The sequence below is a fragment of the Lathyrus oleraceus genome, chromosome 5, assembly GCF_024323335.1.
Source record: "Lathyrus oleraceus cultivar Zhongwan6 chromosome 5, CAAS_Psat_ZW6_1.0, whole genome shotgun sequence".
In the NCBI taxonomy this organism is placed as follows: Eukaryota; Viridiplantae; Streptophyta; class Magnoliopsida; order Fabales; family Fabaceae; genus Lathyrus; species Lathyrus oleraceus.
The window spans coordinates 558,199,219-558,271,307 of NC_066583.1; the positions used below are offsets into that span (position 1 = coordinate 558,199,219).

Consider the following 72,089-nt stretch of genomic DNA (forward strand, 5'->3'; position numbering starts at 1 on the left):
CTATTACAGCAAGACAGATATTACACTCTGTACTACTGTGCACCTTTTCACAGTGTCACGACCTCTCCTTCTATGTCATCCTAGAATGGAGGGACACCTAGTTATGTGCACCTTATCATTCACTTCTGTTGTTTTCCTACACAGATATCTGCAAGATGTCTCAATCCTGTTTTGGACATTTTCTGTTACATTGTTCCAGTTTGTTGGTCATGTACTTGTGTTTCCTAAATTAAAGGTTGTAACAAGTTAAACTAATCTCCACTTATTAAGGAGCTAACAAATAGATTATTTGCCAGGTTCATTAATCGAAACTTAGTTGTTAGTTTCCTAGATTTTAGATCAGCTGGTGGATTCCTGAAGAATAGCCTGAGAAAAATCCTGAAACAGAAAAACTAACCATCCAACAATTTAGCATATGCAGTCAGGAGTGAATGTCACAACATTCCGTTTGACATCCAAGTCCAAAACCATATGCTAAGTCTGCTTGGTTTTTGAAAACAGACTGTGCTAAATTTGCTGTACTGTAAAAGACCAACCAGTCTCTACTTCAGTATCAGCTTACTGGAAGAACTGTCAAGACATCCAGTTTGACAGTTTCACAATGATCTTTTGGCCAGGTCTGTTGTGCTTTTGAACTCCAGACTTCACTACATACTGAACTGAAATCATCAGCTTATTAAACAGTATGTGTTGTTGTTGATGAATGTCAAAACATTCTGATTGACATTCCAACAGAGGGCTATGTATCAGGTCTGCTATTATCTTGATGAACAGACTGGAATACATGCTTAGTTATGGCAGACATGATTATATCATACAGAAGGAAAACAAACACAGGAAATTGTTAACCCAGTTCAGTCCAACATGACCTACATCTGGGGGCTACCAAGCCAGGAAGAAGATCCACTATTAGCAGTATCAATTCAGAGTTAAACTCACCCGTTTACAACTCCTCACTTAATCCCTACCCAATGCAATCTATACCTAGGAACTCCTAGATAGAAACCTCCAGTTTCCATTCCTATCACTACAAATACAATGTAATGTTACCACACCTTGAACTTGCTTCACAGCTTCATTCAAGAACAAAATCACTCTTGCCTACAGGCTTCGAGTTACAGACACTCTCAGGTTTACCACTGAGAAACACATGGTAACCTTCCCACAGATTGGGAGGTTTACCTTACACACACCCCTAAAAATTCATTCTAAGAGGCTTACAAATACTAGATTACAATCAGCTATTTATAACCTAATCACCCAACTGGATTTGGGCCTTCAGAAAATTGCAGCAGACTTGTTCTTGCTGTTGCAACTTCAGCAGAAAAATTCTGCTACAAACAAGGTCTTCAAGTTCCTAAATTCTCTCCATATATATCTCCATATTTAGAGCCTATATATATTCTGATTTAGTCTTCAAGACCTCCACAAGGGAGTTAGGATATTCACCAGATATCCTTGCTGATCCCATGACATATACTGAATTAATTAATTCAGTTTCCTACACATGTGCGATGTCACAGACCTGATGTCGTGACATCGTACATGACATGTTGGTCCAGATGTTGAATTTCTTCAACCCAACATATTAAAACAACAGAGATGATTACATTATTTGTTTTCTAAAATTAATGCCAATCCTAAGGAATCAACAATAAGGTTTACATAGATATCAAAGTCCAAGGGCATGGTCTAACCACATCATCAGCATAGGGGACGTGAAACCCTAATGAGGGTGGTGAAGGTTTGATTTCAACAAAGGTGTGGCCAGACAGTCTAAGGCCTTCAAAGCCCTAATTCCTCAAGGCATGACTTCATGGAGCTTCCCCAGGCCTTATCTTGGTCTCCAAAACCCTAATCAGAAGATGGGAATCAGATGAACTTGGTGGCTTCATGGTGCATTCATGACCCTTCAATCTTTACCCTTTGTCAGTTGTGCTTGGCTTAACCCTTCTTGGGGCATTTATTTTGGTCCTAAGTCCTTGATTCTATCCATATGGTTGTGGATATGCCTTTGGTCCCGATCATCTGAATATTCAAATTCCTCGTGTATCAAGCCACTTGTTGGTCATGTCATTGGTACACGGACACTATGTCAAAACCCTAATCTTATGATCTCATTTCATGGCCTTGTTAACATGCATTATTAGTCAAATTATTTTCTTTTCAAAAGTCAAACATTCAAGTCATGAATAAACCAATTGTGAAACCAATTTCCAACCATGTTTCAAACCATTTCATATCATCTTAAACCATTACATGTGATTCTACACAAGAAAATAAAAGTCTTGACATTTTTGACCAAATGTTGACTTTGATCAATAGTTAACTTTTTGGTCAACTTTGACCAAAGTCAACCCAAAATCCAAAAACCCTAAATTTCACCCTAATCAATAATCCATTATCCATTTACAAAGAAAACACAAAGAAAATACATTTTTGACCATTTGTTGACTTTGGTCAACAATTGACTTTTTGGTCAACTTTGACCAAAGTCAACCCTCACTTGCTCTTGACTATCCAAACTTGGCCTCCCTTTTGCTTCAATGTACATCCAATCTTCATGCTTGTTGATGTTTTTCTTGGTTGCTTTCATTGCAAGTAATACATATGGTGCACCATGTCATTTTGGTTTTTTGAACCATTGACCTTTGCCCTTAGCCTGCCCCAAACCAATGTTCAAGGAGTCCTCTAACAGTCCAACCATGCTCATTGCTTATCACCCTTGGCTTGAACCAAAAAAACAGCTCATTAAACCATAGAATACATGATTCACTAGCCCTGTTGCACATTATCTTGCCTTACTGCTATTGGACAAAGGCATGAGGAGTGTGTGAGATCCTGCAATGGAAACATGCTACAAAGGTGCCTGCTACTAGATGAAGCCATTGCCAAGCAATGAGGTTTCCAAAGACCAACCTGTTACCAGCTGCAACACAACCTTGCCAAGGCCAAATGCAACCATCAGGTCCTGCATCTAACCCACTTGCAACATGAGCAGATTACCATGAACCATACGACCTGAACCTACAACAGACAAAAATCATGGGCAATATAATCAGCAGGAAAATGGTTCATGCATTATCTGCAGCAAGATAGTATAACAGTGGAGAAAACAATTTCTGTAAACAACATCCTACAATGTTACCAAACCATCCACATCTTGCAGCCAACAGGAAACCAAGTCAAAGAGCACTTTGCAGCATTGCAAGACCAATTTTGAGCTTACCATGAACCTTGTAGAACCGTGCCAATCATGCTTCATCACAAGCCATGCTTACCTACAATGACACACAGGAAAACCAGGTGAAACCCTGTATTCAAGCAAGTTAGAACCACAAAAAAGGGGCCAGTACACAAGACCTACAACCATATGCACCATGTCTACTACCTTCAACCATCCAGGATACCTAACATTGCAGCAAGGTTAACCTGCATTGAGCCTTGAACATACCCTGCATCCAACAATCAAGCCAATCATATTTCAGTCAATGAAGTGGAACCAAACCTGCAACTAAACAACAACATCAGTGCAATTGAAACACAGTTAAATTGGCAAAGGGTTGACATGGTTCAATCATGTTCAAGTGCAATTAGGAAGCAACTTTGAATCAGAACATGTACACTTGCAAACATCCTACAACACACAATGAACCCCAGCAGTCCATACTTCGAAGCTGTAGTATCAGGACCTCATAGCATTTCAAACAATGCAAATCCTCAGCTCAGCAGCAGTCCAAGCATATTTATCAATGGCTATTTGCCTACAAACCTGGAGTCATGCTCAAACAAAGCCTTGCAATATGGTTTTCATCATGAATGGCAACATTTGTCTAAGGCTAGGCCTAGCTAAAATCTGGCAGCATTACGACAACCACAAATCTAGCCATGATATGTCAAAAACTAACCAATTCACAAGGCACCACAAACCAACTTACAATGCCACAGTTACAGCTAAAGCATCATGCAAACAACCTTGCAGAATCAAACCACCATGGTCCTCATGCTTGCTGCAATACACCAAACCATGAGGCAAACCTCAATAAACCAAAGCTACCTGCAGAAACACATCATCATACAACAGGCCAGTTGCAAAAGCCACATTCAAGACAACCTGCATCATTTTCCTACTGTCAGCTAACCTTTAACCTGCTTGCTATGATGCTTTGAAACATAAGCCAAGTGCTAGCAGGCTTGCAACTTGGATAAAATCCTTCAGTGCACCAAGCCAGGAGCCAAGTGCCTGACTTGCAGCATATCCAAGCTCTAAGGACCTGCAGCAGTAATGCATGACCAAACCTGCAATGCAAGCCTAATTCAAACCCAAGCTGTTGCAACAGACACCAGGGCCACAGTGCTGCAAATCAAAACCTTAATGGTACAATATCACTTCAAGCTGCAACAATCTAATTGTAATGGCTATCCTGGAATCATGGATTTGGAAGCAAAAGGCAAAGGTGATTGTGTCATGCAGAGGCCAAAACCAACATGAGCTTTGCACATAAAAACCATACCTAGCTACTGAACAGAAAAAGGAACTTACATGGCATTGCAAGACCAAGCCAAGTTCTTGCTGCAGCAAGAGAAACAAGTGAGGGTAAGGAGTAGAACACTAGCAGTGGGAATAACCTGTGAAGTACTGAACCAAGTCATGAATAGAGATTACATTAATACAACAAGGATCATATTCACCATTTCAAAGTACAAATCAAAGCACACTTATGTTTGACAGTTACCAGTTCATCAGGTTACATTTGATCCAATCACTTAATCCATTTCAATGCTACCTGCTATAGCCAGTTTGTGCATCAAGACCACTAACCTTCATGCTTCATCCTGCCAAGCCAAACCAAGGTCACTTAGGGCTAACTTAGAACATGGACAACAAGTCGCCAAAATCATTCCAACATGACTGTAACCTAGGCCTAACCTGCAATAGCCAGTCAAAATTCATTTCATTCATTCATTCATTAATCAATTAAAACCAACCTAACTAACTGAGTTCATCACTCATTAACTAACTGAGTTTGCAGTTAACTCAGTGAGTCACACCTAACTAAATCCTAACCACACTTAACTGACTCCTAACCTCATCCCAAGCCTAACCTAATTCCAAACCTAAACTCTATTTAAACAATTCATCTCTCTCATTTTCATCACCCTTGGAAATCTGCGTGAATTTGTGCACTCTCTCTCTGCAACCTCTTCCCTCACCCTCACCAGAGCTCTATTCTCTCATAGAAGCCATTGAAGCTTCACATTGAAGCTTCAATTTTGCTTGAGCTAAGCCACATCCACTCACTTTGCACTGGTCCAGTTCAGAAGAAGAAGAAAGAGACGAAAAGAGAAGAAGAAGAAAAGGTCAAGGTCAGGAAGCTTACCGGCGAATCTTCCGATCATCTTCTCCGGTATGTCATTTTCATTTCAGTGGTATTTTCTTGCTTTGAGCTCACCTAGTTGTAGTATCTGAAGTAGGGAGTAGAAGCCCCATAGTTGTAGGGATTGATTTGCGCCATACACTATTTAATTTAGCTTGCAATCGGCTAAGGTTCCTCCCTTTAGATGTGCGATTCGACCAACACAAGGAGTGTTTTCCCATTTCAGTTCCATATTCATGGTCAGCTTGGCTTTATGCTTCGATTGAGATAGAATTTTTTACCATAAGCCAATATCGGCGCCGTCGACGGACGCCGGCGCGGTGAACTAAGGTGGATAGCGGTGAGGATTGAGCGCGCGTGTTTAAAGTTCGTTTGAACTCTGTTGACTTGGACAAGTCAACAGAGATGTGAAGTTTGGGCTCAGTTTCAGATAGGCCCATTAAATTTTCTTTTAATACACCACGTATTGCTGACACACCCCCATGGACTTTGGAAATAGGTTGAATTGGGCTTAACCGAGCCCATTGGTACCTTTGCCGATTCACCATGCGTTTCTACCCTACACCCCCTGGCAACGCTGGATTTGGCCTTAGGCTCAGACACGGCCCATGCCTGTTTTGCTTCATACACCACCCCTATTTTTGGAACATTTGCTTCCTATAAAAAAAAACAGTAATGGGCCCATTCTGCAGCCCACTAACCAGATTTCAGTTTACGCTCCCATTTTCAATCCGCACCTCCATTTTAATTGCTTTTTTCTTTTATTTTCTTAATTGTTTTTCTGCAATATAATTAGGTTTAATTAGGATTAATTCACATTTTAGAATTTTAATTAGGATTAATTCACACTTTAGAATTTTAATTAGGATTAATTCACATTTTAGGATTTTTCATTAGAATTTAATTAGGAATTTTAATTAAATTGAAATTAGAAACAATTATGCTTTGATTAAATTTAGAACTTCAATATTCTCAACATTAGGATTAGAATTCAACTTTTGGTTATAATCCCTTTTAGACCATGATTAGAATTAGACATATTTTTGCAATTGACTTTTTTACCCTTTTAGGTTTATTTTGGTATTTCATGTTAAAATTGCATGATCCCCTTAGGATTAGAATGTGATCAATTCCTTATAATTCTAGGACTTAACATAGAACTTTAATCATGATTTTGACCAATCTACACCTGCTCCCTTAGGACTTCTAACTTAGAATATTCAATCAACTTCTAATACATGATCCCTTAGGATAGTTTCTAACAATTACTAACTCCAATTAGATCCTAACCTAGTTCCCCACAAAACAAATCAAAACCCATGATCAAAAGCAAATTTTTGATTAATTAAATCCTTTGAACTTGTATAATCCCACAATCTAAATTGAGTGACCAGAAAACCATTGGTCACTTAATAAGACTTTTCTTCCAAGCTATGGAGCTCGAGGCCTCAAGACAAGATCTTCAATCAAGGCATCCTCAGTCATACCAAGCAGCGGATTATTCAAGCACATCAAAGGTGGCAACTTCAAAAGCTTGTCAAATCAAAGTTAGAAGTGTGCGGCACGAGCCTTAAGTAATTGAGAATGAGCGGGATTGAAGTATTCCTACCCCCATTCTGAGTATATTTGGGTATGGGAAGTATGACCCAACGCTCATCGTATTCGCCTCTATTCATAGACTTTAGCACGATTCTAATCATACGATTGACAAGTCTCTCCCTACAAAAGCATAAAGCAACAAAAGCAACAAAAGCAAGGACAACAATCAACAACTTATCAATCATGAATCAAGTTGTACGATACGAGCCTTAAGTAGTGGAGAAGAAGTGAGACTGGAGTATTCCTACCCCCATTTTGAGTATCTTTGGGTATGGGACGTATGACTCAGCGCTCATCGTATTCACCTCCATTCATAGACTTTAGTGCAATTCAAATCAAACGATTGATAAGGTCTTCATCATCATGCTAGAAACAACTACAAAGACTCTTCTCCCTCCACTTGAAAAGTTAGTGTGATTCTCATCATCCAGTAACTATCAAGTCTTTCTCCATTCTATTCAATTCTTAATCATTCCAATTCTAATCATTTCAATCTCAATCATCCATTTCTTCTTGCCTTCAATCATTTTCTTTTCAGCCCTAGTGAGCTGAACTACGATTGCTCTGATTTTCTCATTGCACTATGCGAATACGTAGGCACGGGGATGCGAATCCTTGGCGAGCATACTTCTAATTATTCCTCCTTCGCCTTAGGGCATCATTCATATCTTTCACAATTCATTATCTACCTTTGATCATAAACCATTCACACAGTGACATATTATACCTTTGACAACAAAAATACACTTTCTTTGGAATTCCATACATACCCTTTTAGGATGCTTAATGAATAGTCCGCTTTTGTACCTAGAGTTGTTTGGTTTGTACCCAAACATTTAACTCCTTCTTTTTCGGCCAACCATATAGTGCTACCATGTCTTAGACCCCTCACTTGTGGTTCATGCCACCTTTTCCTCTATGGTACAAATTCCATTTCTCCTATGGATTCCAATACACTTTCACCTTTCGATTTCAAACAATACTTCTTCAGTCACTTGTCACAAAATATTCAAATTATATGACTTCGGTCACTTCACTCCATTCATTTCCATGATACCTTTATACTCTACCTTCCTTCACTCCATGTGATATACCTATCCTTTGAGCCAAATACACTATACCTTTGTGCTCCATCTTATACCCCTTTTGTGAACCAAGAGCCGAGTTGTTTGTCTTGTCAGACCTTGTAGCTTATACAAACATCTCCTTACGTACTTTGTAGCCGTATTTAGGCAACCCTTTCTTCTCGGTTATTCCAATACAGTGATACCATGTCTTAGACCCCTCACTTGTTGGTTCATACCAGTTTTACTCTTGGGTTCATATTTTCACCCCTTGTTGGAGTTCAAATCATATTATCCTTTGGTTCAGACCACACCTTGATCACACTTCTTTTCATCTCCCACCATTAGTTCTTTGAATTCGTCATTGCACTATGAGGATACGTAGGCATGAGGGCCCCAATCCTCATCGAGCATTTTATCTATTTTCTCTCATTTCCCATTCTTTTGTGAGTAATCTTTAGATAACACCTATTCGAGCGTGAACAATCAAAATGATTCCCATGGAGTACCATGGATGTTTGGGGTGCTAATACCTTCCCCTTGCATAACCGACTTCCTTACCCAGTATATCTTTTTTCCCCGGATTTTATCGATGTTTTCCCTTCCTTTTAGGGATAAATAAAGTTCGATGACGACTCTTTTATATGTTCGAGCGTGCGATACGTTCAGTGTATTTCCGCTAGCTTCACCTTTTCTAAACCAACAAACTACATACTTTCATTAGTGTATGTGTTCGCTTATGATTAATTATAAATGCAACTATTAAAAATGGAACTTTCTCAGTTGAGTTTCAGACGATTTCATAGCCTTAAACTCAGCTGTCTGGTATTTATAATTCAAATATCAATTCACACCTTTTTAGTATTTGATTAGTATATATGCGTTTAAAAAGAAACCCAAAACATTTTTTGATAGTTTTATCGTAGAAAAATTGCAAAGAATCTATATGAGGTTTGTCATTAGACAATCACCATGATCTTAAATTCTAAGAAAATATGCTCATCCATACTTAAAATTAAAGCATTCATGGTAAGGGATATACACATGAGCATGATAAACAATATATATAAATGAAATATTAACCCTGAAATTGAACTGAATGATTTGGTACAAGATATTTCGTAGATATTTCTAACAACATTAGGAAATAAAGATTGTAGAATAAAAATACAGAGAAAACTGAACAACTTGAGAATGAAAATTGTATATAAAACTTGGTAATTTGTTCTTGATTCTTACAACCAAATATATAGGCCTAGAGTATTAAATATCGCACTAAAACCTTTTATAATGGAGAAAAATGTCTGAGAAGCAAAATGGTTGTCAAAGAAAACATTAGATGCAAAAAGCCAACTTTAACATTGGAATTATTATTGCCATAACAAGAATTACGGACTGACCGTAGTAATCCCAGTGACTATATTTGATGTTACGCTATGATCATAATATCCACTAACATTTCAAAACCTTGATCCTTGCTAAAAAGAAAATTACAGCCGTAATATATTGTGGACTAACCATAATTTCCACTGATGCATGCTTTTTTTCTTAAGTTTTGCATCCTGGGCACTATCCATTGTTCATGTACCTTAAAAATAGCTGAAACATAGATAATGTAGAAATATGGAAGTAAAACACACACAACAAAAAGTAAAAACTTAAGAAAAACAATAAAAAACACATTGGTCAAAACGGTAATAACACCATTGATCAAATACCCTATCATGTCACATAATATGTAATACAAAATGATGGAGAAATAGAAGCGGATGTATGCCATCATATTTAAGTTGGATTGTTTAAATGGATGAGGACCTATGGAGTTTTGTGTGATACAAAAATAACTCTCAAACTGAAGGGAATATATTATCAAACACCTTTAGTACATGCGATGTTGTATGAGATAAAGTTTTAGGCGATTAAGAATCAACACGAGAATAAAATAAGTGGATCATAGAAGAAGATATTGTTTCGGACGTGTGGTAAGACTACGCGACATTGTTAAGAGTAACAACTATGATAAAAAAGATGATAGAGAATAAGCTTAGGCCGTTTGAGCATGTTGAGTCAAAATTGATAGATTCTATTGTAAAGAGAGTATGTCAAATAAAGAGAAATCAAACAACAAGAGGTCGAGGAAGACCTAGAAAAATCATAGGACTAACTATAAAGAAAGATATCGAGATTAATGATTTAGATAAAAATATGATATTGTATAAAAGATTATGGCAAAATTTCATCTATATAGTCGATCACATTTAGTAAGATAAGACTTTATTGTCATTGTTGTTTCCTATAAATTTTCTCTCTATTAAAATTAAAAATAAGTATTTTTTTTCGGTTAAAATTTAGATATTAATTTATTAGGTTGGAAAAGTTCAATTCATTCTATAAAGCAAACCTTATTGATAGAATCAAAAAACACTTTTTACTCTTGAATTCAAATACAATGCTATCGTGATACCCAAATACTTACACTAATACATTGATCATCGCATTTATATAGGGAATAATATTTTATTTTCATTTTTTTTAAAATAAAAACACAAAGAATTATTTTATAATATAAATATAAGATTGTATCATTAACCCATTTTATCATTTAATTAACCATAAAAATATATCTTATTCACCACTTATTTTATGTATAATTTATTAACTATTTTCACTATTTCATTAACCAACAAAATACATACCATTAACCACTTTCAAACATTAAATTATAAAGTGTTTTAACCAATTTTTACACTTAATTAACCAAATTTATTTTACTGCTTAAAATTATTCTTTTATATGATTGGACACTCATTAACCAAATTACTATTTATTTTTTGATAAGTGAAAGATGCATTAAAAATAAAAGCAAAAGGGTTGCTTCAACCCTCACAAAATAATAAGGAGCAAAACTCTAGAAAGGAACACAAACCAACTGAACCAAACAACAATAAAAAAACTACTAACGAAACTAGCCTGCAACGCTCCGAAACAAGCCAAAAGCCAAAGAAATCCACTACTCCCTTTAGCAAGAGTTCCTTTGAGGTGCTTCGTGAAAGACAAGAAATGATTCTCCAAGCATCAAACTCTGATGCTTAAGGAAACCTCCTTTATAATATTTTCCAATATTTCCATCTGATGGCTCTCAACAACAAACAAATTAGAAACAATAATGTGTAGCCTCCAAGTTTAAACCGAACTATGCCAACAACCCGTATCAGCTACCTTCACGTTCTTCCTATTTGCCCTGCTATATAAATCAAGAAATTCTTAGCACAAAATTTCACTTTCTATCTATCTAGACCTCCAAAACCTAAAGACTCTCCATTACCAATTACACCTCTAAAACAATCCATCCATACACTAGAATCGACTAGCTGATCAAAACCTAGTCCATTTAAATAGCTCCACCAAATAAAATCCTTTTTACCCACCATGCTAGGAAAATATTCATTGAATTGGGTTCTTAAATCCCCGTACTTAAAGGAAAGAAAATCTTTTCAAATAGCCTCATTTTCATTAAGGATTCAAAAATGCCATTTTTTAAGAAGACCAAGATGGGACAATTCACAAATTTTAATACCCAACTCGCCCACTGACTTTTCTTGACACGCTTTATCCCAACTCAACCAAGCCACCTTCCTCTTTCCCTCCCCTCCTCCCCACAAAAAATATCTTTAATATTTTATAATTTCATTAATAACAAGCTTTGGCGCCTTAAAGAAAGAGAAAAAAAGTGAACCGACAAAATATTTAAAATCTAGTTAATCAACACAATCCTACCACCAAAAGATAACTTTGTATCTTTCCACAATACCAAACTTCTTTGAGATTTATCTAAAATTAAGTTTCATGTGCACTTACTTCTAGGATTAGCCCCAATGGGAATCCCTAAAAATGTGAAAGGCAAAAAACTAACACTACAATGAAGAAAATACGACGCTCACTACGCCAAATAAGGGAAAAGAGGGCGCTTATTTTGGCCTATAACAGCGCTTTTAAGCGCCCTCTAATCTGGCGCTGGCATAGGTAAAGACAACGCTTTGTTCTCCTGGAGAAAGCGCTGTCTAAAGTGGCCACATTATAGTGCGCTTTAAGAAAAAAGCGCCCTCTGGAGTGGTCCATACAGGGACACCTTAGAGGGCGCTTTCTGGTAAAAGCGCCCTCTAAAGTTGTCAGTGTAAAGTGTTTAGAGGGCGCTTTCAGGAAAAAGCGCCCTCTAAAGTTTTCATTGTAAAGTGTTTAGAGGGCGCTTTCAGGAAAAAGCGCCCTCTAAAGTTGTCAATGTAAAGTGTTTAGAGGGCGCTTTCAGGAAAAAGCGCCCTCTAAAGTTGTCATTGTAAAGTGTTTAGAGGGCGCTTTTAGGAAAAAGCGCCCTCTAAAGTTGTCAATGTAAAGTGTTTAGAGGGCGCTTTCTGGACAAAGCGCTCTCTAAAGTGTTAGTTATTTTAAAAAAAATTGTTTGAAAAACAGTGGATATATATTTATTTGGTAACCTGTTCGCATGCTGCAAAAGTGTAAAATTCATATTGATTTCATCCTTTAATCCAATGTTATACACCATTAATCCATTGATATATACAACATGAATCCATTTATATACAACATTAATCCTCCATATATACAACATTAATATATGATTCTTTGATCAACAATATACAACAACATATTCTCAAAGTACTACAATTAAGAGAATAAAACATAGCAACCAACACCCAGTGACCACTGTATCCAAAAGCTGTCTAGTAGTTCTAACCAATACTAAACAAAAACGCCCATCCACCCATGGTGGCAAACATGTTCTGTATATCCAAAAGTTGTCTAGTAGTTCTATCGCACATCCATACAAAATAAGGCTCAACCAAAACAACAGATGGCAGCATAAGTAGTCCCCTGCAAAAAGAACACGTCCAAATGCAAATAACACAGAACTGTCAAAAGGCGATTGAGCAACAAATAGTAAACAATGGCATAAAGTTAAATGACATAGCTAATATTACCTGAATTCCTGCATGGCTGTTAAGGTAAAAATCAAATTCCCTAGGGTGACAAATGCCGGTGTCTACCACGGTTCCTTTGACAATTTAGAACAACAAAATCAGCAAAAAGTGATAAATTCAAATGATAATATATACCAGCTGCGTTGAGAAATATATTGAAAAAACCTGGCATAATTTTTCCACTTCTATCGGTCTCTTTGGGGTTGACAGGAAAGAGACGGGTGTGATGTCTCTTTTGGACCACTACAAAAGTAACTTTAGGTAGATACCCATCCTCTATTGAGACACAAGCCTGTATCTCCGACCATATTTTTTCTTTGCAAACCTTCAAGTCCGGACTTCTCCAATTATCACATGTAATCGGAATATGTTGTCGAACAAGGAAACCAATGTAACTTGCCAACATTGAACCCTTATCTTTTGAAGATAGAATTGATATATGTTTAGATGGACATGTTCCATTGTCGTAGAGGGATACTTTCAAATATCCAGCATCATCATCTAAACAAATATCAATTGATACTTTCGAGCATCCCTTGCCCCTTGCACGAATGATTGACTTCATAATAGCCATTTTACCTGTAAAAAAGAAAACAATTAAAATCAGATGACAAATGTAAAAACAATTAAAATCATAAAAGTCATTTTACCTGTAATAAAGAAAACAATTAAAATCATTTGACCCGTACCTTTTTCACTAAGTTCTCTTTCTTTTCTTGGTTGGAATATGTTCTACATGTCTCTTAACAACACGGACGGTTGGATTGATCCAAATACCCTCATTATGATCATTTCTAATATATGAATCATTTGATATATTATTCTCATCTTGATCATTTCTGGTAAACGATTCAATCTCAACATCAATATCATCACCTTGATCTCCAGTGTTTTCATCAATTACTTTGTTGGAAAAAAGAACTATAGACCATTTCGTACTTTTCGGATCATTGACATAGAACACTTGTCTAGCTTGAGAGGCTAGAATAAAAGACTCATCTTTGTATCCCACCCTATTAAGATCCACTTGCAAAAATCCTGACTTATCCATTCGAATGCCGTTATTATTTTCAACCCACTTGCAACCAAATATAGGAATCTGAAACTTCTCATAATCAAACACCCAAATGCGCTAGATAACACCAAAATACGACAGATTTGCAAATTTGGGGTTTAAGTCCTTCACACTTGATATGTGCATTGCTTCAGCTACCACGGTGACACCACTATTCTGCATAGTACTTTTATCATCTTGTTCTTTGGTATAAAATGTGTATCCATTAATCGCGTATGCGCTATAAGAAAAAACATGGAAACTTGGACCATATGCTAAGCATCTCAACCTTTCTGTTATTGAAGCGGGATCTGAATAATACTTTGAATAAATATGATCCTTAAACCAAGGTATAAAACATCGATTGTGCTCTCGTACTATCCAATTTTCATTTCTATTGGGATTTAAACCTCGGAGAACATCCTTGTGAATTTCAACATACGGCTCAACCTCATTCTCATTGTGCAGAACATACAAATGCACTTGATCCCGTTCGACCCTTGATACTGCCACGATTTTATTTCCAATTAGATTTTTTCCTTCTTTCTTTTCGACAAGCTGAGACTTGGGGAGTCCGATTGACTGAACATTAGACAAATATTCAGTACAAAACTCAATCGCTTCTTCAACAATGTATCTTTCAACCATACAACCTTCTGGTCGACTTCGGTTCTTCACGTACCCTTTTAATATTTTCATATAACGTTCAACAGGGTACATCCATCTCATATAAGCTGGTCCACACAATTGTGTCTCTTTCACAAGATGAACAACTAGATGTACCATTATGTCAAAAAATGATGGAGGAAAAAACATTTCAAGCTCACACAAAGTAATAACGATTTCTTTTTGCAACATTGGTAAGATCGCAGGATTGATCACCTTACTGCAAATTGACTTGAAGAAAGAACACAACTTAGTTATAGAGCTTCTTACTTTTTCTGGAAGAATAGAACGTATACCTATTGGGAGAAAATGTTCCATTATAACATGGCAATCATGGGTCTTTAAACTCTTTAAATTGAGGTCTTTCATAGACACAAGTCTTCTAATATCTGAAGAGTACCCTTCTGGAACTTTAACTTCACTTAGAAACTTACACAATGTTTTTTTCTCCTTTCTAGATAGAGTATAAGCAGCAGGCGGTAGATATGTTCGTTTTCCTTTCTTCAAGGGTCCTAATTCAGTTCTTATTCCCATCGCTATCAAGTCCTTTCTTGCCTTAAGGCCATCCTTAGACTTTCCTTGTATATTGAGTAACGTGCCAATAACACTTTCAAATACATTTTTTTCAATATGCATAACATCAAGAAAATGTCTCACATACAAGGACTTCCAATACGGCAATTCAAAAAAAACTGACCTCTTCTTCCACCCACTTTTGACAAGTGTGTGGGCAAAAGGCTTGCCAAACTGAGTATCCAAATCTTTCACCTTTTCAAAAATTTGATCACCCGTCAATATAGGTGGAGCTCTGCCTTGTTCTGTCTCTCCATTGAACCCCTTTCTCCATCCACGGTAGTGATGATTTGAATTTAAGAATCTCCGATGACCGAGAAAGACATTCTTCTGACCAAACTCCAAGCGCTTCCAATCTGTTTTATCTTCACAAATAGGACACGCACATTGACCTTTTATGCTATACCCTGATAGATTTCCGTATGCTGGAAAATCATTAATTGTGCCAAACAACATCGCCCTCAAGTTGAAACTTTCTTTCCTATATCCATCATAAACCTCCACACCGGTCTCCCACAAAATCTTTAAATCTTCGATTAAGGGCTTCAAGTACACGTCTATGTCATTCCCTGGTTGTTTAGGTCCAGAAATCAACATAGACAACATCATGTACTTACGCTTCATACATAGCCATGGAGGTAGGTTATAAATCATAATAATCACATGCCATGTACTGTGTGAGATACTCTGGATACCGTGTGGGTTCATTCCATCAGTAGATAATGCCAAGCGAAGGTTTCTTGATTCTTCTCCAAATTCAGGATAATCATTATCAATTTTCAACCACTGTGGCGAATCTGCCGGATGTCGATACTTTCCATCTATAATTCTTTCATCTGCATGCCAGGTCAAGTGTCTTGAATCGGTTTCACTACGAAACATGCGTCTAAATCTCGGAATAATAGGAAAATACCACAAGACCTTTGCTGGAGACAACTTGTTCTTATATCGCGAGACACCGCATTTAGGACACTCATTTAACGATGCATACTCATTTCGAAACAAAACGCAATCGTTTGGACATGCATGTATCTTATCATAGCTCATGCCAATAGAGCACAACATCTTTTTGGTCTCATATGTTCGATTGGGAAGAACATTATCCTCAGGAAGCATATCTTTCAAAAGGGCTAATAACTCTGTGAAACTTTTATCCGACCACCCATTGCCCGCCTTTAAGTTGTACAACTTTAATACCGCAGACAATCTTGTGAATTTAGTGCAACCATCATACAAAGGTTTCTCTGCATCACTTACCAACCTCTCAAACATTTCGGGACAATCCTTAAGATCTCCTTCAAGTGCTTCTGCAATCTCTTCAACTCGATCACAATCGTATGTATCTGCGCCACTATAGTTTGAGGCATAGGTCGTACTATCCCCCGGTTCAAAATTCTCGTTACTTTTCTCACCATGCAAATTCCAACATGTATAACTTCGATCAATTCCATGCCTCATTAGATGCGATGTCAACTGAACTGCGTCAACCCGTTTCCCATAACAACAACCCAAGCAAGGACATATCATTCTACTGGGGTCTTCGGCGTTCGCAACGGCAAACTTAACGAATTCTAATACCCCATTCTCGTACTCTCTCGACAATCGATTGGAAGACATCCATGTATTATCCATTACTAATTAGAATAAACAAAAAACAATTTCAGAAGAGTTCAAACACATTCGGACCTAGGTTTCTAATGATATTGGTGTTGACACAAAATCAGATATTCATAGGGCTTGAAATTGCCTAATAAACCCAAACAAACGTAGGGCTTGAAATTTAACGCATGCGCTATCAAATTTAAAATGACTATGAATATTGAAACTTTACAGGTTGAAACAAACGTAGCATAGACAACAATAACATAAAACTGAAATGGGGCAAAGCTAAAACAAAGCAAGAAATAGGGCAAAGCTAAAACGAAACAAACGTACCTTTGGTGCCAGAAGGAGGAAACGTCGTAGATCTAACAGAGGTGGAAGGAGAACGCCTTAGAACCCTAACGTGAAAAAGAACGAAAATAACAGAGAGTGAAATAACAAAACGCGCAGTATGTTATAATTTTAATGTTTACTAAACGGGACCTTAGAGGGCGCTTGTGGAAAAAAAGCGCCCTCTAAGGTGCGCTGTCTATTGCTCCTTATTTTTTCGCTTCACTTTAGACAGCGCTTTTGTAATAAAGCGCCCTCTAAAGTGCGCTGTTGTACATGGACTTAGAGAGCGCTTACTTAGAAGCGCCCTCTAAGGGTATCCTTAGAGGGCGCTTTCATAAACGCACCCTCTATTGTTGTCCCTCCATTTCCTCATTATTTTTTCGCTTCACTTTAGAGGGCGCTTTGTTACACAAGCGCTCTCTAAAGCGCGCTGTTGTACATGGACTTAGAGAGCGCTTTTTTAAAAGCGCCCTCTAAGGGTACCCTTAGAGGGCGCTTTCATAAACGCGCCCTCTATTGGTGTCCCTCCATTTCCTCATTATTTTTTTGCTTCACTTTAGAGGGCGCTTTGTTTCAAAAGCGCCCTCTAAAGTGCGCTGTCTATTCCTCCTTATTTTTCTCTTCACTTTAGAGTGCGCTTCTTTAAGAAAGCGCCCTCTAAGGTGCGCTGTCTATTCCAGTTTTTGGCGTAGTGGCTGCCGGGAGGAAAGGATCTTTCACATTAAATCTACATGTTTACTCTTTAAAAAAATTAACATTCAAACCTGATGCTAACTCAAAGCCCCACAAAATACCTTTGATATTCCACAAACTAGACTAAGATGCTTCCTCTAACAACATTGTGTCATCGGAAAATTGCAAAATTTCAAATTGAATATTTTCATTGACTTTAAAGGGTAGATAGTTTCTCAAAGAGACAACTTTCTTCACTAAACAAGTTAGCCCTCATGCCGCCAAAATAAACAGGAAATGGGACAAGGGATCCCCTTGACGAAGGCCCATACCCATATTAAACTCTTTTGTTGGACTATCATTGACTAGGATAGAAACATTACTAGTAAAAACACACTCCTCTATCCACCGCATCCAACGTCTACCAAAGCCCATAATCCTCATAACATTTCTCAAATAACTCTACAAAACCTTATCATATGTCTTTTCAAAGTCGATTTCGAACAATAAGTACTCTCTCTTATGCCTTTTGACTAAATCCACCATCTCATTAATAACTAAAACACCATCAAGCATTTTCCTATTTTGCAAAAAATCTGAATGGTATTTTGATATTAACGAGGGTAAAACCTTTTTAACTCTAGAAGTTAATATTTTGGATATGAATTTGTAAAGACTAGAGATAGAAAATATAGCCAAAATCACTAACCTCTTGAGGGTTATCTTTCTTAGGAATAAAGGAAAGAAAACTATGGTCACTGCCTTAAAGAGCTTAGCCTTGAGATGAAATTTATTCACAAGAGCCACCACATCATCTTTGACAAAGTTCCAAGAAACTTTAAAAATCCCATGTTAAACCCATCTGGCCCTGGACTTTTATCACTATCACTCATTCAAATTGCTTCTTTAATTTCCTTAAAGCGGAATCTCTCTTCTAGCACATCACACTTTCTCATACTTAAAACATTGAAATCCACACCCTTTAAAAAGACCTTCTTCTAATAGGTTCTTCAAACCGCTTGGTAAAATGATCTTTAATATGATTGTTTATTTCATCCACTTAAGTGAGCCTTCCCAAAATAGAACTTAAACACAAAATCTCATTCTTCCTGAATATATGCTTCATAAAAGAGTGAAATAACTTAGTGTTTGCATCCTCATCTTTTATCCATCTAAATCTCGATTTCTCTTTGAGAATACTTTCCTTCCTCTTCCTAGTGGACCACACTTTCCTAGAGGCTTCTAATCATTTCTTAGCTAACAAACCACCAACACCTTGATCTTGATGAATAACCTATTTGTCCATAATATTAAGCTAATTGGTTGCTTCATCTAAATCTATGTTGATCACCTCAAAAACTTCCACATTTCATCTTTTAATTTTCTCTTTCAAGAATTTCAATTCCTCATTCAACACATAAGCACAACTACATATCACCTTATTAGACTTCCACAGATCTTCTACAAAAGACTTAAAATTAGGATGCTTAAACCAACAATTAAAGACCTTGAATGTTTTAGGTCCTCAATCTACCTTGTTGGCTAAGATCCATATAGGTCTATGGTAAAAAAAAAACTCATTATCCCCTACTTCTTGGCCAACCACATTCCAACTATCAATTAAGCCTTCTAACAACAAAAATGTATCGATCCTACTCATAGAAATTCCTTCCAAATTAAACGAAGTAAAATGAGTTTCCTTTACCATGACATCCACCAAATTCGAATTTACTATAAACTGATTAAACTCTATATATTAATCAAATTCTATTGACCTGATTGTTTATCCATTTTTTCCCGACATGACTTTTATAACATTAAAATCTCCACCGACACACCTACCCCTTCTGCTTCCTCACTTTGAAATTAATAAGCTCTCTCCATAGTTTTCTCTTATTAGATATCCGACAAGATGAGTAAATATTGATTATAAAATAAATACAACCATTCCAATAAACACATATTCCCATAAAACCTTCACTTCTGAAGCTAAAATTCAAATTGGATAAATCTGACTTCCAAAGAATTAACATACATATGGACCTCCCTATCGTCTACTTAACCGTCCAATCTACATCCTCATTTCTCCCCAAGGAAGAAACTTGCAACGCCCATTTAGACTGGATTTTTGTTTCTTGAATCAAACAGACATTTACCATTCAAACTTTGATCAAATTCTACAAGAAATCCCTTTTAATAGAATTACCACACCCCCTTAAATTAAATGAAAGAATATTCATGGAAACCTTGAAGATTTGCCATCCCTCGTGCCTCTGATTTCTTTATCCCCACTCTTAAGAATTATAATTTCTTCTATGTAATCCTCATCCGCTTCAGCTCCATCAATATCGTATTCCTCATGCCTAGAAGAAAGAGGAACTTCTTTCTCTATAGACTTCTTTATAAATTTCCAAATTCCCAAATTATTAATTATATTAACCATCATTTTGTACACAATTAACCAAAATAGATTTATTACGAAAGACTTTTTTTTATTTCAGAACATTCAATAATCAAACTATAAACTATATTAACCAATTTTTTACACTTAAATAATCAACTCTATTATACCACGTAAAATTATTTTTTGATATCAGGACACATTTTAACCAAATTACGAATCTCTAACTAAATTTTTATACACAATTAAGCAAAATTATTTTTAGAGAGGAAAAAAAAAATATATAAAAAAACAGAATTTAAAATAACTGATAACCGTATTTGTGAACAATAATATACCAATATTCAATATATAAATATAAAAATAAGTGTCAAAATAACATTTTTCATTCAAATAATATTAATAATAACAATAATATTAGGCGGGACCTAGGTTTATTTTGATATAGAATTCCTTCCTGAAGAAGCAAAAAAATTGTAAGGAAAGTTGTTATTAGTTATGACTTAGTATTGTCAATTGAAATGGTCAAAGGAAAAAAGCCTCTTCATAATAATTAGAGTCTACGTCCTTCCCATTCATGTTTATTTACTAAACATTGACACAACATGTATACGGTTGATTGACTAATCAAGAGTCTAAGCATGTTGTAATATCAAAGCTCAATGCCAAAATGCAAATGATAAAAAGATTAAAACAACATCCTTGGCGAAGACAGTACGAAGTTACTTTGAACCTATGAAGAAAAACAAGGGGACAAGACACAGACATAATGTTTCATTAGTTTTTCCAAATACAGAAAAAATACGTCTTGTGTCGTGTAGTTCAAAAAATCAACTTCATGTATAAAATACTAACGTTTAAATAATGAGTGTTCACAATATAATCAAGAAAATAATAACAACAACCATATAACGTGTTTGAAAGGTTATTAGTTTATTAGTACTTGACATCTTGAGTATAGTTCCTAGAGTCAAGTTTTATTTTCACTTGTCAAAATCAACAAAATCGTTAAGAAAAACTTTTGAATTTCAATATTTTTTCCATAATTTCAAATTCATACTCAGCTTGGTCGTCAAGGTAAAACTTGAATGAATATCCCACTAATCAAAATAATTTTTATCAAGACCAAAAGAAAGAGAGCAAATTTGAATATTTCTTCTCCTATAAATACATTAGTAGCAATAAATGCAAAATACACCAACCTTAACCAATACTAACCTATAATCTCTCTTCATCAATTTATTATATCATTCTTTTATTTTTATTCTATCAGACATTCTTATTTATCGAGTTTAATAATATCGATATTTATCAGCTGAGTTACGATTTACTGATATTACTACTAGCATAATTTTATTACTTCAACATGCAGACTTCTTTAGCAATGAAGAGTTTATTCAATTATCATAGAAACACTGCACAGATGTTAGCAAAACGTTTGGTAGAACCTTGTGACGTGTTCCTCAACCATAGAAGCCCTGACACAAAAAGAACAGTAGCAACTCTTCTCTATGACAACCTTAGAATGCATGGCTACAACCCTTTCTTGGATGAGAAAAACATGAAACCAGGTGACAAATTGTTCGATAAGATCAACGGAGGGGTTGTTGAGTGTAAGATCGGGGTGGCGGTTTTCTCGCCCCGTTATTGTGAGTCGTATTTTTGTCTCCATGAACTTGCTCTTTTGACAGCATGCAAGAAGAAGGTGATTCCCATTTTTTGTGATGTTAAACCTTCTCAACTTCGTGTGGTTAAAAATGGAAATTGGTCGGAGGAGGAACTGCGGCGGTTTAGATGGGCTCTCGACGAGGCTAAGAACACGGTTGGACTCACCTTCAATTCTTCAAAAGGGTATAAGTTTATTTATTTTTTTAATTTAAAAAGTTAGTGTTAAAAAATAAATGAAATGTCATGAGTTCGAGTTTTAATCAGCGTACAAGCGCAGAGCTATCAAGCTGACTTAATAAAAATGGTATAACTTTATTATGAAATAATATAACATGATATATATTGAATGAGTGCAACTCTATGGTAAGTTTATAGATAAATTTGTTATATTAATTTTATTTATTGTGAAATGCAGGAACTTGTCTGAATTTGTGACTAATGCTTCTGAGATAATCATTGAAAGCATGACAGAACTTCAGAATGAAGAACAGATGAAACAGATGGCTGCAGGGAATCATTTTCCGAAACATATGCACTTGCCAATTCCTGCTTAGAATTTGACCTCAAGAGATCTAACCATTCATTTAAAGAATTCTTCAAAGAAATAAAGTGACTTTGATTATTCTTTACCCAAATACTAAATAATTTGAATTTTTTTGAGAATTCACAAACACCAAAAATTTGATTTTTTTTTATTCCTTCATTCAATCATTATTTCAATAAGTTCACCATATATTAGTGGGTGTCATGGACATTCTTTCATTGTATTCTCATACATAAATAATATAATTTTTATTACATATTCTTAAATTGTTAAAACATATACCATGTTATGACTTCCTTGAATGACCCATCTCCTTGCAAGATCATTTCAAGTTGGTAGTCTGTTGATCAATATTTTGGTATGGACACTATCATGTAACACTTTTTTATAAACACTTTTACGTAAAGTTGTGTAATGAATTTTTACGGAACGGAACACTTTGGTATCACATAATACCAAAATATAACTCCAATGTATTTGGTTAGGAAGCCGGATATGCAACCTCAGAATAGGTTGAAAATGTCAATATTTTCCATTTCCTCGGATATAAAAGTGTGTCACATAATAACTCGCGACATTAGAAGGAAACCCTAAGCCATATAAGACTTCTTCAGAATACCCCCATGGTATAACAATACCCCAATGGGATAAAAATACATACTTAAGCATTAATATTAGACCTCTTAGATAAGTCTCATTAGATAATACTTAAACAAATCATTAGAAATTTCATAACTCTCTCGATTTTTGCATTCATTTGGGGATCTTCCTTTCTAAAACTGGGAACATAGAGGAATCTTACGTTGTATCCGGATCGGTGAATATTCGTTGTGATATGGGGATAGAGCATAACTCCTTCGGTCTCTGCCCAAACTCCGAGGAGGAAGAGGATTATGTTTTCCGCCTTTAAAGGGATCTTTCGACTTCTAGACTTTGCTTCCCTTCGGCATGGACGGCTCTGGCCAATTGGGGAAATTTCTCCCGGATGTGGCTTATTGAACTGAATTCTCTCGGGGTTAGGCATGGTGGAGGCTTTCCTTTATTCGAAGGAGTCTTTCCTTTTTATTTTGGAGTTTTGTTGCATAACAATGTTGTAGATGTCATTGATCAGTTCGTTCGCGCCCTGAATTCCAAGATTCGCCTCGAGGATGTCGAAATCGTGCGATATATCAAGTCGTTCAGCATGTGGAAGAAATGGTTACTTCAATGGATATTTAGCTTATAACATGACTGATTAATTCAACGGATGTTGAAGTTCCCACACCAACAATCATCGTCTTGGTTGATTGTTCTTCTATTTTTGGTGCATCATTTTGTTGGGGGAAGTAATTTCGGGCTTTCTTACCGCCATCCTTATTTTATAGATCAATTTTCTTTTAACTCTACCATACTCATGCATTTATATGAATAACAAAAATAAAGAATATAAAGACACAACGATTTTCTGCAAAAATTAAGATTTCTTGCATAAAATGTTTCCACTGGACGTGCTAATTTATTTATTGGTATTTTTAGTAAACAATCACGAGTTTGGCTCACTTAACAGGTTAAACTCAAAAAAATCTCAAGGAAAAATTGTGCAGAAATATGGAGCAAAAAGTGTGTGTGATTGAATCTTAAAATGTTTGAACGTTGACAAACTGAATGTAAATTCTAACAACAATAAGCTTTGGATAAAGATAATAGACAAAAATTGATTAAAGTAAAAATTTCTTTAATTAAAAATACTTGAAGAATTTAAAGAGTGGACGTTGAATCATATATCATCTCACAAACTATTTCTCTCTGTGACTTGAGTACTTTAGTTCTATAGAGAATATATGAAATTTGCGATTCTGATCCCAACAATGAGGGTCACCGTCGACAATGGCTATTCCCACAGAATTTAACATGTATCCCATTACGTGTGTCTTTAACTTGCTTCCACATGTCTTTAATATAGTAATTGCTAGAAAAACCACCCATTATGATGATAATTGCATTAATAACTACTTTTGAACCTCATAACTGCCTCTGTCGATAGTCTTTGGTCGACTCCTATAATATTATTGAGACATCTTCACAACATCTATTATGTGGACTTATGAATATCCTAACTCTTCAATATTTGGTGGATGTGTCAAACTCGACACTTGTCGAAGAGCTGCTTTACGTACTCCTCTTCGAGATTTTGGACCACTTTCAAAGATAGAGTGATCCTTAAGTTGTGGATCTATTCCTGAGACTCTTCCAAAAACCATGTCACATGGGGATATACCCCAGATCATCTGACGAAGTGGTCAAACCATCTTTAGTCAACATGATTGACATGTCGAAGCTATGCTTGAGGCCCTTGACACTTAGCATTTTCGAATGTGGTTTTTATCAATTCTTTGTTAAATTTTCTTCAGCTAAAATTTCTAGGCTAACACTCTCTTGCAACTTATTTAATACCAACTAAGAGTCACCCATCACCTGTATATAATTATAGTTAGTAAACTTGCATACCAGTATCTTAAGTCACACGACCTTAGTCTTGTACTCGACTCAATTTTTAGATAATTTAGAATTTATATGGCATTTAAATTTCCAAAGTATTACACGTAGGTTAATAATGATCACACCAACTCCATACCCTATATTTGGTTCTAGATATGTCAAACATTAATATCCAAGGTTTGACCATAACATTAAGATTTGGCTCTGCTAATAAATCTTAGACTTTAACACAAAGATGTTTTGCTAAAACTCTTGCCATAACATGACCTTTATTGCTCACAAAATCATATATTTCAATGCAAAAGTTCTAATTGTTGGCCCATTACATTTTCTGACCTTGTAGCACAATTCTATTGAGTAAATATCTAACTATATTTCAAAACCGCATCCTCGAATATATGGTTCTATCAAAGGATATTGTGGTACATATTCTTATACACGACATCGAAATCTCTTTGGGTCCTAGTAAAACATAAGTAAGAAGAAGTAATAAAAAATAGAGACATTTTATTACGAAATAGGAATAAGAATAAGAATAAGTAATAAATAATATAGATTAAGTAATAACATACAAATGTCGCAATATTATCGATTGTTCCTCGATGTTCATCACACATAGTCAATAGAGACATATTTTGCAGAAAGGTTGAGCGTGACGGAGAGGTTGAGTGTTGAAGAAAGGTTGAGTGTGACAGAGAGGTTAAGTGTTGCAGAGACATTGAGTGTGACAGAGATGTTGAGTGTTGCAGAGAGGTTGAGTGTGACAGAGATGTTGAGTGTTGCAGATGTTAAGTGTTGCAGAGGTTAAGTGTTACAGTATTTATAGATGAGACAAGTTGGTAAGTTGCAGCATGTGATGTATAAGTGTAAGCGCATTTGGTAAGGGCACATGCCTTTTACTTTTGCATGCATGTGAGGATGCGCCAAAGATAAAGGCACATGCCTTGTGTTTAAGCATGCATGTGAGTAGGCGCCATTGAAGAGGGCACATGAGTTGCTTTATGCATGTGATCACGCGTCATTAATAAGGGCGCATACATTGTCTTGTTAGGGTAGAAGCATATTTGTAGATAATCATGCAGGCACATGCCTTGACTTATTAGGGCAGAAGAATCTTGCAGGCGCCATTGGTAAGGGCGATTTCCTTGTCTTGTCTCTTCATGGAATCCTGTAGATTCTTTAAAAAGTTGATACGTGATCAATACACTTGCCTTGTCTTCTGCGTGCGTTAGCATTTCCTTCACCATCTATCCTATTTAACTACATGCTATTATATGATCAATGCACTCACCATCAAACACTAAACTTATATATTTTTTTTAAATGTCTTCATCACCACATTACATGATCAGTGCCCATACCGATGGTGAAATATTTGAGTGTCACTTATTCGGTTTTTGTTTTTGCAACACAGAAGTAACTCGGTTTAGAATAAATAGAGGATCAAATTTTTTACATTTGAAACAAAGAATAGAAAAAAATTGCAGTGTAGTCAGGTGGGACAAACCATCTACAAAAATCCAGTGTTCTTTGCAGACAATCAAGTAAAGTTTTATCAGTTGAAGATTCGAGATGATGACGATGTTCACCATATATTTATCAGTCATGAACAATCTGGGTACAATGATATAGAGTTATATATATTAACACAACAAAATCAAGTGTCTCAGTTTGTTGATCTGTCACAAGTGTTTTGTGAAATGATGACGACGAACAAGTTGAAGTCGATGTTATTGACGAGGAAGAAGAAGAAGCCATGTTATTGGTTGATTTAATGGTAAATGATGAAGAAGAAGAAGATTCATTACCAGCTAGTCATGTATATTGTCCACCTCAACACATGACACGCTTGAATTTGGGTGCAGATAAACCTTCGCCAAATATATTTTACAATCCTTATGTGCAAATTCAAGGATCATTGAAAGAAGGAGACAAATTTCGCACAAAAGAAGACTGTTTCAGAGCCATTAAAAAGTATCACATGGAAATATCAGCTAATTATAGGGTTGATTGAACTAATGCAACGAGGTATAAGATTTATTGTCGAAATGAGCCATGCTTGTTCTGGTTGTCAGCATCTTATCGGAAGAGGAGTGATTCTTGGGAGATTGGTTCTATGGGTCTAGTTCACACATGCCTAATCACGAACCCAATGCAAGACCATCGCAAACTCAACTCTCAGTTAATATGCGATGAAATTTTGTCTGTCATTAGCGACAATCCGTCGTTAAAGGTGAGTATAATAATCTCGCATATTGTAACACAATACAACTATACTCCATCATACATAAGGGCTTGGATATCTAGGACTAAGGCAGTTGAAAAAGTGTTTGGCAATTGTGAGGAGTCATACAAACAACTTCCAAAATACTTGGTGGCTCTTAAACATTATGCTTCAGGGACTATTGTCAATTTGGGAACGTTGTCGGCATATATCCCAGACGGGACTTATGCTATTGGTAATTGAATATTCCACCGACTCTTTTGGACGTATCAACCATGCATCGAAGTTTTTTCTTTCTGTAAACATATTATACAAATTGATGGTACATGGTTGTACGAGAAATATAAAGGAACGCTACAGATGGCAGTGACACAAGATGACCTGCATATCAAAGGGATTACTGACCTGCATATCAATGGGACATTCTCTGGCACAATGAAATAATGCGAAGAAAGAAAAAGGGTCGTCCAAACAGCACCCGTATTCGAACCGAAATGAATACGACGAACAAAATGGTTAGATTATGTAGTTCATGTCATCAGCCCTTTCATAATCGTACTAACTGTCTCAGTGATGGAACAAGCACAACAAGATAATTTTAATTGTAACTATTTTTCTTTATATTAAAAACAACATTCATTTCATATGATAACTTTGTGATGAAATACCAAAATAAACAAATACAATGCATACAACACATAAGCAACACATAAACAACAACACAACAAACTACAACAAATAAAATATCATTGTAAGACCCCAATTTTGTCCCTAAGATCCCTTATGGCATCATAACATTGCATTGCATAGCCTCAAGGATCATTGAGCATCTTGACTCCCTTTCCCTTTGGGTAGGGATCTCTTGTGAGTGGTTTGAGATCACCAAGCATGCTTGAATTGTATATCATTGCTTTTCTTGTTTTATTTACTAACCAAAAGCACAAAAATATGTCACTAACATCTTTTGTTTGTAGCTTAAGCAATCACCAGGTCAAGAGCTTCAAGAAGATCCTTTGTGCAAGAGATGAGGTATTTTCTTGGGATGAGGATCACATGATTATTATAAGGAGCTTACATGATCTAGGGTTTCATTTTGAAGCAATTTCACCAAGTGGTAGAGGCTCAAGTTAATCAAGACATTTCAAGGTCATCTGAGGACCAAAAGTCAACTGTGCAGTCAACTGAGGGCTATGAGGTGGGGAAATGAGTTGAGACACCTCAATCATGTTAAAATGGGGTCTATTCATCATTCTAAACATTCATCTTGAAGATTCAAAGGTCATGGAAAAAGTTACTAAAAATGGAAAATGACCTATAATTTAAAGTTTCCAAATTTGGCAAGTTTTGGTCCACTTTCAACTTGACTTGTCAATGTCAAAGAAGTTTCAAATGGATTTTTGGTGAACATGAAAGTTGTAGATTTTTGTCTCCCCTTTACAAAAAGTCCTAATTCATGTCCATATGATGAATGGTTGAGGAGTTATGGTCATTTGATCACAAAGTGTGCATGGAAATTCAAAATGGCATAACTTTTGATACAATGCTCCAAATTGGTTCATTCTTTTGGCAAAATGCTTCTCATGTTCAAGACATCTCAAAATGAGCTTTGCCATGCATGGGAAAAGTGTGTATGCTCATTATTTCACACATGTTCAAATTAAAGAAAATCTTCACCATTCATTTTTTGCTTAAGATGCAAGCAAATTGATCTTCAAATCCTAGTCCTTGGTTGTTCATGAGTGAATTCCAATCATAACATGGAGCTGATCACGTGGATTATGGGCATGTGAGCTCATTTTGCATTTTTGCAAATTGCTTCATATCTCACTAATCATGATTAATAAATGGAAAATATGATTAGCATTGTCATTAGCATGAAGTATAAATAGGAAAACCCTAATCATAACTAGAAGAACCACCATTTCAGATCCAAATTCAAGAAACTCTCCAAAATTTCTCTCTCTTCGAATTTGATTTTTCTCCACACAAGCCTCAAATATTCTTGCATATTCTTGATCCTCATGCTTCACTGAGCAAGAATCATCCACTGTTTGGAGCAATTCAGCCAGAATTCGAGCAGATCAAGAGCATTCTCATGGCAATGGAAGTTGGAAATTGAAGCATATTCAAGAGGTTTCAACTGTTTCTTTTTGCATAAAGCTTCAAAGGAAGTGTAGAGGAAGTGATCTGGAGCAGCTAAGCACGTGAGGACACGGTTTCTGAGAGCTCCATTTCCAGGTGATGCTATTTTCGATCTCTCCCTTTGCTGTTTTTAGGTTATAGACTTGTAGATCTTGATGTGTAGATCATGTACATATGTTTAGAATTGAAAATGAGTGAGTATTGAGGATTTGGTGTGGACTGGAAGTTTGGATCTCAGAACTTTCTCCCTTCGATCTGCAAAATCTAGGAAGAATTAGGAGAAATTGAGTTGATATTTGGAATCAGCATGGAAAGAGGAGTCGAATGGTATAGGCCTCGTGAGATTCTGGAATTTTTTTGGGCGGCGCCATCGCGCGTCTCGTCGGAGAAGACGACCGGAGCTATAGCTCTGGCGTCTGTGTGTACTTAGGGTTTTGATGATGTGTAAGCCATGTGTGCCTTGCGTGGACGAGTGATTGGCTGAGGATTGTTTGACCATGGCCACGCGTGTGTTTGAACGTTGACTGTGCGTGCTGAGTCGTTTAATGAAACGATGCGTTTCATGGATTTGAATGTGGACCGTGGATTTGATGAGCGCGCCAGATCCAAGGGCGTGTGTTTTTTTCTAGATTTATTTGAATAATTTCGTTTCCCTCCATTTCTATTTATTATTTCAATTATTTTGCTTGTTTTGTTTAATTCATAAAAAATGCAAAAATGATCCAAATGAGTCCCAATTTTTTTCATAGTTTTGTATTGGTGTCTACTTTTTTATGATGCTGGTTTCAAGAATTGTTGATGTCTGGATTTTTATGTGTGAATTTTTGAATCAATGTTGTGCCAAATTGACCTAGTGCATTCAATGTATTATGAAATCCTCATTGTTGAACCTTCTGATCCAATTTTTTGCATACATGACATTCATACATGACATGAATTATTGGTCACTGGTTTGGATTTTTTCTCACATGTTATCATCATTTTTGACACATAGAGAAAAGTGTGACAATTTGTGTCACATTTTTGACATTGAATTGGTGCATTTTTGTTCACATAGCATTTGCATCATTCTGGACTTGATTTCTTGCATGTTGAACATTCATGGCATGATAAACTTATACAAAAAATCTCAAAGTTATTGCATGCATTTCTGATTTGGTATGAATTTTCTAAGTTGGAAGCTCATTTTGTGCATATTTTTGAGGCTTTTGGAAGCATTTGAATGATATTTGGAGTATGGTGGATCTTTGGCCATGGTGATTGGTGTTTAGGGGTTCATATGGTTCTGTTTGGGGCTTGTGATTTGATCCATCTCATGCCATTGGTTGTTTATGCTTTGTTGTGTTGATTGGATGCACATAAACTAACTTTGTTGTTTTGTTTCAGGATTGGATACTTAGCATTGGTAATTGGGTTTGTTCTCACTTTGTGAGATGCAAATACATTGAGTACTGAACTATTGTTGTTTTGTAGGGTTTTAATTGATATGGTGAGATCATGAGCTCATTTGAGTGCAAGGGCATTTATGCACTGAATTGTGTAACTGTTAGAGGGTTTCACTGTTTGTTTTCTGGTTGTATAACTGAAGTACTAACTGTTTAGTCTTTGTACAGGTACCTTAGTTGCTTGCTTGCTTTAACTCTTGCTTGAGCATTGGATTGTGGTTGACACACCACTCAGGTAGTTAGCTTCTTACTTCATGTAGTCTGAAGTCCTGTCACCTTTTTGGCAGGCATTTTGCTGGCAAGTCCTCCTTCAGAGGCTCTGTTTGTGTTTATTTAAAATTGTGCTCAAAGACCTCTAAGAAGAGGCATGTGTTATATTTGATAAGACCTCCAAGAGAAGAGGCAATTGACGGATAAAAGGGATTAGTAGCCAATCCCCCGTTATTCAGTATGTCGTTCTTTATGCTCGCACTACGTGCTGATGCTTCTGAACATGTGCCCCAGATCTTTGTCCAGAGTCTGTTAAGTGGAAAAGGATCCCACTTTCTGGATCCCCACACTTTCTTTGTCATGAGCTCAGCCTGGCTAGGGTTAAGAGCATGAGGTCTCATCCTCATTACCGATTTGATCAGCTTCACCCTAACGTTCAATGTTAGTGGTTAAGAGCTACAGATTACCCTTTACAGTTTGGCTTGTTTGTCGAGGTTGACATGACCCCTCTTGACTAAAGCCCACCCATTGTTTGAGCCTCTTGTATGGATATAGTGTGTGATGTTTGTTTACTTATGAGTTAAGTTCTTGTTAGAGACCTCAACTTAGGGATGTTGATTGCATGACAACTATTAGGATCGAGTCTTAATCTCCCTATTAGTTTGTTGTTTCCCTGGTCTCTGGTTAGGAGAGTGTTTTACCTCGTGGAACTTTTGATGTGTGTGCTCTTGAACTAGGAGTTTCCATTTGAGCTTAATTGAAGGATCATTACCATGTTCATCCAAGTGGAAGATACAAGATACATTGAGGATCTCTTATGAGACTTGTTTGATTGCTTATACTTTGTGCTTGCTTATTCCAAAGGACGGGAGCTACTTGGATCATCAATATGATCTCAAGAGAGGAACTCCTAGTGTGGTTTCATTTCTTACCCCTCACCTTTTTGTTTTCCTTAGGACTTAGCCCTTCTTCTTCATCTCTCCACTCTAACCCAAGCCAAAACCCTTTTTGTGCAAACATTTAACCTTTGTTTTCAACATTAGAAACCTAAGCCTTATGCTTTTGATTTTCAAACTTTCTTTTCATAACACTCATTTTGAATTGAATCTTTAAGTCAACTTTGACTACTTTTGTATATACTTCTAATTGGTAAATATAACCCATTCAAATTTCTTTTGTGGTTCCAATGGCCTCTTTCTTAATCAAAATTTTCCATAACCTTTAGCTATTAGGTTTGAGTTATCCTTGTGGTAGATGTAATACTCACCTATATCCTTAGTGATGGACAACGAGTCTTCCATGCTTATTATAGGGTTAACCCCTCACTAGCATGTTGAAGCTATCCTCACATGGTGGATTTGTGGTTTGGTTGAGTTTTCTCCCTTTGATAACAAAAGACCTTAAGGCTTTTGGACCAATCAAATCACCAATTTGTTTTTTGAGATTTTTACCCCGAACTACGAGGTTTTGATCCTAATCTTTTTATAAGATGGTACGTAGGCAATGGGTTTATCCATCCAAACACAAAATGTAAATAACTTGTACATTCTCTTCTCATCTCTTCAATCTTGTTTGCACAAATAAAATTTTCACAAGACAACAACCTTCACAAGTATGAAAAGGGCTCCCTAGGAGTACCTAGGATGTTTTGGGTGCCTAACACCTTCCCATTGCATAACCAACCCCCTTACCCAGATCTCTATTTCTTTTATTAGTTTTTGTTAAAACTATTAGGTTTTTGTTCGCTTTCTAGCCATTCCTTTGGATAAATAGAAGTGCGATGGCGACTCGACTTGTATGGTTTACCTTGGATTTAGTCAATATCTCCAATGGTAACGAATATCCCGCTACAATCATCACTAACAAATACAATACATAAACAACATAACTATGCAATTACAATAACATAACTATGCGATTACAACCATCAAAATAATTTTGAACATAGTATACATCATCTTGTGAACGTCTCTGTCAGTCTTAATATCCACCCGTACACGAACTTCTCCATTTTGGTTGAACGTGGACTCAAACCATTAAATTCTTCTGATCCTTTCACCCTCTGCAATTTCTCCATCTAACCAACGGTTCAAGGTCCTATTAAGACGTTCGAATGTTTCTATATTCAAAAGTCGAATCTTTATCGGTATTTTAAAGAAAAGAAAATTGAAGGAGATTGAAGAAAAATGGAAGGAAAATGGAATGAGGGTGAGAAGTTGTGTGAAAAATTATGGAAGAAATGTTTTGTATTTATAGATCAACACACACACATGCATGCGTCGTTGCCTTAGGCGCACACACACATGGCTACATGCATGTGCCAATACATGTGGCGTTTTCACATGCATGACTACATGCATGCACCAATGGGTTGGGCGTCTCCTTTGAATGTTAATTAGATGCGTCAGTTCAACTGACGCATAAGTAATCAAAGGTGATTATTTCGGTAATTAATTTGAAAAATAAATTATTTTAATATTTAAATTGAAAAAATGGTTATTTAAATAAAAAAAATTCTATTATTACTTTTTTTTGAAAAATTTCAATATTACGACTTTCAAATTATTATATTAACTCAATTTTATAAATTAGTGGTTACAGATTCTTTCCTCAAATATATTATACATTATTATTGAATTATTTAAATATTATACTTTTAAAATTTTATAAAATATTATTAGATTAAAATTAAAATTAACGTGTGATTGAGAGGGAGATGTGAGAGAGAAACTGAAATTAATTTGGAGAGCAAAATAAAGGTGGAGAGCAAAATAAAGGTGGGAAAATGAAAAGTTTAGATTAATTATATTTATAATAACTCCATTAATATGTGAAGGAATTCAACTGGTTAGACTTTGATTTTTCCATTACTTTATTTTCGATTAATAAAAATTAATTAATTTCTATAATAATGTATTTACTTATTTTATAAAAACTAACATGTTCGGGAGGGAAGTTTTTATCAAATATTAGAAAGAAAGAAAATTCATTCTAAATTTACTCATATCAAATTTGTGAGAAAATTTATGACGGAAATATCATTATATTTACACATAACAAATTTGCGAGGAATATTTTGTGACGGAATAATTTTCATCATAAATTTCATCGTTAATATTTTGCTGAGAAATAAAATGTGAGTTGTGTTGAGAAACAAGTGTGAGTTCTAAGTCTCATATTTCTTAGAAAAGTAGAGTTTAAGCATTTTATAAATAAGAGGACTCATACACCTATCACCTTAAGATTCTTGGTGAATATGTGGTGTCTTTCTTACTTATTTGGATGAGTCTTTGATATTTAGGTGAATGTTTGATCTAATGTGATTGTTTCCCTCTCAACGGCGGTACAACCATGTGAATGAAACTTGAGGGTTTTCAACAAAGTGTGAATTATATATATTTTATATTATTTATTTAATAATATTTAATAATTTAATTTTTATTTTAACTTTTAAGTATAATTTAAAATATTTCTCCTTATAAATTAATGATTTTAAAAAAATATTAATAAAAATATTTTGTATTAAATGATTTATTTATTTTAAAATTAATTTTTATTTTGTTTAAGAAAATTATGATAAATAAAATATGTTTTTAATAATAACTTTGTGGAGAATTAAATATCTAACAATATAATATATCAAACATTAAATAAATATTTGATCACATATATAAAAATGAATATTTTTAGTAATATTTGAAATAAACTAATCATACAAGAATGTAATTAAAATGTATATGCCCCACATGTTAATATTTATGGCTCCGTTCGTGGGTGAGTGTTTGATCTAATGCAATGTTTTCCCCTCTGGATGATCCATCATGTTTACCCATTAAATTCTTCACCTTTAATGCAATAATTCATACTGCCTTCACAACGTCTGCAATTTGATGACTTTAACATTCTCATCTCCTTCGTAATACTTGACAAGAATATCTCATACATCCTTTGTCGATTCAACATGAGAAATCCGATCAACGTTCGTCATGTCTACTGCTGATTGAATATAAAATGCAGTCTTATAGTCTGCCTTATAGTCTTTCTTCTTGACCTCCTTGTCCGCGACCCTCTAAGCATCAATTGCGATAGTAAGCTCAAAACGTCATAGTAATCACTTCTAGAATTTCATGAAAGTTAAACAAAAACTGCATATGTTTTCTCAATCAGATCCAATTCTTGTCGTCAAGAATAGTAATCACTTCTAGGGTTTCATGAAAGCCAAACAGAAATTGCTTTTGTTTTCTCCATTGAATCAAATTCTTGTCGTCAAGAATTGGAAGATAATTCAGAATGTCATTGTTACCATTCATCTTTGCAGCAAACACGATTAACAATCCACAATCCCGGAAACACGATCACCGACGTGTGATTCTAGAAAAGACTTTCAAGAAACTAACTAGGACTCAAGATATCAATTTGTTAGTATGTGATGCACTTAGGAGAGACCGAAGAATAATGATACTATTATTGAATGTTGTAAAATTGAATTACAATATTCATATATTTATTTATATATAAAATTACTTGTACTCTAAATAACAAACTGGCCGAATAACTTGATAACTAAGTAACTAACAATTCCTAATCCAAACTAACTTGGATTTAGGTTACAACTTGAATTATATCACAAAACACCTTAAATATATAAAACATTGCTAGAATGCATTAAAAACTTCAATAACTATAAAAAAAGAATAAATTCAACAAACGAAGGAGGAATTAATATACTTGCGTTAGTTAGCGTAAAATAGGGTTATTTTGCCACCTATATATACATACTTAGTACGTAAGAGAACCAACGAATAGTGAGGACACTGAAACTCTGAAACAGAATCAAGAACACAACAGTCATCTCAATTTTATTCCTTTGTCCCTATTAAAAAACATTTATGTTTACTAATATTAGTGTTTTATAAAGTAATATCGTACACGTCAAATATATGACATATTGCAACATTGTATTTCTAAAACTTTAAAAAATTATATATATTTTATGTTAGCGTAAAATATGGTAGGGTTATTTTGCCAGTTGTATATTACTAGTATGGAACAGAACAAACGAGTAGTGAGGAAACTGAACCGAAAATTAAGAAAGAAATTATTGTTTTAGAAAACTATATAACAAATTTTCCTCATCACGCTCCATCTTAAATTGAATTCTGGTATACAAACTCACTTTTATTCCTTTGTCCCTATTTTAAAAAACAGAATATTTACTAATATTAGTGTTATATAAAGTACTATACAATGACGCACTGCTTCATGTTTTTATGATTTTATAGAAAAGATTTGTATCTGTGACTTTCATAGTTAAGATTCACAACATATACACGCAGTGAGATGATCACTAATTTCAATACATTGTTTTAAGATCGATCTATTAGGGTTTGAAAACAGGTATGGCAGATATTGAGTCTCAAACAATTCACAAAGAGACGTTGCATGAAGAAGCACCTGGTGTTTTGCACAAAGGAAAACATCCTGTGATTCTTAAGGTATGTATGCATGCATGCATGAGCGTATTGCAAAATTTACCGAATCTTTTCTTTATGTTTTTGATGGATGTATCTAAATTGTTGAGGAAAATGAATGAAACTGTTTGTTCTAGTTTTTTCAGATGTATTTATTATAAATCATAATCTTGTATCGTTGGTGAATGATGCTTATGCAGTTTGATGATGTTGTGTACAAAATCAACGATAAAAGTGGTGGATTATTCAAGAAGAATGAAAAAGTAGAAGAGAAAACAATACTAAAAGGAGTAAACGGTGTTGTTGAACCAGGTGAGATGCTAGCAATGTTAGGTCCATCAGGAAGTGGAAAAACAACACTATTAACGGCCTTAGGAGGAAGACTTGGTGGAAAACTTCATGGGAAAATAACATACAATGGACAACCTTTTTCAAATGTCATAAAAAGAAACACAGGTTTTGTTACCCAAGATGATGTTCTTTACCCTCACTTAACAGTAACAGAAACCCTAGTTTTCACAGCACTTCTTAGATTACCAAATACTCTCACAAAACAAGCCAAAGTTGCACTTGCGAAAAACGTTATTGATCAACTTGGATTAACAAAGTGCGAGGATAGCATCGTTGGAAATACTCATCTAAGAGGAGTTTCTGGTGGAGAGAGGAAAAGGGTTAGTATTGGACAAGAATTGCTTATAAACCCTAGTTTGTTGTTTCTTGATGAACCAACTTCTGGTTTGGATTCTACTACAGCGCAGAGAATTGTATCGACTTTGTCGGATTTAGCAAGAGGTGGAAGGACTATTGTGATGACAATTCATCAACCTTCAAGTAGATTATATTATATGTTTCATAAAGTTTTGTTGCTTGCTGAAGGGAATGTTTTGTATTTTGGAAAAGGGTCCGAAGCTATTCAACATTTTTCTAATATTGGTTATGCTCCTGCTATGGCTATGAACCCTTCAGATTTTCTCTTGGATCTTGCAAATGGTAAAAAATATAATAAAATTTGTATGCATTTTTTACCAAATTTAACATGTCATTTAATATCTTGGATCGTAAATTTTGCAGGTATCTACACGGATGACGCGAATCATGACCATATCATAGACAAGCAAAAACTGATTTCAGCATTTAAGAGTAACTCTGATGGACAGTTGAAGCTAGAAGCACATCATGAAATCAATGGCTCTGATGGTAGATTTCAAGAGACAGGTTCTGAAAAATGGCCTACTAGCTGGTCACAACAATTCTTTGTATTGTTAAGAAGAGATATTAAAGAGAGAAAATATGAATCATTCTCTGTCCTTAGGATTGGTCAAGTTCTTGTGGTTGCAGTTATTTCAGGACTACTTTGGTTTAAATCTGATACCTCACACATGCAGGATCAGGTAATAATTAGCAAAACACAGTAGGCACAATTGGCCGAACTTCATTACCAAACATCGGATTTTCATCATTTTTTTTTTGTATATTCATCTCAACTTCCTTTGCAGATTGGACTATTATTCTTCATAACAGGCTTTTGGGGTTTTTTCCCACTCTTCCAAGCAATCTTCACCTTCCCTCAAGAACTAATGATGCTCGAAAAAGAAAGATCCTCAGGAATGTACCGACTCTCCTCCTACTTCATCTCAAGAATGGTAGCTGACCTACCAATGGAGCTAGTCCTCCCAACAGTCTTCCTTCTCATAACATATTTCATGGCAGGACTCAAGGCAACAGCGCTAAACTTCTTCGAAACTCTTTTCTCGCTCTTACTGAATGTGTTGGTTGCACAAGGACTAGGACTTGCACTTGGTGCTGCTGTACTTGATCAAAAATCAGCAACAACACTTGCATCGGTGTTGATGCTAGTTTTCTTACTTGCTGGTGGATTCTATGTTCAGAATGTTCCAAAGTTCATAGATTGGGTGAAGTATATTTCTATTAGCTACTATACATATCAGCTATTTATTGGATCACAGTTTCACAGTGGAGACACATACCCTTGCTCTGAAGGTCAGTGTCCTATTGAAGAGTTTCCTCCTATAAAACAAGTAGGGTTTGATTTGAATGGACAATGGATGGCTGCAATGGCTCTAGTAATAATGCTAATTGGTTATAGACTTATAGCTTATTTTGCTCTTATGAGGATTGGAATCACAAAGAAATAGGCTTAGTTTATTTTGATTTTGATGTATCCTATATAGATTTATGTGCAAGTAATCTATATGTAGTTTTTCAATATATATATTTAACATTATAAAATCATATTTGTTGCTTGAAATAATATTATCAATTCTTATAACAGAACAAGAGGCTAAATTGAAAGCTATGCTTAGGCTTTAATTGGAACTAAATTGAGTTAATTACCCAAAGATAGTTAGTTAGTATCCACCAAGTTTATGTTAATTTCATTGCTCCATTTGAAAGACTAGTCGTTAAGAACTATTGAAGGATGATGTGGTGGTCATGTGGCTTCTCACTCAAAATCTTCAAACCAACTGAGCATATGGAGTAATGTGTCATATGATGGAATGCAGAAGGAAGACTACAACATGGTTACCTTCTGGGGATTTAATCAAAAGAATCACGCCTAATACTGGAGTTAACCTGAAAGGTGAATAATCAAACCCTCCCACCTTGATTGGAAAGAATTCTTTGTGTCAGATAGAGATTTGAGTCATCAATGAGGACTTAGAGCACAAATCAATATGGAAGCTAATGAGCACGAGATTCCTCGAGATTTTTTTACATAAGCAATGATAACCTTCATTCTCTCAACCTCTCAAGAGAACCCAAACTATCTAAATGTTCTCCAAGAAAATTGGATTTCTAAATAAACATTCAATGGAGACTAGAATGACTTATGTGAAGTTTTTTTTTAAATATTCAATTTTTTTTAAAAAAATTCAAAAATACCCATATTTTCAAAAAAATTATAAAAATGAGCATTTTTTGCCCTATTTTGTTCATGGGCGCCTACCCTTAAAGATAGGGCAAGTAGCCACTAGGAGTGACGCCTACACTTGTTTCCCTTTTTTTTTTAATTATCTTTATTTTCATTTTTAAAAATCTTTTTTAAGTTATTTTAAATTTATTAATTCATATTTATTATAAATTATATTAATTTATATTAATACATATATATAAATAATGTTTATATATATATATATATATATATATATATATATATATATATATATATATATATTAGTTATATATATATTAATTTAATTTATAAGTAATTAATATTATTTATAAATTTTTGGGAGAATTATGATTAATCATGTTAGGGTTAATTAATCAATTATAATTAGGGTTTATTGATCGGTTATAATTAGAGTTTGGTAGTTATGACCTAATTCAAATCGTAATTCTCCCTAAGACTAATTAATCAAGTGCGACACTAATTAGGGTTAAGTACATTGGTGTACAACCTAGATCTTTTCCTATAAATAAAGTGTTATTTCCTTGCATTTTCTTCACCACTATTTTCTATCACTTTCTCTATCAAGTTGAGTTCATGGCATCCCCCAGACCGTCGTCATGGCAGCGAACATCATCAAGGCGCCCGGATCCTGAACCAGTAATCTTAAAAAGGGATGGGCATGTTATTTTCTCGCCTGTGAAACCCTAATGGAGATGAAATTTTGGAATATCCGTTCGTTGGACCAACTAAAAAGGTCTTTGATGTCTTGGTTAGAGGGAAATTACGAACCTGGTGAAGTCATCAGAAGGATTCAAAGGCTTAGAAGAAGTATCTCATTTGAAACTGGAGAAACAGTATATTCGTGGGTTGAAGTTGAAAGCGACATTGATTGCATCCAAATGATGCATGGATCAGACGACATAGTGTTAACTGTTGTAATTTCCTAGATTTTAATGGTTGTTTGTGTTGTTGTTGTTGTATTTGTTATTGTTCTAGTACTTGTTCTTGTTTTAGTACTTGTTCTTGTTCTAGTATTTGTTTTTGTTTTAGTAATTGGTGTTGTAATGTTAGATGTTTGCGTTTGTTGTTCTAGTGTCATCTTCTATTTGGAATAAAAAGTAAACTTTATTGATAAATAGCATTGGTACACAGAGTTATGAATATGAAAACTATGTTGTGGAACTAGATCCAAGATATGGACATTTGTTCTTATTATGCCCCAGATGTCGACATATGCTACACTTCCTCTGCATTTTCTCTGCGACGTCCATTTCAGTTCTAATGCGCCTGCTATTTGGACGACCACTTTTATTCCGCCGTATCGATTCGTTGTGCCAAACAATTTCCCCGTCATACTCTGGCCAATATGCCTCCAATGCTACAACCGGAAAGGGATTGTCGTATATATTTAGCAATGTTGCAACTTTGTAGATGGGAGACACTAGCGACAATGCATCGAAGTGGCTGTGTGAACACGCTGCAATGACATGGAAACAAGGCATACGATAGGCCTGAAATTGACCACAGTCGCACCAACAGTCTGGTATTAGGACCCTATACTCTTGTCTGGGCAGCCCCTGGTTGTGGTCAATTGTTTCCTTGACACTAAAAGTGTGGCCATGACGGTCGAATTCCGTAACCCGATGGTTGCTGGCTTTGGCAGATTCCTGCCTCATAAACTTCATGCAGGCATCACTATATACTTGACTCGTCTGTAACACTGCATGCCAGCGCTTGCCTCTTGTTACGAACAACGTTGCCATCCGAAAATAGGTCGCACTCACCAAAGCGGTTACCGGGAGGTTACGTATGCCCTTAAAGACGTCGTTCATTGATTCCACAAGATTTGTTGTCATGTGGCCCCACCTTACTCCATCATCGTATGACCTAGTCCACTTTGCTCTGTCAATATTATCGATCCACCTCCCTGCATCAGAATTTGCCAACACTATTTCCCGGCGGTAGTATTAGAATCCAGGTTGGTTTAATGCATACCCCGCGTTTATCAAATTTTGCTTCAAGAAATTGTCTTTGAACTCCCGCACAAAATTTTGAGCAATATGCCTGATGCAGTAGACATGCGTAGACGGGGGGTCATGCCAACCATTTGCTGGATTATTGTATGCACTGTCTATAGAAGCGTGCCTATCAAAAATCACACAGATGCCAGCTTGTGGAGTCACGTGCGTTCGGAGATTCTTAAGGAAGAAACTCCAAGCAGCAGCCGTTTCTCCTTCTACCAATGCAAAGGCTATTGGGAAAATATTAGAATTTCCATCTTGTGCGACCGCCATCAGTAACGATCCTTTGTATTTCCCATACAGCTAAGTTCCATCGACTTGAATAAGTGGCTTGCAGAATGTGAAACCGATGATCCAGGGACGGAATGCCCAGAAAAGTCTATGGAATATTCCATTACCTTCTAGACGAGTTCCGTCAGGGGATTGTGCCGACAAGGTCTCCATTATAGAAACCGTCCCAGGTGAATACAAATGTAGTGCAGCCAGGTAGCGCGGAAGTTGTTTGTATGATTCCTCCCAATTACCGTATACCAGTTCAATTTCCTTGGTTTTCGCTAACCAAGCCTTTCTGTACGACAGTGTATATTTGAAAACAACAACACAATGGGAGATAATAGTTTTGACCTTGATTGACGGGTCAGCTTCAACAAGAGGTATTATGGAATGACAGATCATATCATGGCTAAGTTTGCGATGATCCTGTGCCATGTTTGTGTTGACGCACGTGTGAGCTTGAGAAATGGATCATATCACCCACACATTATGTTTCTTCTTGTACGATGCCATCTACCTATACCCACACTCTGGGTTTTTGCATAAAATAACGTATCTTTCCGGGTTTGATTTGTTAACATCGTAGTCAACACAGTTTTTCAAGTGCCAGTTTTTTATTTCTAACAGACACTCTTCCTTGGTCCGAAATTGGTCACCCTTCTTTAACTCCTCATCAGACCTCATATATGGGTTGTAGAACATATCCGACGAGGGCTCATCCTTGCCCAAGTTAAGGGTTGTGAAGTGCGCAGGCGGTGAGTACCGTTGCGCTATAGGTATTTGTACTTGGTCTTCGTCTTTGGAATCACGGTTCACCAAGTCATCAACCACGTCTTCTGCATCATCAACGACATCGTCTTCAACGGGGTGTTCAACGTCTTGTTCGTCATCAACCACAGGATCAATAACCTGTGACTGAATATTCTGAGTTGGTTGAAATTGTTCCAACACAATGTACAACACTATATAGTCGTAACCAGAATACCCATGGTTACGAAACATGTATTGTGCCTCCATGTCATTTTGAATCAATGACTTATAAAACCTGACTGAGTTATTTTCAGAAAAAAAAGGTTGTTGATAAAAAATTTGGGACACAGGTTGTCTAAGTTTGGACTCAATCTTTTTTTTCAGATAAGAGAAGTCAGCTCCTCTATTTAGACAAAAACGAGTGCAATCGGTGTTTCTAAATAGGAAGCCAGACATATCACATTCATAAGTCTCACCATTCATGTGAGCTTTAATTTTGTATTGTGATGAAGATGCCATGATATGTGAAGATTTTGTGAAGATATTGTGAAGATATATGTGAAGATATTGTGAAGATTTTGTGAATACCTTTGTGAAAATTTGTGTGAATACTTATACTCACACATCCACCAAGCCTTCCTCACGCATGCCTATCCATCAAATGTCTTCACCACCTAGTCTGCAAGATTCCCACGCATGCCTTACACGTGTCACATTTTTGCATGCAACACTACCACCAAGCCTTCCCCTAGACAAGACAAGTGCAACCTAATCTGTACCAATGCATGCTAACCTATCCACTTAGCCTGCATCTAGCCTGCACCTAGCCTTCAAGATTCTCACGCATGCTTATCCATCAAATGTCTTCAACACCTAGTCTGCAAGATTCCCACGCATGCCTTTTCAAATATGTTGTCTCGGCTTTAGCTTTGCTTGCACCAACATTAGCTTCGTCTTCATGTGCATTAGCTAATGCCACCTCTTCACATGATAAAACAGTGAGCCAATAATAAAAGGGCACAACATCAAAAAAAATGCTACTAAATCCTAGTACAACATTCAAACAAAAAGTTCTAATTAATATACTATATAACAGACTTGAGCAAGTTAAACCAGTTACACCAAAACTGTTGCTTTAATGATGTATATTAACTAAACCTAAATGCAAATTGAAAGTGAATAACTCCATAGCGAAAAGTTTAACTTCTTGAACTTCCAATACTGAATATCACGCTTCAAACAAAAAGAAGCCATAACAAGTGAATGAAATAAAACATCTACTTAAAAACTTGTGAGCCAGAGGAGCACAATAAGAGAATTCAAACAACAATGACAACTCTGAATTTTCAGTTACTGTTCTTTCCTTCATCAACGAAAAGACTGATAGAATATGCAGGATACAATGTTATTCAAAAGCTAAACTATCTCCTTTTTCCATTATGTGTTTAAAATAATATTCAATCTTATTTAAGCTTAATTATTTATTTTAAACAACCTGATTAACTAAATTGAATTAAAAACCAATTTAAACTTTCTAAAACTGTTTTACTAAAATAATATTCAAAGCATCCGAGTACCCTAATTTTCTAAAAATGTCTTCACCACCTAGCCTGCAAGATTCTCACGCATACCTATCCATCAATTGTCTTCACCACCTAGTCTGCAAGATTCCCACGTATGCCTTACACGTGTCACATTTTTGCATGCAACACTGCCACCAAGCCTTCCCCTAGACAAGACAAGTGCAACCTAATTTGTACCAATGCATACTAACCTATCCACCTAGCCTGCACCTAGCCTGCAAGATTCTCACGCATGCCTATCCATCAATTGTCTTCACCACCTAGTCTGCAAGATTCCCACGCATGCCTTACACGTGTCACATTTTTGCATGCTCATACTATTTGAAAACGGTTATAAATAGCAGGTCATTCTTGAAAGTTTTCATCAACCACTAACACTTTTATTCAGAGAACTCCGGCGAAACTTCTCATCCACCAAGCTTCGTTCTACATTGCAATCATGTCTCTTCTTACCATGGGCCAAGAACACAGAGGCACTAGGGCAAACATTGCCTCATTCGTAAGTTTTTCTTGAACATTGCCTCTTTCGTATGTTTACAATTTATTTTTTAAAACTCCAATCTAATGATTGTTTATATTGTTTGTTTTTAAAGGATCCCAAGAAATTTCGTCAACGTTCACACCCTATGCCTTATCCAGACCCATGGTGCGTACCTTACATAGAGCGTCCGGGGTTCGGTCATGTTATGCATGTGGTAAATGCCACAATTGATGTGAAATTTATTCTTGCTTTGTGTGAACGTTGGAGACCAGAGACACACACTTTTCACCTACCAATCGGTGAATGTACCGTCACACTAGAGGACGTGTACATGCTTTTGGGTCTTAGAATAGATGGTAAGCCTGTGACTAGAAATGTTCAACAGCCCAACGAACTATGTGTTCAAATGTTGGGCGTAGATCTGGTCGAGGGTGAGGGATCTGCAAAAGCAAGGGGCCAGGGTATTAAACTATCGAGCCTCCAATTCTACCACGACTCTATAAATTTGACTGAGGATTCGTCCGAACAAGAAAAAATCATAAAAACAAGGTTTTACATTATGTTATTGTTTGGGAACTTGTTATTTCCCGAAGGCACGGGAAATAGCATAAACTTTATGTACTTGAGTTTGCTCGAGGACATTGATAGAATAAGCACGTATAGTTGGGGTTCTGCTGTATTGGCTTTCCTATATAGCTCTTTGTGTAAAAATGCACAAAATGACCACTGTACATTTTCTGGATGTGCTTTTTTGCTCCAAACATGGGGGTGGTGGAGATTGCCGAGGCTAGCCCCAGAAAATCCTAACGTCTACTCCTTCCCCTACGCAACTAGGTAAATTTATGATGTTATTTCATTTTGTATATTTATTCTATAAATATTTGTAAATAATATTATTTATCTTTTTTGTTTAGGTTCATTACAACCGGACTAGATTACAGTCTTACCCCGAAAAATAAAATAATATTTTATCATCAACTCTTGGATCGTCTCCGAGCACAAGATGTATTACCACTAAATCATTCATCTTCTAACTAATTTATTAATATCAAGCATTCTCAATAAATAACATATTTATTTTTTTCTTTGCAGTTTATTTGGAGGCCATATTTTGGATTGGAACATCAACCCAACCCCGAAGATGCAGCTGTTTGGACAGCAAAAACGGCTATCATGCGGTTCACCACTGTGGAGATGCACCAAAGTGACCATGTCAAACTGCAATTCGAAATGCATCAAGAAATCTCAGGCCCCCCAATATCTTTGGAACCTTGGCATCTAAAAAAAGTCAGCCACCAGTGGTATGCCCAAAATTGGAAGGCATTTGCAAAGGAGTTCCGTAAAATGTGGAAAGAGCGTGCCCACTATGTTCTATAATTTCCGGTGGCGCCCAACGAAATGAAGCCGACAAGGGAATATGTGGATTGGTATATAGAAAATACAAATCCATAAATGATTGTGTCTGACCCGTTCTATTTGGACGATCCCCGAATGCAACGACCATATTTCCAACAACAACAACCATATTTCCAACAACAACAACCACCACAATATTCCCAACAACAACAACCACCACAGTATTACCAACAACAACCACCACCACCGTATTACCAACAACAACCACCACCACCGTATTACCAACAACAACCACCACAACACATGTCCACCCCCCAACCAAATCAACACTACATACCACAAACTCAACCCCAATATCATGAAGATTACCAACACCAACCTCAACATTCCCACCACCATCAACAGTCCCAACACCTACCACAAACTCAATCCCCCCACATCCACCAATCCCAACACTTCCATCACGACGATGTCCCGGGCTCTTCCAGTCCTCCACTTAGCCCCGACACAGGTATACAAGAGGATTACAAATAAGACTACTACACACCACAACAGACATTGTTCTTTAGCCAACCCGATTCAACCCTCAACTACCAAAGGCCATATTTCGAGGGCGCACCCACCAGGAGTCAGTTTGTCCCACCGAGACAAAGCTTTGAGGGCGCAAAGGGCACCCGCCTTTCCTACAGCATTGAAGGGACTTCGACCCAACCACAACGCCAAACGGCAAGGGGACGCGTTAGGACTAGGGGTGGTAATAGGGAAGCACCACCACCACGTGAGCCGTCTAGACGAGTAGTTAGACCTCCCCCGTGCGGATCGTACCAGGGACCGCATAATATGTGATAAATCCCAAATTAATAATGCATTTTAATCATATCTTTATAATATTTGTCTTGTGTTTTATTTTAATATAAATATATTGTGTTTATTAATATAAATTAATATATATATATATATATATATATATATATATATATATAAATATATTTATATATATATATATCTTGTGTATTTTACAAATATATACATAATATTATTTATTTACATGTATATAAATTAATATATTTTAATAATTTATATAATAATTAATTACTTATAAATTAAATATATATATATATATATATATATATATATATAAATTTATATATATATATATATATATAAATTTATATATATATATATATATATATATATATATATATATATATATATATATATATATATATATATATATATATATATATATATATATATATATATATATATATATATATATATATATATATCTTGTAAATAACATTATTTTTATATATGTATTAATATAAATTAATATAATTTATAATAAATATAAATTAATAAATTTAAAATAACTTAAAAAAGATTTAAAAAAAACATATTAAAAATAATTTTAACAAAAAAAAAGGGGAAACAAGTGTAGGCGCCACTTCTAGTGGCGACTTGCCCTACCTTTAAGGGTAGACGCCAACTAGGGTGGCGCCCATGAACAAAATAGGGCAAAAAATGCCTATTTTGTAATTTTTTGGAATATGTGGGTATTTTTGGAATTTTTTTAAAAAAAATGAATATTTAAAAAAAAACTTCGACTTATGTTGATGATGATAATAAAAATGATTAGTTGTCTTGCTCTATGTTCTATCTCCTACTTTAGTATGATTTATTTTCCTGCATTTATTACTTTATTAAAATCATATATTTTCCTTCTAATTTAATTATAAGTTAGTTACTTCCAAACTTATTATGCGATTAATGTGTTTCTGTTGTTTAGTTAAGTATACTCTTAGGGTGAGTAAACTATATTTTCTTTATTTGTGAAGGATAGTTTAACGACTCCAAATTTTTTATCTTTCTTTTGTTTGTTTACTATCATCCTAAGAGATGTCTTGTCAGTATTAAAAAGGAGGAGAATATGGATCATGTGCTTGCAGGTATAATTATCAGTTGGTTTTAATAATGACAACTTTCAAACAACTTTTAACGATGATAACTTCATAAGTCAAATGTCTTTTTGACTTTAACAAACTCTTTTCAAAGAGGGAGTTGATATCAACTACCCAATAATTTTTTATAATGGCATTTGATCAAGTAGAAGATATTTCAAGCCTCATCAGTTAAATTATTCAAAGATCCGGGTGATGTTTTAATCAATCGTTGAATCAAGCAAAGGAAATTGAAGTTTGAAAGTGACAAAGTGTAAAAAATGGTCTGATCATGCGCTTAGAATTTTAGAGTGATTAGTTTAAATTGTAAAAGATCAAAAGTAAGTCTTGGAGTTCTAATACAATCACATACACACATATGCACGCGCGCACACACACATGCACGCACACACAAACACACATGCATGCACGCACACACACACACACGCACGTATACACGCACACACACACACACACACACACACACACACGCATACACACACACACAAGAAAAATATTTTTAAACCCTCTCTAATTTCAATAAAAATTATTAAATGATATGGAGGCATGATGACTTCTTGGCAAGTGTATCAATAGTGTCACAGTAATAAAAGGTCGAATCCATAGGGACTGTGTTCGAACAAGCCAGCAATTGTGCAATAGGAAAATAGTAAATGGGGAAGGGGGTTTCAAGTTTCAGAACGAAAAACAAAATATGAGTTTTAACATAAATGTTAACACGCTTAGGTTGTGTATTAGAATCCCATTATCCTATCTTGTTAATGTATGATGCCTTGTATGAATGGTCTATTCCTTATAATCTCACGATGAACTAACAAAACTTTTATAGTCGAACCCTCATGAAATAACTCACTAACCACTACTCAGAGCTTTCTATCCCTAGTCCTCCAGCGTAAGAAGGATTAGGCGATATACATAACGTTAATCCCCTAGGCCACTACTCGGGGTCTCCTATCTATATCCAACCAGCATAAGTATAACAGTTGTCCTAGGTCCAACACATAGGTTAAGGGTTAGTAATGCATATGTGTCAAATATTAAATTAACAGACTATAAAATAAAATAAAACATTAAGATTAAGAAACAACTTAATAAGATTATAATTCAAAGTATTCATACAAACTCAAATCAACATATAATGTCAACAAGATTGAATAAGGTTCACCATCACACAGCCTAACCTAGAGAAGGTTAGCTACGCATAGTCAAAATTATAATACCAATTAAATAAAGAAGAATAACATATGAATTCCCTTGAAGGATTGACCTCCAATGGCTTCCAATGCTCTGAAAATCACCCTTTTATGTTGTAAAATCATGCTCTCAGTGCCAAATTTTGTAACCCTTGTGAAAGTGCTGAATTTCCCCTTTTAAAGGTGCTAGAATGCACAAGAACGCGTTAGAAAAAGGCCCAGAAAAAGAGGCCATCGTGTGTATGATACCCTGCATAGCATGGTGCATCTTGTAATGCCCTATCACACGCACGATGCTGGATATGATTATTTCCGAAGCTTCACTCTTTTTTGCTCCTTTTCACTCAAATTTTCACTAAGTCCACAATTCGCACACTTAGCTATTTCCCCCTCATTCTTTGGTCATTACTCCTAATGTTTGTTCGTCTTACACTTGTTTTGATTTGATTCTTCGACTAAATATATGCAATAACAGACTGTCATCACAACCCCAAATTTAAATTGTTGTTTGTACTCAATTAACTCATTCGTAACAGCACATTTCAACAGACAACAAGTCGCACAATAAAAATCGAACATCACCAAATTAAAATTTTCTTTTATCTGACCATGTTCTAGCTTCCAACTTCTATCCGAAAAATTCGAAAAACATCCTCAACATTGAAGAGTACTCAACCTGTCTCTCAGCTTAGTATAACTCACTCAATGGATATGGTGATCACTCAATCAATATGTAAAATTAATTAAACTTAGCTTGATTACATTCTAAAAAAATATCATCAAAGAGATCACAACACACACATTAGAGGGCTCTCCGATTTGTAACTAAGCTTATGTTATGGTAGGATATATTTAGGAAAGTCGGGTTAAACTTTTGGAGTTAGGTTCCTAACTCTCCTTCATTCATAATACATTTGTGTTAGTACTAGACATTTGTGATCCTTCTTACAATGACATTCTTTTTCTTTTCTCATTCATTTAATTTTTATAAGAAGTTACTTTTTCCACTTCTTTTTCACAACAGTTTTTTATTTATTTTGGATAATATTCTCTAGTACCCTAACCCAAAACTTTAACGTTGCTCACTTCCAAGAGCAACCCCAAACTTAATCTTTTTCATAAACTCTAAGAATAATATTTCTACCTAACTCCAAAGAGAGGGTGGAAATAAAATATCTTTCAAGTAAAATGGCTAAGTATTTAGGGTTACGTCATAGAAATAAAGGCTTAGGCTCAAAGTGTTTAGCAAAGGATAATCCTACTACTAAAGGATGATTTACAAAGGCTCAAAGTTATAAACAAAAAAATTGCCTCAGTGTGTGTTGATCAAAATTGATAACTTAATCGGAAATAAATCAAACCAGATAAAAGAATAATGCATGGATACACTCATAAATAAAGAAAAGTGAACAATGGAAATATTTGGCTCAAACCTTACCAAATGAGGTATATGTAGGTTGAGTACAAGTTCGTTGATTCTTTTCTCTTCCTTCGCCTTCAAGTTGCTAGTTTCTAATTTGATGATCAGGCCTCTTTTGGGTCATTTGCTCAATGCTAAAGCTAGAACATGCAATCTGGAAAAAAGCCATGCACATCTGCACACGAATTTATTAAGAACAATATAGATGCTCCGCGAAATGACATTGATGCTCGGCGAAATGACATTCATTTTCTCAATGTTAAAGTTAGAAATTGCAATCTGGAAAAAAACATGCACATCTCAAATTCCTTAAATTTGCTCAGCAAAATGACATTGATGCTTGATCCTAAGTCACATAAAACATGGGGAATTTTCACCCCCCCCCCCCTCCCAATGGTGCAAGTAATGTTGAACTCTCCTGGATCATTCATCTTTTGTGGAACTTTCAACGGTTCTCCCAACTCCTCTTTTTCAACCATGTTGACCTGTTCATGAGTCAACTTTTGTTTTTCACCTTTAAGAAATACATGCATAAACTTAGCAAACTTGGGAATTAATTCTAAAATTTCATGAAAATAAAGACTTATCTAAAGTTGTTTCAACATATCTTTAAATCTCTCAAACATTTCTGCCTCATCCTCTTGTACCAGATTCTTCTTAATGATGGGATATGGGAGTTTTATATAATCTGGTAACGGTGGATTTGGTTCATTCAAAATTTGATCTTTTTTTCTCTTCCAAGAATAATTTTTATCAATGAAGTAATCAAGGGTGACTCTTATTTCCTCTTTGTCACTTTAGTTTCCATTATCCTCCTTTTCAATTTCAACTTTCTTTTTCTCAATTTTATCCTTTTTAACTTTTTTTTCTACTTCCTCCTTTCTAGTAACCAACCCAAAATACATCTCCATAACCTTACATGTTTCATTCTTGGGATTATCAACAGTGTTACCGGTGAATCCTCCACTTGAACTAAGCAAAACTGTTATTTGTCTAGATAATTAACCAATCAGAGTCTCCAAATTCTTAATTGACGCTTTATGGTTTCTAGACAAAATTTAATGATTCTTATTAGCCTGCTCTAAACCACTCTGAGTGGCCTTGATGAAATTTTGTAAAGTCTCTTCCAACTAAGAAGGCTTTGATCAGAAAAATAGCTAGTGTTCTATTTTGCCTGTTATAGTAATAAAGGGGAAATTCCCCGAATGTCGATCTCAAGGACTGCAAGTTAATATAAATTTCAATTCATTATTTAATTAAACAAAAATTATGATGGGGTTTTTTAATTCAAAATTATAAAAATAAAGGCAAAGGAAAATAATAATGAAAAATAAGGGTTTGCAAGGTAAGAGGAACAATGCCAGAGAAGGTGTATGATTTATCCTTGTAACAACTCTGAGTCACTATTGCATCAACAAATATCAATTACTACCAGTTCTCAAGGGTATTTTTCTCCCAAGTCCTTGGTGAGAAAACCTTTAATCATTTTACCCTAATTTCTATGTCCATAGGCAATTAGGGGTGAAGTTAATATTTGTTATATCAAGAATGCTCTGATTCATACAGGGTATCCCTAATCCTAGGTGATATCTACTGCAGAGTAATCTTATGAAAACATTATCAATGACGGTCCAGCCTTATTGATAACCATACAACAATCTCGATTAGTCTGAAAGAGAAAGCATTAAACACATCAAAAGATTACCGTCAAAACAATATTATAAATGCAATCGTAAACTCATAGTCATTACAACTCTAAATCAGGGACATCCCCCTAGAATTGGGAGGGTTTAGCTACTTATATTGTTCAAAACAAATTCAAGATAAAAAATACACATTACAAGTAATTGGATGACTTGGATCTTTAATTGCTTCCGCTCATAAAAATCTTTCGCTCTCCAAATTCCTTGATCTCTGTAATCCTTGATCGTCCGATAATTCGGTGTTCGCCTCGTTCCAAGATGATATTTTCTCTTATAGAAACTCTCCTAATATAGTGAAAATCCCTTGGCAGAAGGTGGAAATCTCCAAAAAGTCCCTGCAGCTCAGGCCCGGTGAAAAAGCCTGAAAATTGGAAAATTAGCATTTTGGGCTGACACGGGAGGCCGTGTCAGCTCTCTACCTTGTTGCTTCCTTGCTGACACGCCCCAGGTGATCTGACACGGGAGACCATGTCAGGCCACTGTCTTGGGCATTGCTTGTACTTTCTTGGCCTTCCTCCTGACACGACCCATGCCAGGTAACACGGGTCGTCGTGTCAGGCCTCCTGAACTGGAAAATCATTTTTTCTCGAACGACAGAACTTCTCATTGTCCCTCCTCGAATCCCTCGGATCTTCTACCTGAACCTGAAGGACATAAACACAAACAACCGACGCATAAAATTGCGAAAACATAAAATAAAATTGAAAATAAATAAAATTTCTCAAATATCTTACGGAAATGAAAATTGACTTTAAAGGTACCATAATGCGTGTGCAGTGTCTCAAAATCCTTGGTTTCTTGCCGGATAAGCAACGAAAACATAGTGAAAATGGTGACCGATCACAACCCCAAACTTAGCTCATTGCTTGTCCTCAAGTAATGTCTTATACGGCACAATGTGTCACTTCCCAAAGTTTGTATTCTTACCATGATATTGCTGAGATTTTTCGCCAATGCCTTCAATGTCCCTTTTATAGTTCCTGCTTTTCCTAATGAGTTTTCTGCCACACTTTCTCATCGAGGTACCGCTTCACCTGTCAGTTTATATCATACTCTCAGTAAGTCTCTCAGGGTTAAAGTGTTTTCACTCCTAAATCAGAATATGCAATATCGACTCATAAGTTTGAATAGTTTCTCCTTTCGTATCCACTACACATAACACACACTTTTAAGGTCTTTCGAGTTGTAACGGGGCTTGGATTATGGTGTGGTAAATACAAACAAAAGGGAAAATAAGTGGTTTTGAGTGCAGAGTCAATGTTAATATTCTTTTCACTGTGTTTTATTCTTATCTTTTTCAATTTCTCAATTTTTCTTTGACATTCTCTCTTTTATTTTTCAACTGAGTGCTTATTTCGAACCATTGACTACATTTCATTTTCTCAATTTTTTTATGGTCGTTTTTCTTATTATTATTTTTTGTCGTACTCACCTTGGTTTTTGATACTTATGGGGTTTACCCCAAACTTAGAATTTAAAACAGCTTAATGACATCACATTGACTCCGAATAGGGTAAGGAAGTATTTTAGGCAGCGGGTTACATTTATGTGGTTAGATAAACAAAGGGTACAGGCTCAAATGGGGTTAACAATGGATAACATTAACGGGATGTCTAGAAAGGCTCAGGGCTATAATCAAACAATGTGTCTCAATGTGTGTATACATGCAGTGAAATTCTCAAAGAACCTACACAATGTCAGAGTGATAAAGACATACCTGAATATATATCATGATAACAAATGTGTTTGGCTTTTTATGCACCATGTTAGGTAAAGCTTGACAGCATCCACAATACTTCGAGTATGGTGCAGCTTCTTACTCAACTCGGAATGCACAAGGAACCTATGTTAGTTCAGCTTTAGAAATTGCGTCCTATCTTTTCTTCACCGGTATCGACTTTCTGGGAAGATCCTTCATAACAAGCAATAGTAGGTGGAGTGATCAGTTCATCCACTACCTCTATTGATCATCACCTAATCCAACAATAATACCAAGAACCTGAAATACATACAGTACATGATACCCGACAATAACAATAAACCAAATGTGAAATAGTAAAAATTGGGAACTAATCAAATAAAACATAAAACAAAACAAAAATAAAAGCAAACAACATAGTAAAACCTCCCCCACACTTGAACTGAACATTGGCCTCAATGTTTTAGAACAAGATAGAAGGAGGGTGACTCACAGTGCCCTACGGAGGGGGATGGGGAGGAAAGTGCGACATGCCCACACGAAATTCAAAATTTCCAAACAAATTTCAAATCTGCAGGCCTGACATGGGCAGACGTGTCAGGCTGCTGTTCTGCTCATTTTTCCAACTTTTTCCATGTGAGTACCTTCGCCCTTTTATGCAAGGCACTGTGTAAACCTAAAATAACAAACAAACACAAACTATAATTAGAAATAACAATGCGTGGGTTGCCTCCTACGAAGTGCTTTGTTTAATGTCGCATGGCTCGACGGTTCATTTTCCCTTGTTATGGGGGGTACTTCAGCCTCCAAACCTTGTTGCACCTCTTGTGCAAACCTAGGAAGCCGTCTTTTTCAAAAGTATGGATTCCTTTGTGCCACCAGTCCTTTCACACCTCCCTCTCCTTACCTTGTTTTCGTTTTCTTTTCTTTCTCTTGGCTTTTGGAATGGAGATAGGATTCTTTCCATTCAAGGTTGCTAATAGCAATGGTGAGAATCTAGAGGGCTTTCCTGTATCTTTCTCTGATGTTGGTATGTTACTTTTCCTTCTCGCCTTTGTCCTGATTAAGCCCACTTGATATTGAGATTGTGTATCTTCCTCTAGCTCCTGGTCTTCAATAGCATTCAATCTTATTTATTTGTCGTGAACTTTCAAGGTTAACGTGCCCTGATCCATGTCGATATTGCATCGACTTGTCTGCATGAAAGGTCGACCCAAAATGATGGGTGCCTCATCATCTTCAGGTATGTCTAGGATTACAAAATCAGGAAAACTCAAGTCCTCCATTGTTACCAGCACGTCTTCTGCTATACCATATGCATCCTTTCTGAGTGATCCGGAAACTTCAAATTTGTCTTTGTATCACTGACATTTTTAATACCCAACCTGTGATAGATTGATAATGGCATCAAACTCACACTAGCTCCAGAATCTATTAGTACCCTTTTGAAGGTTCTTCCTTTAATTGTGCATGGTGTGACGGTGTATTCGTCGCTATATGATCTATCGATTAAATCATAAGCTAAGAGATACATGAAATTTTTCGAGTCGCCACCGCACTTTTATTTATCCAAAGGATTGGCTAAAAAGCGAACAAAAGCCTAAGAAGTTTTACACGTAGAAAACTAATAAAAAGATCAGAGATTCTGGGTAAGGGGTAAATTACGCAATGGGAAGGTGTTAGGCACCCATCACGTCCTAGGTACTCCTAGGGAGCCCTTTTCACACTTGTTGTATAAAATTGTTATTTGTTATGACATAAGTATTGTGCAAACATGATTGGAATGATGAGAAAAGAATGTACAATTTTTATTGGTTATTGGGTTTTATTTATTTTTGTGTTATTGGGTTCGAACGGATGAACCCGTTGCCTACGTACCTTCCATCAAAGGTAAGGATCAGAACGCCGTAGTTCGGCTAAAAGATTTCCAAAAGTTGGTGGATTCAGTTTTAAACACAAGCACTGAGGCTTTTCATTATCAATGGGAGAACACTCGACCAAAAAACAACATCCACCATGCGAGGATAGCTTCGACGTACTAGAGGGGTTAGCCCTGTTTGAAGTACGGAAGTCTTACTGTCGACTCACTAAGGATAGGCAAGATTTACATCAACCACAAAGATAATTGAAGCCTATGGCTAATGCATGAAAAGATTAATGGACAAAGCCAAAACAAGTGAATGAGTGAAGTTAATTGATTGTGATTATGAAAGTGAAGTCAAAGTATGATTAAGATTGATTTGAAAGAAGTATTATGAAATGGGGTTTGAAAAAAGGTCAAGGACTTGAGTCCAGGTTTTTAGTTAAAAACAATGAGATGTTTGCACAACACTTATGTCAAATTTGAAAGATAGAGTGTGAAAAGTCTAGGACATAATGAATGATGAATGGATGAGGATGGGATAGTAAAACTTCTTAGAAGGTTCACTTCTTGAGATCATATAGCAAATGATTCAAGTGTGTCCTTTGGAATAACAATGGATAATAACAAACAAACAAGAAAGGAAGCGGATATCGGATGCCAATCACTGGGCTTATACCAATCTCCTAAAACAAAACGGGATATCAGATGCCACTCTATGGACTTACACTAATCTCCTAACAAAGAAAATAAAAGCGGATACCGGATACCAATAGATGGATTTACACCAGTCTCCTAAAACAGAACAGGATATCAGATGCCACTCAATGGTCTTATACTAATCTCCTCAAAAGAAAAAACAAAGATGAAATGTGGAAGTCAACTGCTAATCTATCTGGACTTAGGTTAACTCCACAGTATGGTCCTAGGAAATCCAATGCCACATTACAGGGACTTACAATGGATCCTCACATACAAGAACAAAAGCAACAATATGATCACAGGAATGCAAATGCCAACTTACAGGGACTTATAATTGCAACCTCTCATACAAACAGATAAAGCAAACTATGATCACAGGAAAACAGATGCCAACTTACAGGGACTTATAACTGCAACCTCACATACAAATCAAACAGATCAAATTATGATCATAGGACAACAGATGCCAACTTACAGGGACTTATAACTGTATCCTCACATACAAACAGATAAACAGAAGATATGAGTGACCAATGAGGTCTTACACTCTATCCTTCCATATCATAGGAGCAAATGCCAAAGCAATGGACTTACAACTGTCCTCAATGGGCAAACAACAATAATAAAAGTCACACAAAGCAAATGAGATGATCATGCATTAATGGCAATTGATGATGATGATAGATGCATAACATACAGGCAAGCAAGTGCATATGAAGCAATCAATCAATCAGTGAATATCAAACAGCACACTCTATAGCCAAACAAGGGGGCTCACACAAGAGGGTTTGACTTTGAGAGTCCACTGTAATTGGTAAAGGTCGCTCTTAACCTTGCCATTGAGAGGCTAAGGTGAAGCAGATGAAAAGGAGATGAGGGGTGTGCCTCATTGCTTCTATCTCAGATCAGAGAGAGCATCAAAGAAAGTGTGGGAGTTCAGAAAGTAGGAACTCTCTCCACATTATTGACTCGATTAGATCTTGGGTATTTATCTCAATGCTTCAACCATGTAATGGGAGCAAAGAGAGGACACACTGAATAGTGGGGGATAGATTGCTTATCCCTACCTTCCACCAATTGCCTTACTTGAAGGACTTTTCCTGCTTAGGACAATTTTAAACAAACACAGGCATTGCCTCTTAAGGAGGACTTCAGACAGTTTGCCCGGTCAAATAACAGACCGGGTCTCCAGACTACATGGAGAAGAAGGGTTTATACCTCAAAGCAAATGCTAAAAAGCAAAGCAAGCAAGTTCAAAGAACTTAAGCAACTAAAGTACCTGCAAAAGTCAAACTTATTAGCAAACAGTTCAACAGTCAAAATCAAAGGCAAATGGATAAACAAAAGTCAACCACAGAGGGATCAATTGTGCAAGGCACAAAGACTCAAGCATATGAGTCACCTACAAAACAAAAGTTAGCACATTAAACAATCAAACTCAAGCGCATTTGAATGATCCTCAAGGCAATGGTGCTTAACCTGAAACAGATGAACTCAACATAAGCTTAGAAGACCACTAGGACTAGCCTAGGGTCAAAGATGAAAGAAAAAGTCAAGGCAGCAAGGAAAAGTCAACCCAAACCAAGTCTAAACATTCAAGAAGCATTCTCAACTGGATTCATAATTATATCATGCATCATGGTCATTTCATATGCAAGAGAATGCAAAGCATGGCAAGAAAGAGCACAAATAGGTCAACAGCAAGACCTCTTTCAAAAGTCAACTCAAACAATCTCAAAAATTATGAAATAAATCACACTCAATCCTAACATCTAACATAGCAAGCATGTCAAATTTCAATGCATTTGGATGAGAGGAAGGCAGTCAAGTAAAATCATGAAGTCCAACCAAATTCAAGTAAGCATGGTGAAAGTCAACAAGCATAGGTCAACTTCAAAAAATCATATCAATTTGAAAACAGAAGAGAAATGAATGAGATTAACACCAATGCAAAGCTCAAGGAGTCTAGTTATCACATGTGAAATTTCATGGTCATACAATAAGATTTGAGAATTTCACAAAAGATTTGGCAATGTATAGCACAAAAGGTCAACAAATGACCAAGTATGGAAGAAAATTCTCAATCAAATGGAAAACAGCATGATTAATTCCAAGAAAATTCATACACAAACTAGACATATGATAGATGATTCATGCAAAATTTGGAGTCATTTGGATGTAGGGAAGCATGTGAACAAAATTTGGGAAAATGCATGTTCATGGTATAGCACCAAATGTAACACATAACTTCAGAAAATCATAACTCTCAATCCACAAATGATAAATGCACAAACTTTATATGGAAATGAAGGTCAATGTGTCTAGTTTCACCACAAAAAATTTCAAGCTCATTGGATGCAACATGAGTATTTCACAATTGAAATGGCACAATGTATCATTTTGGCACACATGTGAAGAAAATAATTATCATTTAAAATCCAGCCATTGAAAAATTAATTAAAATTCACCATAAAATAGAGGACACATTCATGAGTTTAATGCAAAAAATCCCACAATTTTTGGAGTTAAAATGAATTTGAAATGAATTATGGAAGTTTGATGAATAATTGAATGAAGTATGAACAAGATGACATGGTATAAGGTCAACATGCGGTCAACCGATGGCAGTTTTGTAATTCTGAACTCACTAATTAAAACTCTGCGTTTTGGCAAGGCAAAACGGAATGTTCTGATTGGCTCCCAGCCAATAGAACAGTAATTTGGCCAATAGTTCAAAATTATGAGTTTTCACATAAACCCTTAGGGTTTCTAACAGCATTTTCTCATGGTATCATGTTCAGCTTCATCAATCAATCAAAACCAACAACAAATGCACAGCAACATGTGATAATGATCATACAACAAACCAACATCCATGACCAAATACAACAAACACCGACATATGGATTTTATGAGCAAGTTCAAAACAGCAGCATAGTATATCCATCATCATCATGTAATCATCAAACCAAGTTCATCATCATCATGTGCTCATCATAACCAACAGCAAGCAACAGCATGGTATTGAACATCAATGTTCCTCATTCAACCAACACAGCATGGTAGTAGTAAGGCTCTCTATGCAAGCTCATCATAAACAACAAACCAAAACCAACAGTTCATGCGAAATCTTGGTAGGTTTTAAGGTTTGAAACACAGCAGCAGGGTATACATCATTTTCAGCATATCTAGACAGCTATAACACATACACATTCATGCAAAATCCTGGCAAATTCTAAGGTTTAAACAGCAGCCATGGTATTCATCATCATCATTCAAACATCAATCAACAACAAAGCAAATATTAATCATGAAAACAAATTTGGACAGGGCAGGTTCAAGCAACAACAGCATTCATCATCATCATCATTCGACCAAACATTTCAATAGTATGGTAACAGCATGGGAGTGATACAAACATGTTCATGCATACCTAGCTAGCAATAAACCAACACACATTCATGCAAAATTCTGGACAGGACAAGTATTTTAACAGCAGCATACCATCATCATCATTCAAACAGCAACCAAACAACAGCAATGTTCATTATCTTCATGGTATCAACAACATTAAACATCATGATTCGACCACACCACACAACAGTATAGCACAATCAATGAGGGTTTGCTGGACAGAGTTATGATTCAAGCATAACAGCAGCAGCAACATTCATACAACAGCACATAAACAGCATGGAAGAAAAAATCCTCATGATTCAAACATCAGCATAGCATTATCAATCAAAATGAGCACTAACTCAAAAACACCAACATCATGCATCATGAGCAATAACAATGGCCAATCTTTATAAGGACATGATTTCTGGAAAAGCCAGGGTTTATCACTCAATGTTCAAACATCATACAGACAACTTCAAACACACAATCAAAAGCATGGCCAATGGAAACATCATTATGCAACATCAAAATAGCAACAAACCAAACGCAACAAGTGGAATTTCTGGTGACATTACTAGGGTTCTAACAGCAATCATGGACATCATCATGTAATCATCATGAACAAATATTAAGCAAACAGCATGGCAACTATCAACATTCTCCATGACATAACAACAAAACAACATGAGTATAAAGATTTCTGGGTAGGGTTTCCAAAACTGCACACACATTCATCATCATCATGAACCCAAAAATTCGAAAAGTCCAGGAATCTAAATCATGCATACCAATAGCATCAACATACTTCAAGCATCACAAATATATCATCACCTTTCATTAAACTACTGTAAACAAGCCAAATCGAAGGAAAACATGTTTGGTCATGAAAATGAAAGTTCAGATTTCTCCATCATGAGAGCACCATTTTAAATAAAACAAAGTGCATTGAAACCAGCATATAAGGACCTTTCATAAACACATTATGGCATGGCAAAATGAGAAGGTCGATTACTTACTTGTTTTGGAAGAAAAACGAGCTGCAGTGTTGTTTTGGTGATTATGAATGCAAACAGATGCAAGCAATGTTTGATAATGAAGGATGATGAAGCTTGTTCAGCTCAGGAATGCTTGGAATTGACTGAATCACGATTTGCCATGTTTGGACCTTGGTGAAAACAGAATGAGAAGGAGGCTGCAAAGGTGATGAATGATGGTTCAAAGGTGCTTCAAATGTTGTCTAGATGAAGAAACAATGAGGGTTTGTTCAAGGGTTTTTGGTGTTTGAGCAGAAAATTCCAATATGCAAAATTTGCAAGAAGGAGAAAAGGGAGCTTTTTGATCGTGGCTGCTGTAGCTTCTAGGGTTTGAATGAGCCAGAAAAATGCTTATAAGGGTCTGTTTACCATCCTTAATCCATGTTGTAAGCTAGTTTAGTATTAATGCCCTCATTTGCAAAGTTGCTAATTTTGGACAAAGTGGAAAATGGGGGGTGGTATGGTACACGAGTGGGCTTGCAATCAGGCTGCTAGCAGACCAAAATTCTGCTGCTTGTTGTTGCTTTTGACTGCTGTACTTGCCTTGTTTGAATGAAACCATTTTGCACATTTTCAAGTTTTTTGCATTTTGGTCCAAAGTGATAGCATAATGGTGAAGTGAACATGGTTTTGGAATTGGAACAAGTTTCAAAAATGGTTTAAAACATTTCCCAATTGGCCAAATCAAGAAAAAGTCAAAGAATCAAAAAGTCAAAGTTTGGTCAAACTTTGAATTTAAATGAAAAGGTCCAAAAATGCCATTTTGAATGGTAAGGTTTTAGGTCATGAAATTTATATTTTTGGAAAGAGGATGAAAAATGTGGTTTGTAGGAAAAAACCCCACCAAATTTGGCCTTATGGTTTGAGAGATATGGCTTGTTGAAGTTCAAAAATTGATGAAAATGAATTGATCATATCTTGACAACCACACATGGGATTTGGGATTTCTTGGACTTTTTGAAAATGGGAAGACAAGATCTTCAACTTTCATGTTGGGCAAAAATTCATTTGAAGCTTGTATCATGATGTAAGTTTAAGATCAAGAAGTTTCCATTTTTGGCAGTTGAAATTACAGGTCCGCTTTCTATTTCTGGAAAATTTCTGATTTGACTTGATTTTATTCCATGATGAGGTTTGACATGATAGATGAGGCTTATATAAACATGAATGAGCTCCTTCAGATCAATTCTATCCATCAAATCACTGATTAAATCCACAGTTGACCAAGCTTGACTGTCTGTTGACTTTTCTAGGGTTTTGGACTGATTGAACTTCTTCTGATGAATTCCAAACCCTAATTCTTTGAGAACTTGACTTCAAATGATGTCTCAAGTTGTATGAACTTTTGATTAATGATCATGATGCCCAAATTCCACAAGAATGGCCATCATCCATTGCTTTGACTGACTGTGGCTGACTTTGACCTAATTGCTGATGATTACTTTAACTGCAAGCAAAAAGGTTAGACTGACAATATTTTTGTACTTTTTAAATGATAAACATATGAAAGCAAAGATATACAAATGCAAAGTATGCTTGGTGATCAAGAAACAAACCCACAAGGAGGAAAGCTAGGGCATGCAGTGATCCTTGAGACAATGATATGATATGATATGGGCCATGAGGGATCTTAGGGCCCAAAATTGGGGTCTTACAGATGCCCCTATTTAAGGTCATTCTAGCCGGAGAAGTGAAGTTTAGAAATCTTCATCTCGACGCGGTAGAATGGACTTAAATAACAGTAATGAGACAAATTTTGGTCCCTAAGAGACCTCATGATGCGAATGTATGTATGCAAAAGACACAAATTCTGTGGGGAATATGATTCACACAGAAGAAAAGACGATCCATCGGAGTAGTACACTCACCAGGAACAGAGGCTCTAATAAGACTCTATGGGGATAATAAAAGAGAAAGAAATGTGTGGACAATACACGACTCTAAACTGGGGAAAAACAAAACTGTCATAACGTGATCAAAACACGACTCTGATTAAGGAAAACAGAAAAACAGACAGGAGAACTCACTGGGGAGTGAAGGACTCACACTGGGGAAAAGAATTCCAAAGGAAAATAAATCCATTGGAGAGACACAAGCTGACTCCTGAGGGAGAAGCAAAAGAAAACTCCACTGGGGAAGTAACAAAGAAATGAGATGTTACCAGGCATACGGGTAACAAACTCAGGAAAATCTGACTCCACAGAGGGACCGAGGTCATAATAGGGAGCAGAAAGGAGGGAACACCAAGGATACCGGTTACTGGGTATATAATAGGTGACCGATCAAAGCGTGAATTGGATTTCACTTCCAAAACACTCATCATCCTGAAAGGAGCTAGAAAAGCAAACTTGTTTATAGGATGGACATTCAATTCCGCAAGGAAAATGAATCTTACTCTGAGGGGAAAACAATCAAAAGATTAACTCAAGAGCGCACGAGATATAATATCCATTACCGTCAGAACGTGGATAGAATACTCAGATGAGACATATTATTCATTACCGGCAGACCGTGAATAATATACTCGAAAGGAAAATTATCCTGAACCGGTTACTGGGTTGTTTATAGGATAAAATCCGAAGACGTGAATTGGTTTTCACTTCCAAAACACTCATCACCCTGAAGAAAGCTAGAAAAGCAAACTTGTTCAAAGGATGGACATTCGATTCCACAAGGAATGCGAATCTTACTCGACTGGGGAAGATCAACAAAGGACTCCAACCAAAGAGCGCATGAGACATATTATTCATTACCGGCAGACCGTGAATAATACACTCGCATGGTAAGAAACACCAGGGATACCGGTTACTGGGTATATAATAGGTGATCTACCGAAAACGTGAATTGGTTTTCACTTCCAAAACACTCATCATCCGAAAGGAGGGCTTGAAAAAGCAAATCGACTTACAGGATGGGCATTCGAATCCACAACGGGCAAACGAATCTTACTCAAACTGGGGACACAAACCCAAAGAGTGCATGAGATACAATATCCATTACCGGCAGACCGTGGATAAGATACTCGCATGAGATATATTATCTATTACCGTCAGAACGTAGATAATAACCTCGCATGGTAAGAAACACCAGGGATACCGGTTACTGGGTATATAATAGGTGATCTACCGAAACGTGAATTGGTTTTCACTTCCAAAACACTCATCATCCAAAACACAAACTGGTTAAAGGATGGCTATTCGATTCTACAAAGAATACGAATCTTGCTCAGTTGGGGAAAATCAACAAAGGATTCCAACTAAAGAGCGCATGAGATATATTATTCATTACCGGCAGACCGTGAATAATACACTCGAAAGGAAAAGACACCAGAGATACCGGTTACTGGGTATATAATAGGTGACTAACCGAAAACGTGAATTGGTTTTCACTTCCAAAACACTCATCATCCAAAACACAAACTGGTTAAAGGATGGACATTCGAATCCACAACGGGAAAACGAATCTTACTCAACTGGGGACACAAACCCGAAGAGTGCATGAGATATAATATCCATTACCGGCAGACCGTGAATAATATACTCGCATGGAAGACTATCCACAACCGGTTACTGGGTTAACAAAGGATAAATCAACCGAAAAGAAAGGTATCGGGATACCAAACTAGGTATATAATGATAACCAATCAAAAGGAGCAACAGACATTACCAACAAAAGGGTAAATGAAAGGCGAACTGCTGAGGATAAATTGCAAGCATCCGGCAATTATCGACAGAAGACTAGCTGGGGATGCATTGGTATACAACCAACGATCCGGGGAACACAATCACTAGCATACGGTGAAAAGACCCACTGGGGATAAAATTGCTAGCATACGGCAATTATCCACAAAAGACTTGCTAGGGATATAAGTGCTGATCTGAGCAACTTATATAAGCAAAGGAAAATCAACATCAAGAGCTGGATGAAGATAACCACACAATTAGGGTTTACATCTACCGAATACGGGGTAGAAGACCAAAAACTCCGCGTGGGGATAGAACAAATCACAAATCCGCACGGGAAACCAAAATAGGGTTTATAACAAACCACAAACTGCTGAAGAGCAGGAAAATAGGATTTACAACTACCGGGTAGTAGGTAGAAAACCAAAACTCTGGCTGGAGAATAAAAGGTGTATAACCACAAATTCTGTTAAGAAAGCCAGGAAAGATAGGACTTACAACTGCTGGTTTGTAGGCAGAGGCCCTAAAACATTCCGCTGGGGAACAACCCACTGGGAAGCACAAGACATTTGACAAATAGCCAATTCGGGAACGATCCGAAAGACAGACTGAATCAAGACACGTCCTAATGAGGATGTAACTCAAATAGGAAAATCCATCCCAATATATGTGTTGGGAGGAACGGAAGAAACCGTCATCCACGAGGATATATCTCAGTGGGGAACTGCAGAAGGAAAGACAACATTTTCTGCTTATGGGCTGACTCTATATGGAGAGATTTATAACACCCGACATCTGCTTGGGGAGATCTGTAAAGAGATCTATATCACCATAGCAGGAGACACGACAAACAAAAGATATATGGCGAGAAATGCAACATGAATATCTGAATGTTTATGAATATGCATGAATATGCGTGATTTATGTTTGATGAATGCTGACAAAACAGACAATTCTAACACAAACAGGTCCAGGAACCAAACGTCCGGTATTATACTTCCAGGGGAATAACCAGCTGGAGAGCCAATCTGCGGAGATCCACATGCTGTAAAGCAAAGATCTGCAGGTACTGCTGAAGAAGCAGAGAATCAGAAATATCAGGAAACAACCCAATCAGGGTACAGAAAGTCACAACGGGCAAAGCGGCCACCAAGACGAATCTGTAGGGGAACAAGAGAAATCCCAAAGTATCTGCAAGGGATCCCAGTGTCGACTGAGGAACAAAAGGGTGCATAAGCACGAACTGCTGTAGAAGCAACTCCACACAACTCCGCTGGGGAACAACCCACTGAGGGAGAAAGATATCATCCAGATAGAATCTAACTGCATGAGCAACTCTACTGGGGAAAACTGTCGGCTACTCTCTTGGGGAACAAGCCACTGAGGGAGAATGATGTCATCCAAATAGAATCCAACTGCATAAGCAACTCTACTGGGGAAAAACTGTCGGCTACTCTCTTGGGAACAAACCACTGAGGGAGGACAGATCAATCAAGTAGATTCTGGACCGAACCACTCCACTTGGGGAGAATACACATAGCAAACTGATCGCAACCAGTAGATTCTGCAATATAAGCCACTCTACTGGGGATCACAAACAATCAGGAAATCAATCCGTTCTCTGGAGGCAAAAGCCATCATCCGACCATACTGGGGAATTGAAGGAGTATTCAACAGGCAAGACTGCCACAACAAACATTCTGCAGACTAAGCTGAGGAAAAGATGGTCGCAATACTGGGATGTCAACCCAAATCAACCACTGAGTAGGAAAATAAATCCTGCTCTGCTGAAGAGAAAAATTCTGATGGAGAGATAGCAACAATTCCGCAGACGACTTCGCCGGGGAAAGGGTAAAGTACCGGGTATCAAACCACTGACTTACCGAATCTTCAAAAGAAAACAAACGTGCTGAGGAAACAGACAGCTCCGCTGGCACACTGCATGGGGAAAAGAGGTAACAACTCCACTTGCAACCCTGGTGGGGATGTCAATAACAGCTTTACTCGCGACTCCGATGGGAATATCAATAACATCTCTACTCGCGACCCTGGTGGGGATGTTAATCAATCAGTTATACTCACGACTCCGAGGGGAGTGTCAATCAATCAGTTATACTCATGACTGCGCTGAGGAGACAAATAAAGTCTGGGGCATACGACCCACTGGAGAGAGTGACGGGGTACCAAGATGACAAACTATCAACCGCCGAAACTTCTACAAGAAAAACACCCATGCTAGGGAGAACTGCTGCTGGAGAGAACAAAGTCTTCAACAGTAAACCACTTACGACTGTACTGGGGAACAACCCCAACAACAATTTTGTCTGAGGAACAACCCCAACAAAGATCTGAAGAAAGAAAATACGACCAAACCAGGAATATGAACCAATGTCTTACCTGTTGGAAATCATGCCACCCTCGGGAGAGCACTGAGATATTCTTGAGTATCCTTTCAATCTTGTGAATGTTCACTTTGTATAAAACAACAAATTTTGAAAAATTTGATTTGTATAAAACAATGACATTTTATCAATTTAAAACATGCAAAACATTTGTTGAATTGAACAAATAAGAGTGCAAATAAATTGGATAAAAAGCTCAAATTGATTTGATGGAATGGTAGTCTGCAAATGGCAAGACTCCATAGATCTGTACAAATTTGAAATCAGTGATATATATTGGAAGAGGGCTACATTGAACATAATGATCCTTTCTCTACCAATTTGAATCTCGATGTATCCGAAGCTTTAGTTGACGACGAATCGAGAATCTTCTGACGAAATGACGACTGGTGAAACAGAAAGTCTTGTCAGGACGCAGTTACTTGCCAAATCCCTAATTTTTGCCTAGATTGCCCCAGAGTGAGGTACTCAATCTAGCGGGATGCAAATATTCTCTATTTTTTTTTTCAAGTCTCTAATTTTTGCCTGAATTACCCTTGCGGGTTCTCCACCGAGACGCTCATTTTTGCCTAAGCCGCCCTTTCGGGTTTTCAACTTAGCGAGCTATTCTGTTTTTTTTTCATTTGCATATACTTTTTTTTTTTTTTAGGCAAAGTATCTCTTAACTGCATCTGAATTCACAGGACGAGTGAAATCCTCCCCATCCATTGTTGTAAGCATCAAAGCTCCGCCTAAAAAGGCTCTCTTAACAACATATGGACCCTCGTAGTTTGGAGTCCACTTGCCCCTGGAATCGGGCGCGAAAGACAAAACTTTCTTGAGCACAAGGTCACCTTCTCGGAACACACGAGGCTTGACCTTCTTATCGAATGCTTTCTTCATTCTCTGCTGATACAACTGACCATGGCACATGGCAGTTAATCTCTTCTCTTCAATCAAATTCAATTGGTCATAACGACTCTGAATCCATTCAGCATCAGTCAACTAGGGACTTGAGGGTATAATCTTTCTTTTTTCTTTTGAAGAAATCTTGAAAAAAAAAATTTTTTTGCTGATTTTTGATTTTTTCATCTTTTTTACCCTCTCTTTTTTTGTTTTTTTTTTTTTTTGTTTCTTTTTTTTTTTTTTTTTTTTTTTTTTTTTTTTGATTGCATTTGCAATGCCCCAGTTTGACTGTTTAGCTGATTCTCATGATACAGCTGAATGAGCTTCTTTGTGCTCAAGAAGGTGGGTAATCTCGTCAGGAATCCCCTTCAACATCATCTTCCTCTGCCTCAGATACAAGGACTTCAAGATTGGGAGATGGCGTTCGATCATTATGTTCAATGGGTTTAGAAATCCCTGCATAATGATTCTGGATAATGAAAAGCTTCTGAATATTTAAACAAGCAAATCATTTATGCAGATGAAAAATGTTGTTTTTGTTTTTCATGGTTTTTTGTGATCACTGATTTCATGCAAAAGCAAAAAGTGAAAACAAATGGAAAAACAAATGTTTGACAATGCATTAATTGAATGAAAACATCATTGTATTAAATGCTTTGCCAACAATGTCATCACTTCTCCTTTTGGCATGGGAGAAGGGTTTTGAACAAAGTGAACAAATCACGCTGACTTATGGATGACCGTAGGAACATCCACAGCGACCCAATTGTGGCAGACACCACCAGGAATGATGAAATTGTTCACATCCTTCTGCGTCTTCTTCTTCAATGATAGCAGCAGCTTCCTCTTCTTCAGGTTGATCAGTATGGATGAATCTTCCACTCGTGAACAAACCTTGCTCCTTAAGTGCCCCAGAACAGTAGCCAATGCCAGCCCGGGATTGGTTAACCAGGAATAAATCCATCAACAGGAATAAATCCATTAAAAGCACTAAGGCTGGCAAAATCCTCTCTGAAGTCACAATTCTCTTGCTCAGGATGATCCATCAATCTGGCAGAGTTGACTCTGGTATAATACCGGCAAAGTGCGTCTTCAAAATAAATGAAGATCGCAGGGTCAGACCACAGGACGGGAAACCGGAACAAAACACCTGCTTTGTGCAAATGATGCATGAAGTGTTTATGCATATGCTTGTTTTTTGTTTCAAAGGAACTCAAGGGTTTTATTTGCAAACTTTGAAATATTTAAGCATTTTGATCATACATGAGAATATCTCATCAGATATATCAGGTGAAAAAATTTTCCTGGTTTTTTTTCATGTTTTTGAAAATTTTTGCAAATAAACTCCTTTGAGTTCCTTGAAAATTTTCTTTTTTCGATGACATGAATGCGGATGAATGCGTGAATGCATGAATGCAACAAACACACTCAAGGATCAAGCAAGGCACACCAAACAAAGGTCGTGGGAAAGCTCTAGGTATCCCTAATATCAATCATCCATTTTGGTGGATTTAGGTTTTCACCTTATCGACACCCAAGTTCCATTGATATTAACGGTACATGAACCGGTTCAAACATTCCTAATATCAACCAGCCGCTTTGGTGGATTTTAGGTTTTACACCTGATCCGGGATCCATTGATATTAACAATGTTTGAACGACTCAACCACGAATCACGGGTTTGCTGAGAGTCACGAGCATGGAGTCTTGGTTAAGAACCACCCAAAGGGAGTGTACTAGGGTTTAAACCTGCCAGACATGTTCTATCAGAGGTTCCCATAATCATCGTTCCATCTTTCGAATATTATCGGAGGAACGAATACTCGTATTCCAAGAATATTCTCAAGAGAAACTCTTATGAGTGTAGTATCGCGTAACAATCGTATCAGAACTGACATCTGAACGACCTCCGCACTACGGTCCTAAAAATAGGCCAAGATGGGTTTGGTAAACTAAGGTCCTTGGCTTCTGCGGAACATGATTGAAAGAATAATGCCTAACCACAAATAACTTGTGTGACATTATTAGTTCAACATGACCTCCACCAAGTGAATGGACTCGCAAGTCAACTGGCTAAGGAATACTCCACACCAATCGACAAGACTATGCCATTCTCCTATCCTAGAGTGCACTCGAGTTCGGGTATAGAACTCATCTCACAGATCACCAAAGCAAACAGCAAATGTATATCAAGCAATTCACACATTACAATCAATACAGTGATCCCAAATTGTACAAAAATATGTCACAAATAAATGATACATATCATACAACAATGGTGAAAAGTAGGCAATACCACCAGGGATTCTGGTTTCATCTTCCCCAGCAGAGTCGCCACTTTTCTGTGACGGTGTATTCGTCGCTATATGATCTATCGATTAAATCATAAGCTAAGAGATACATGAAATTTTTCGAGTCGCCACCGCACTTTTATTTATCCAAAGGATTGGCTAAAAAGCGAACAAAAGCCTAAGAAGTTTTACACGTAGAAAACTAATAAAAAGATCAGAGATTCTGGGTAAGGGGTAAATTACGCAATGGGAAGGTGTTAGGCACCCATCACGTCCTAGGTACTCCTAGGGAGCCCTTTTCACACTTGTTGTATAAAATTGTTATTTGTTATGACATAAGTATTGTGCAAACATGATTGGAATGATGAGAAAAGAATGTACAATTTTTATTGGTTATTGGGTTTTATTTATTTTTGTGTTATTGGGTTCGAACGGATGAACCCGTTGCCTACGTACCTTCCATCAAAGGTAAGGATCAGAACGCCGTAGTTCGGCTAAAAGATTTCCAAAAGTTGGTGGATTCAGTTTTAAACACAAGCACTGAGGCTTTTCATTATCAATGGGAGAACACTCGACCAAAAAACAACATCCACCATGCGAGGATAGCTTCGACGTACTAGAGGGGTTAGCCCTGTTTGAAGTACGGAAGTCTTACTGTCGACTCACTAAGGATAGGCAAGATTTACATCAACCACAAAGATAATTGAAGCCTATGGCTAATGCATGAAAAGATTAATGGACAAAGCCAAAACAAGTGAATGAGTGAAGTTAATTGATTGTGATTATGAAAGTGAAGTCAAAGTATGATTAAGATTGATTTGAAAGAAGTATTATGAAATGGGGTTTGAAAAAAGGTCAAGGACTTGAGTCCAGGTTTTTAGTTAAAAACAATGAGATGTTTGCACAACACTTATGTCAAATTTGAAAGATAGAGTGTGAAAAGTCTAGGACATAATGAATGATGAATGGATGAGGATGGGATAGTAAAACTTCTTAGAAGGTTCACTTCTTGAGATCATATAGCAAATGATTCAAGTGTGTCCTTTGGAATAACAATGGATAATAACAAACAAACAAGAAAGGAAGCGGATATCGGATGCCAATCACTGGGCTTATACCAATCTCCTAAAACAAAACGGGATATCAGATGCCACTCTATGGACTTACACTAATCTCCTAACAAAGAAAATAAAAGCGGATACCGGATACCAATAGATGGATTTACACCAGTCTCCTAAAACAGAACAGGATATCAGATGCCACTCAATGGTCTTATACTAATCTCCTCAAAAGAAAAAACAAAGATGAAATGTGGAAGTCAACTGCTAATCTATCTGGACTTAGGTTAACTCCACAGTATGGTCCTAGGAAATCCAATGCCACATTACAGGGACTTACAATGGATCCTCACATACAAGAACAAAAGCAACAATATGATCACAGGAATGCAAATGCCAACTTACAGGGACTTATAATTGCAACCTCTCATACAAACAGATAAAGCAAACTATGATCACAGGAAAACAGATGCCAACTTACAGGGACTTATAACTGCAACCTCACATACAAATCAAACAGATCAAATTATGATCATAGGACAACAGATGCCAACTTACAGGGACTTATAACTGTATCCTCACATACAAACAGATAAACAGAAGATATGAGTGACCAATGAGGTCTTACACTCTATCCTTCCATATCATAGGAGCAAATGCCAAAGCAATGGACTTACAACTGTCCTCAATGGGCAAACAACAATAATAAAAGTCACACAAAGCAAATGAGATGATCATGCATTAATGGCAATTGATGATGATGATAGATGCATAACATACAGGCAAGCAAGTGCATATGAAGCAATCAATCAATCAGTGAATATCAAACAGCACACTCTATAGCCAAACAAGGGGGCTCACACAAGAGGGTTTGACTTTGAGAGTCCACTGTAATTGGTAAA

The 72,089-nt window shown here is 36.4% G+C and overlaps 2 protein-coding genes across 2 annotated transcripts; both read left to right on the forward strand.

The window, feature by feature from the left end:
• The first annotated feature begins 21,632 nt into the window (after positions 1-21,632).
• On the forward strand, positions 21,633-22,570 carry LOC127086386 (TIR-only protein). Its single transcript, XM_051027146.1, has 2 exons — positions 21,633-22,187; positions 22,420-22,570. Exons 1-2 carry the CDS (start codon positions 21,703-21,705, stop codon positions 22,556-22,558), a joined length of 624 nt encoding a protein of 207 aa, XP_050883103.1. The 5' UTR covers positions 21,633-21,702; the 3' UTR covers positions 22,559-22,570.
• Positions 22,571-36,304: 13,734 nt separating this feature from the next.
• LOC127086387 (ABC transporter G family member 9) lies at positions 36,305-38,674 on the forward strand. Its single transcript, XM_051027147.1, has 4 exons — positions 36,305-36,542; positions 36,719-37,508; positions 37,590-37,909; positions 38,015-38,674. Exons 1-4 carry the CDS (start codon positions 36,447-36,449, stop codon positions 38,672-38,674), a joined length of 1,866 nt encoding a protein of 621 aa, XP_050883104.1. The 5' UTR covers positions 36,305-36,446.
• Positions 38,675-72,089: the final 33,415 nt, after the last annotated feature.

Excerpts from the sequence above, each read along its gene's own strand:
- LOC127086387 (XM_051027147.1), top strand. The coding sequence starts at position 36,447 with ATGGCAGATATTGAGTCTCAAACAATTCACAAAGAGACGTTGCATGAA. Across the intron at positions 36,543-36,718 it reads AACATCCTGTGATTCTTAAG|TTTGATGATGTTGTGTACAA; the intron begins GTATGTATGCAT and ends ATGCTTATGCAG. Across the intron at positions 37,910-38,014 it reads CCTCACACATGCAGGATCAG|ATTGGACTATTATTCTTCAT; the intron begins GTAATAATTAGC and ends CTTCCTTTGCAG.
- LOC127086386 (XM_051027146.1), top strand. The coding sequence starts at position 21,703 with ATGCAGACTTCTTTAGCAATGAAGAGTTTATTCAATTATCATAGAAAC. Across the intron at positions 22,188-22,419 it reads ACCTTCAATTCTTCAAAAGG|GAACTTGTCTGAATTTGTGA; the intron begins GTATAAGTTTAT and ends TGTGAAATGCAG.